The 69,352-nt window shown below is 28.3% G+C and overlaps 12 protein-coding genes and 1 long non-coding RNA gene across 35 annotated transcripts in view; 6 read left to right on the forward strand and 7 right to left on the reverse strand.

Annotated features, from left to right (window-relative positions):
- Positions 1-210: 210 nt before the first annotated feature.
- LOC108002614 (myosin-2 essential light chain) lies at positions 211-2,197 on the forward strand. 6 transcript variants are annotated; one of them, XM_017064392.3, is made up of 6 exons: positions 233-348; positions 452-479; positions 565-714; positions 1,011-1,051; positions 1,201-1,506; positions 1,604-2,197. In XM_017064392.3, the coding sequence occupies exons 4-6, from the start codon at positions 1,033-1,035 to the stop codon at positions 1,708-1,710; spliced, it is 432 nt and encodes a 143-aa protein (XP_016919881.1). In that variant the 5' UTR covers positions 233-348; positions 452-479; positions 565-714; positions 1,011-1,032; the 3' UTR covers positions 1,711-2,197. The 6 variants fall into 6 exon arrangements, with proteins under 6 accessions (XP_016919878.1, XP_016919881.1, XP_016919880.1 ...); XM_017064391.3 differs by having other exon boundaries at positions 565-710; XM_017064393.3 differs by lacking the exon at positions 565-714 and having other exon boundaries at positions 260-348.
- Positions 2,198-2,673: 476 nt separating this feature from the next.
- LOC133667142 (ornithine decarboxylase antizyme 1) lies at positions 2,674-8,058 on the forward strand. The gene is given in 6 exon segments (XM_062083498.1): positions 2,674-2,767; positions 4,602-4,701; positions 4,703-4,804; positions 5,061-5,310; positions 5,401-5,557; positions 5,758-8,058. Coding segments are annotated over 5 exon segments (654 nt in total). The 5' UTR covers positions 2,674-2,681; the 3' UTR covers positions 5,517-5,557; positions 5,758-8,058.
- Positions 8,059-8,171: 113 nt separating this feature from the next.
- On the reverse strand, positions 8,172-13,794 carry LOC108002651 (uncharacterized). 3 transcript variants are annotated; one of them, XM_017064435.3, is made up of 11 exons: positions 13,671-13,794; positions 13,192-13,373; positions 13,028-13,116; positions 12,883-12,940; positions 12,655-12,781; positions 12,449-12,567; positions 12,289-12,357; positions 12,136-12,196; positions 11,831-12,046; positions 11,496-11,666; positions 8,172-11,412 (listed from the first exon to the last, which is right to left on the reverse strand). In XM_017064435.3, exons 2-11 carry the CDS (start codon positions 13,330-13,332, stop codon positions 8,900-8,902), a joined length of 3,564 nt encoding a protein of 1,187 aa, XP_016919924.1. In that variant the 5' UTR covers positions 13,333-13,373; positions 13,671-13,794; the 3' UTR covers positions 8,172-8,899. The 3 variants fall into 3 exon arrangements, with proteins under 3 accessions (XP_016919924.1, XP_016919922.1, XP_061939481.1); XM_017064433.3 differs by having other exon boundaries at positions 13,192-13,788; XM_062083497.1 differs by lacking the exon at positions 13,671-13,794 and having other exon boundaries at positions 12,883-12,973; positions 13,077-13,116; positions 13,192-13,293.
- Positions 13,795-14,410: 616 nt separating this feature from the next.
- On the reverse strand, positions 14,411-20,954 carry LOC108002660 (uncharacterized). 5 transcript variants are annotated; one of them, XM_017064457.3, is made up of 11 exons: positions 20,651-20,954; positions 20,404-20,539; positions 19,982-20,275; positions 19,390-19,535; positions 17,789-17,933; positions 17,231-17,553; positions 16,519-16,981; positions 15,518-16,216; positions 15,035-15,435; positions 14,745-14,931; positions 14,411-14,664 (listed from the first exon to the last, which is right to left on the reverse strand). In XM_017064457.3, exons 1-11 carry the CDS (start codon positions 20,766-20,768, stop codon positions 14,481-14,483), a joined length of 3,096 nt encoding a protein of 1,031 aa, XP_016919946.2. In that variant the 5' UTR covers positions 20,769-20,954; the 3' UTR covers positions 14,411-14,480. The 5 variants fall into 5 exon arrangements, with proteins under 5 accessions (XP_016919946.2, XP_028524930.2, XP_061939483.1 ...); XM_028669129.2 differs by lacking the exons at positions 17,231-17,553; positions 17,789-17,933; XM_062083499.1 differs by lacking the exons at positions 19,390-19,535; positions 19,982-20,275; positions 20,404-20,539; positions 20,651-20,954 and adding exons at positions 18,083-18,391; positions 18,479-19,270.
- Positions 19,982-23,735, reverse strand: LOC108002661 (ras-related protein RabJ). The gene is made up of 3 exons (XM_017064458.3): positions 23,417-23,735; positions 22,984-23,111; positions 19,982-22,626 (listed from the first exon to the last, which is right to left on the reverse strand). Exons 1-3 carry the CDS (start codon positions 23,457-23,459, stop codon positions 22,132-22,134), a joined length of 666 nt encoding a protein of 221 aa, XP_016919947.2. The 5' UTR covers positions 23,460-23,735; the 3' UTR covers positions 19,982-22,131.
- Positions 23,736-25,542: 1,807 nt separating this feature from the next.
- LOC108002662 (serine proteinase stubble) lies at positions 25,543-33,748 on the forward strand. Of its 11 annotated transcripts, none has more exons than XM_062083504.1 (11): positions 25,543-26,547; positions 26,971-27,112; positions 27,284-27,364; positions 30,346-30,531; positions 31,118-31,456; positions 32,103-32,179; positions 32,279-32,379; positions 32,482-32,581; positions 32,737-32,949; positions 33,357-33,470; positions 33,573-33,748. In XM_062083504.1, the coding sequence occupies exons 2-11, from the start codon at positions 27,016-27,018 to the stop codon at positions 33,726-33,728; spliced, it is 1,464 nt and encodes a 487-aa protein (XP_061939488.1). In that variant the 5' UTR covers positions 25,543-26,547; positions 26,971-27,015; the 3' UTR covers positions 33,729-33,748. The 11 variants fall into 11 exon arrangements, with proteins under 11 accessions (XP_061939488.1, XP_061939486.1, XP_061939487.1 ...); XM_062083502.1 differs by having other exon boundaries at positions 25,544-26,761; XM_062083503.1 differs by having other exon boundaries at positions 25,544-26,403; positions 26,565-27,112.
- A 2,585-nt stretch (positions 33,749-36,333) lies between these two features.
- LOC108002625 (uncharacterized) lies at positions 36,334-39,483 on the reverse strand. The gene is made up of 3 exons (XR_003698786.2): positions 38,662-39,483; positions 38,405-38,498; positions 36,334-37,713 (listed from the first exon to the last, which is right to left on the reverse strand). It is a non-coding gene; the product is annotated as an uncharacterized LOC108002625 (long non-coding RNA).
- A 242-nt stretch (positions 39,484-39,725) lies between these two features.
- On the forward strand, positions 39,726-53,681 carry LOC108002676 (AT-rich interactive domain-containing protein 1B). Of its 2 annotated transcripts, XR_003698782.2 has the most exons (4): positions 39,726-41,883; positions 49,958-50,121; positions 51,769-52,786; positions 52,844-53,681. XR_003698782.2 is itself a non-coding variant. In XM_017064488.3 (3 exons), exons 1-3 carry the CDS (start codon positions 40,314-40,316, stop codon positions 52,009-52,011), a joined length of 1,977 nt encoding a protein of 658 aa, XP_016919977.1. In that variant the 5' UTR covers positions 39,726-40,313; the 3' UTR covers positions 52,012-53,681. The 2 variants fall into 2 exon arrangements, 1 of the variants encoding a protein (XP_016919977.1); XM_017064488.3 differs by having other exon boundaries at positions 51,769-53,681.
- A 4,672-nt stretch (positions 53,682-58,353) lies between these two features.
- LOC108002646 (putative inactive caspase B) lies at positions 58,354-61,542 on the forward strand. Its single transcript, XM_017064427.3, has 6 exons — positions 58,354-58,866; positions 58,956-59,200; positions 59,299-59,581; positions 59,655-59,914; positions 60,517-60,781; positions 60,857-61,542. The coding sequence occupies exons 1-6, from the start codon at positions 58,726-58,728 to the stop codon at positions 60,974-60,976; spliced, it is 1,314 nt and encodes a 437-aa protein (XP_016919916.1). The 5' UTR covers positions 58,354-58,725; the 3' UTR covers positions 60,977-61,542.
- LOC108002647 (proteasome activator complex subunit 3) lies at positions 61,397-63,950 on the reverse strand. Its single transcript, XM_017064429.3, has 5 exons — positions 63,810-63,950; positions 63,214-63,246; positions 62,804-63,124; positions 62,595-62,731; positions 61,397-62,496 (listed from the first exon to the last, which is right to left on the reverse strand). The coding sequence occupies exons 1-5, from the start codon at positions 63,843-63,845 to the stop codon at positions 62,274-62,276; spliced, it is 750 nt and encodes a 249-aa protein (XP_016919918.1). The 5' UTR covers positions 63,846-63,950; the 3' UTR covers positions 61,397-62,273.
- A 392-nt stretch (positions 63,951-64,342) lies between these two features.
- Positions 64,343-66,447, reverse strand: LOC108002648 (26S proteasome non-ATPase regulatory subunit 11). Its single transcript, XM_017064430.2, has 4 exons — positions 66,005-66,447; positions 65,543-65,937; positions 65,139-65,463; positions 64,343-65,065 (listed from the first exon to the last, which is right to left on the reverse strand). The coding sequence occupies exons 1-4, from the start codon at positions 66,323-66,325 to the stop codon at positions 64,835-64,837; spliced, it is 1,272 nt and encodes a 423-aa protein (XP_016919919.1). The 5' UTR covers positions 66,326-66,447; the 3' UTR covers positions 64,343-64,834.
- A 542-nt stretch (positions 66,448-66,989) lies between these two features.
- Positions 66,990-68,559, forward strand: LOC108002650 (transmembrane protein 17B-like). Its single transcript, XM_017064432.3, has 4 exons — positions 66,990-67,129; positions 67,251-67,354; positions 67,445-67,558; positions 67,624-68,559. The coding sequence occupies exons 1-4, from the start codon at positions 67,066-67,068 to the stop codon at positions 67,864-67,866; spliced, it is 525 nt and encodes a 174-aa protein (XP_016919921.1). The 5' UTR covers positions 66,990-67,065; the 3' UTR covers positions 67,867-68,559.
- The window catches only part of LOC108002649 (glycolipid transfer protein), a 1,469-nt gene continuing 18 nt past the window's right edge, over positions 67,902-69,352 (reverse strand). The window contains exons 1-5 of the mRNA XM_017064431.3: positions 68,980-69,352; positions 68,839-68,894; positions 68,631-68,752; positions 68,352-68,502; positions 67,902-68,201 (exon numbers count right to left, since the gene is read on the reverse strand). The exon at positions 68,980-69,352 is cut by the window's right edge and continues 18 nt beyond it. Of these exons, the coding sequence (XP_016919920.1) occupies positions 68,031-68,201; positions 68,352-68,502; positions 68,631-68,752; positions 68,839-68,894; positions 68,980-69,175 (696 nt within the window). The 5' untranslated portion in view covers positions 69,176-69,352 and the 3' untranslated portion in view covers positions 67,902-68,030. The remainder of the gene's footprint in view (positions 68,202-68,351; positions 68,503-68,630; positions 68,753-68,838; positions 68,895-68,979) is intronic.

A 69,352-nucleotide genomic window follows, 5' to 3' on the forward strand; every position in this document is an offset into this window, starting at 1 on the left:
ATTACTATCTCATTTACCTTATAAATGAATATAATTTTTAGAATTTATTCTTCATTTTTTAGTTTCTTATTTTTAACTATTTTATTTTAATCATTATTTTAACTAAACATATTTTAGAATTTACTAAAAATTCTAAATAATAATAATTTGTTAAAAATTCAGTTTCATCTTGATTATTTTTATTTACTTTGATAATATTGCACTAAAACCGATGACTATATAAATTCTTCGAAGATAACTAGATTGAAAAACTTAGTATGATTGGAGCGCTTGTGTCAAACGTGTACATATATACGTTCACTGTAAAAAGATACGTATTGTGTGTCTCTGACGATAAATAACAAAATGGTTAGTATTCTTATATACTTTCTTTTCTTTGCTTTTTTACTATTTTATTACAAAAAATGTACTTAAACAAAAGTAGCAATAAAAGAATGCGTCATATTTTCAGGCATCTTACTCAGAGGATCAGTTAGCAGGTAAGTAAATACGAATGACATTTGCGATATCAAACAGAATAAGATTAAAGAGGGACGGACAGATTGTACTCGATGTTCAATTTAGGTCAAGAATATCGTTTACCTTATTAGACCCACCCTGGTGACATCGATTTACGTGTCGGTGATTTCCTTTTATGGTTAGGCACCTGAAAGAAATAGCAGCAGGAAAGAAGAAACGAAGACAGAAATCGAGTAGCATTGCGTCGTAGCGTCTGTAGAGCCTTTATATTCCGTTTTAAATCGTTTCCGAATATTGTTTTATTAATATATTTGTGTTGTAAACGAGATATATTGTGTTAAGAAAAAAACAAATTTTAATTTATTTATTAATATTCTATATTCTTGCTTTGAAAATGAAACGCAATATAGTATAAATTTTTTTTTACACATATTTATTAATTGTTTCACTTCTTAAAAAAAGAAATCTTATTTTTTTATTTCAATTTTTTTATTACAATTTATATACATATGTACCTATTTATATATAAAGTACACAATGTATGGTTGTAGTTATCAAGAATTAACTAACAGAATGATGTCATCAATTGAGGGTAAATAAATTTATTATTCATAGAATATATAATTTTTTAGATATAATAAATAATATTAAAGAATAAATACTTCTTTACGATATTTATCTATATTTACTCATTTTATATAATTATAATAATTATAATTATAAAATTTTTTATTGCGATAGAATTTCAAGAGGCATTTCAACTATTTGACAGCCGAGGAGATGGAAAAATTCATGTAGCTCAAATTGGTGATGCATTACGTGCTTTAGGGCAAAATCCAACTGAATCAGATGTCAAGAAATTTACTCATCAACATAAACCTGATGAGCGTATTAGTTTTGAAGTATTTTTACCAATTTATCAAGCTATAAGCAAATCTAGAACTTCTGATACTGCTGATGATTTTATAGAAGGATTACGCCACTTTGATAAAGATGGAAATGGTTTTATTTCTTCTGCAGAATTGAGACATCTTTTAACTACATTAGGTATGTAAAAATATTTTTATTCCTAATTATTTAATACAAAACTAAGTGTATAATTTAGTTTGTAATTTACAAAATAATTATCTTTATTTTTTAATAGGTGAAAAACTTAGTGATGAAGAAGTTGAAACTTTATTAGCTGGTCATGAAGATTCACAGGGTAATATTAATTATGAAGATTTTGTTCGTCAAGTAATGTGCGGTTAAATTTATACTTTAATAGATGCAGTAATTATTAACCAGAAAAATTTTTATCTATTATAAAATTTTTTATAAACATTTTTTATCTTTTTGATTTACTTATATTGTATTTTTTTATTATTCAAAATTATGTAAAATTATATACATAATAGTTATCCCAATATTATTTTATATTAGAAATGTAGAACATGAATCTTCTTTTTTTGTTTATTTGATATAATGAATATACATATATTGTGCCTTGATGTGAGAAATTCATAAAAAGGTATATTCAAAGTCAAAACTAATATAAATTTTAAAGAAAAAAAAAATTCAATCCCAATATATATAAAAATTTTTTAATATTCATGTAATTAATTTAATAATTTAAGTAATTATTTTTAATATTTGTTAATAATTCTTTGTTTCTTTGTTTCTATTTTCAAAAATGTTAATTATAAATATAAAAAACTGTATTCGAAAAAAATAAAATTTGTTAGAGATGAAATTTAAACATAGATAAACTTAAAATAAATATTTTTTTTTACATCTAATTATTTGAAAAAAAAATAGTATGTAATGCTGTTATGAACCCAGAGACCAAATTTAAATAAAAATATACATATCAATTTTCATATTAAAATAGCTTTTTCATTCTTAATAATGTCAAAATTTATATTGTAACATGTTAACATGTTAAATGTAAAAATGTTAACATTATTATAAATATTTATTACTGTGTAAATTAAACATTACAAATAAAAATATTATGAATCGATTTAAATCGAATCGATATATATCGAATCGAAACAAATCGAATGAAGTCGACATTTAAGAAGGAGCGCTTCAGTATCGTTGCATTCGCTTGAGTAGTACGGTTGCCTTGTGTGTTAGTAATTCTACGATAATTTTTTATCAGATAGTAATCGCTAGTCTAGCGAAGATTTCATTGTGAGAAAGTAAAATTACAACCGTCAAAATTTTACGAAGAAAGAAATATGAGTATTAATTCCGGCCTATCATTAAGTAATTGTGAAAGTACTAAAAAAGGCATAATAATGCCAAGTTTAATATCCAGCAATTGGTAAGTAGCGACTACTGCGCCATTTGTCTTTATTTCATCACCGCCATCTTACATTCTATTTATTGGTATTTATGTATTCTTTATTATTTTTATTGGTCGAATAGTTTTTAAAAAAATGTTTAATAATATATTTCCAAAATAATTTTTTTTTCATGAATAAAAATTTTATCACAAATATACTTATTTAAATAACGAATTTTAAGAATTCAGATAACAATATCTTCTATCATTCTAAAATCTTTAGATTTATAATTTGTTCATGTTTAAAGTTATATTTTCTTTAATGAAGCGCTCATTATATTAAATATATATTAAATAAGTATAATATTTAAATTAAAATATTTTATATAATAAAAGACAATAAAAACAAAAATAGAAGAGAGAAAAATAAAATAATAATGAAATTGTAGTATATTTCATAATTTTTCGGAAATAATATTTATTCTGTTATACTATGTATACTGCCACGTGAATCATGAACATCCATTGCGTGACGTAGAAACAACACGTATTCATCGATACATTATACATATCAGCTGTTTTCTCTATGCGTATAAAGCATAAAAATATAATAAATCAAATTTTTTCTGTTCTATTCTATTTTATTTTCTATTTTATTTTATATTATTTTATATATATGCATGCTGTATGCGTGTATTAATATGTGTATAATACGTATATATGTCAAAGTTAAACGATAAAGATTTCTTACATAATTCTTACTGTACTTATATATATATATATAGACATATCAATTAGTAAATATAGAATAAAATCAAAATATAATTTTAATAAAATCAGTAATTACAGTCAGAAAATTATCATTAGATAAAAAAAACCATTTTATATTGATGATAATTACTTATCATTTCATTTCATTAATATTTATTTCAAATAAGCAGAAACTAACTTAATATCAAGAATTTCACTCAACTATTCCATTATTTTCATATCGCAATATAAAAGATAATTAAATAAAACTGAACAAATATATATTAATAAGTTTATTTAATACGTTTAAATTTTTTTTTTCACAATTGAATATCTATAATATTATTTTTATATATTTGTATATTTTAAATAATAGATCGCTACATAATAAGCAATGATATTTAATTTTACGAGCATATATAATATATTATAATTAATAATATATAATAATTATAATATATATTATTATTATTATTATTAATTATAATATATATTATAATTATTATATTTTATTAATTATAATTTTATTTCGTAAATAACTTGACTTTAATATCAAAAAATTTTTAATAATATGTATGAAAATTTTCTTTTCTTATTAATTTATAATAATATTTCATTTTTAATTTAATGAAGTATTATTATATATATAGTTAATTTTAAAATTTTATGAATACTTTAATGATTTTACGCATACATATACGATAAAGATAAGATTTTAAAAATATTTAAAAAACAATACGAAATGAAATGAAAAATATATATATATATAATTTTTTCTTTTATCTATTTATTATCTATTTATGAAATTATTTATTCATAAATATATATATAGATATAAATTTATTATTCAGAAATTAATAAAATTACTTTCTTATTTAAATTTTTTAAATTTTTGAATAATAATTTTATTGTAATATTGATTTTTATTATTATTAAAATTAATAGTAAAATTAATAAAAAAGAATTAAAGAATTAATAAGAAGAATTAAATATCTAATTTTTATTATTTATATGATAAAATTTAATCAAAGTCTTTTTATTTAATAAATATATTTAAATATCTAATAAAATATATTTAACATGTATGAAATATTAAAGTTAGTTTTAATACATGGAATTACAGTGACATGTCAAGTAAATGTATGGATGAAAGTTTAGAAGAAGGATCTAGATTTCAACAACATTATTGTATAACGTTGGGTGTGGGGCCTCTGTGGTGGTCCTGATGTGCCCCATGCCGCATTGTCTGTATCTACAGTCAACACAGAGAGCCACGGCGTGGGGATCAAGCAGAGTCAGCTCTCTGTGAGCTCCCATATTGTACAAGTATATAACCTTAATTATTAATTCTAATTACTTTTTATTATTATATTGTGATTATTATTTACTATTTATAATATTGATATAATATTGATTATAATATTATTGAAATTTATATTTAAAGTTAATAAAATAAATTATAAAATAAAATTTATTCCTCTTTTAATATTACTGTTAATTATAATTATAAATTATAAAACAGCAAAGTTTATTTATATAATTTTAAACTTTATTTAATTTATATAATTTTAAATTTTTTTAGGAGGATGAATTATTGAAAGCTGTACGAAATAGCGAATCATTGCGCTTAACTTTTACTTTGCATTTGACAGAAAGCACATCTGTTGAATGGGAAACAGTAGTATGGCGTCGTTGTCTTTATATTCGCGTGCCAAGCTGCCTTTTACCTGAAGGTTCAAAAGAAGGCTTCGTTTCTCTCCTGGAGTATGCTGAAGAAACATTACGATGTATAAATATCATCATTTGTCTGCGTAAAGACAGAGCGGATCGAGGTACTTGTCGTCAACCGTTCTTTGACTCCAATGAAAATGATTATGGAGGAAAAAATTTCTCGTCTAAAACATTTTGTTGTTATGGTTTAGCAATGCTGGTTCGTACCTTCATGTTTTTGGGCTTCAGTGTTCTACCGCCGACTCACTCCTTGGTACCACCAGGCAGTGATGCTGGCAATCTCTACATGCTCTATGCCATCGAGTAGTCAACCAGAAGCTCAACTTCTCTTTCAAATTTAACGCACAGGTATTTTTTTTTTTTTGAAAAAAATTATTATTTCAATTAATTTTTATATTATATTTATTAAAAATATAATATATTTTTAATCATTGGTAATTTTTTATTTTTATTTTTTCTACTTATTTAATTATTCATATAAATCCTTATTATTTTCAAATATCTTTGTTTTTTCATTTTTTTATTTTGTTGATTTTTTTCAATTACAGGGGCGAACACTAAACGGAAATGTATGTATTCTACGGCCACATCTCAGCATGAAAGAAAAATTACATTATACAATTTAACCCTTTGCGCTCCAATGGTGACTCTCAGACACCAGTTAGTTTGATGTGATAACTCTAGAAGTAACTCTTCAACATCATTTAGATTGATGTGGCAATTTGAATGGCAACAATATTTATTTATGTTCGATTTTTTTTAGAATATCGTTTCATAAATAAATTTCCAAGTTCTTTTTAATTTTAATAAAATATATAATATTAAATAATATATTGTCAAATGATTATATTTTTTTTCATCTCAAATTAGACCGTGATTGCGGATCGGAGTTTGAGAGTCATGATAATATTTTCAAAATTTTTGAGTTTTGTTAATATAGAATATGATAATGAGATAGAATATGAATATAGATAGAATATGATAATAGAATATGAAATTAGTTCAAGACAAATTTGATTTTTTATTATTGAACAAAATTATTTCTATCCATTAAGAAATTGACAAGGGAAGGAAAATAGTGATGAAAATAGAAATATAATAAGAGAAGAAAAAATAAGAATAAGATAATGAATGTAAGAGCACTTTATTGGATTTGTAAGGTTTGGTCTCAACGAATAAAGATCAAACGACATTTTATTGTGATACTTGCCCTGATAAATCAAGGATGTATCTTGATAATTTATATGTTAATTTATGTGTGAAATCATTTTAAGTTAGTTGTAAGAAATTCACCGAATGGGTGCGGGAATCCTCTGAAGTTGTTGGTTCGAACGAAAAAAGTTTGGAACGCAAAGGATTAAATGCCCTAAATTATAAATGATGTTCTTTCCTTTTTAATTCCTTTAGTAAATTTTATTGTGTTTATTATTAAGAAATTAAATTCATAAAAATTTCATAAAAAAAATAAATAGATATTTCAAATTCTTCTTGCTATAATAATAAAACAAATTATTACAATAAAAAAGTTAATACTTTTGAAATATGTAAAGTATGTAAAATATGTTAGAAATAACATTTTTAGCATTATGCACCTTGGCGTTAAATTTAAGGGAAATCTTTATATGTATACGTACATATATATAGAGAGAATATATGCATGTGTATATGTGCGCGCGCGCGTGTGTGTATGAAAGCAAGTACGAAAATATATGGGGAGAGATACGAAGAAATAAAAAAACCGAAACTAATAGTCGGGTATGTAGATTGCCAACATAATACAATGTAGGCGAAAATGTCGATTAATCCTCTTGAATACAATATTAAGAGCATGTAAACAGCTGACGAAGCTTCCCACGTAAAAAATTTGACGGTCTCAAAATCGTAAAACTGAATATGAAAGGTCAAATTACGCAAAAATTTATTATTAATAAATCTCAATGTTAATTGTATTAAATTGGGTTTTACCGCGTTTTATTCTGTATTATTATATATTTTCTTATTATTTGTAAGTATTATTATTGTATACACATACATACATGTTATATAACAATGCTCAACCAGCATTTGGTTGTCTTTAAGTAAATATCTTTTGTTTAGTTTATATTTTTTTACATAATGTATCATTATTAAAATTCATTATCTTTCTAATAAAGATTAATTTAAATAAAATACTAACTTGTGACATAATTCATAAAACTTCAATATAATTATGTTTTGGAATGAGATGAAAAACAAAAATAACCAAGTATATCATAATTAAAAAATTATATTTAAAATATTTTGTTATAATACTTACATATATATTTAAGTAATAAATTATACATTGACAACAATGATTGTAATTTCAATTAAATCAATTTTTCTTTATTATGTTTATATACAATTAATGTTTGTAATGATAATAGCAATTAATGATAATGATTATGATTATAGTTAAAATGTTTGGTAATCCCAATCAATTAACATTGTAGTTTGTTTTAGTAAATGCGTTCTATAGTGTTGACTCGATAATGAATGACATGATTGTAAAATCATAAAAAAAAGTAAAATATTACAAAAAAAAGAAAAAAAGAAAAAAAGTGTTTATAGCTTGATATAGAAATATAGATAAATACAGAATAAATAATGAATTATTATATGTTAATGCATTATCGTCCAATTTGCCTTAATTTTTTTCAGTTAAAAATAGAACTTTGTGTTTCATTAATTATTACTGTATACTGTATTTATACAGTTGATTACATAAAGATATATGTATGCTACATTCATTATTGGAATTAAAAAAATTATTCATATTCCTATTATATGGAAAAAAAACACCCTTGATAAATAAAAAATTAAAAAATAAATTTGTACTTTATTCTATAATATATAGAAGAATTAAAGAAAGAATAAATCTTCATATGTACACACATAATTGCTTAAACACATTTTTTTAAACTGGAAGTACAATACATATATATACTTTCTATACAACAACAATTTATTATTATTTCATATAAAGGTACAACTCAGCAATATAAACGTAATAATGATATTGTAAAACATAATTCAATAAAAATATGTTTAATCATTATGATAATATTTGCAAACTAAGAAATAGATTGTATAGTATGTAAAGTGTTTAAATTTCATTCATTAAAAAGATTTTCACTATAGATATTTAATTGATGAACAATGAAAATTTTATCTATTGTTATTCCCGTTTCTCTAATAAAAATAGATAATAACAGAATATGAATTTCGGAAATAAAAATGAAAATGAACGTATCGATATATGATACATATAATTGATTCAATTTATGGTTTACTTCCATTTTATTATGTTTTATAATATTCTTACCCAAGTAAGTTATTCTATTACAATTATATGTAGTACATAACTACGAATATAGTGAAATTACAGTAAGAAAATGAAAGATTAAATATAAATGTTTCGATCGTTGAAAAACATTAAGAAGGAACTTGAGCATAATTCAAATGCATAAAATATTCAAGTTCTTAAGTTTATTTTTTCGAAAATCAAAACATTTATAATTTTCTACTTACTATCACCTCACTATACTTGTGATCCATACTATACACACTGTGTAACTTATTTTTCTTTTAATATTTTTAAATCATTTTTTAAATGATTTATTTATTTACGATATTATCGACGTATTTAAAAATTTGTATTCCACTTGTACTTTAACGTAAATTAGTCCTTTTAACATCAATATCTATTTCATCTGAATTATTTTTTGGGACTAAACCCAAACTATTTAACATTCCGGACGGTGCAGTATCTTCCACTGGATAGGCAGACATTTTTTTACATCTAATTAAATGTGTTGCTAATTGATTTCCATCAATTGTTGCATAACCACACGAACATTGTAGTTTTTTATCTAATGGAATATTAATAAGAGGAGAAGGAACTACCAAACTTGTCATTGGTCGTTCATTATGAATTTGTTGTTGATGTTCCTTAAATGCACGCCAACAACAAGTTACATAGCAACATAATTGACATTTTTGTTCACCTGGATAATGATCTTGTTCATCTATGTCTTCCTCACATTCTTGACAAGATAGATGTTCATCAAATGGAATATTTACTATAACTGGACCAGTGATCCATTTTTTGATTTTTTCATCACATGGTAATTCTGGTATAGGACTATCAATTTCATATCGTCTACTTTGAAACCTTTGTTTTGAAATCATAATTCCATTATTGCCATTTGAATATGGAATAACTTTTGTACCAGATACAGAATCATGTAATTCTCTTTGATGAATTTTTAATGAACTTTTTTGATTAAACCATAAACAACATCTTGAACATTTATTTCCTCGCCCTTGTTCCTTTCTGATAACATGCCTTTGCATATGTAATAAAAATGCATGAACGCTGGTAACATTAGGATTACCGTTTCTTACAAAACCTATTACTTTCAAACAATAAGGACACTGTAATCCTTCACCTTTTTCATGAACCCGATAAAAATGATCAATAACATCCTTATGACTCGAAGTACGATAACCACAGGTTTCACATCGATAGGGCATTTCCGAAGGACAATGCATTGATGATAAGTGATTTATAAGAAGGCCACTGTTTCCAAATTTTTGTTCACAAATGGCGCAAACAACCATGTCGCTATCAGAATGACCAAAGCTACTATGTGCTTCTGTAACATGTGTAATCATCTGATGTTGAGAAGAAAATGCTGTGCAACAATACCTACAAACTGGAGAATTTGATTGTCCTGGTACTTGTGGTGGCACATGACCAATAGTGTGTTCCATCACATCTGTATTTGAACGCATCATTGTAGGACAAAGAAAGCATTTAAAGTATAAAGATGATTTATACTCTTTTAAAAGAAGCGTTTTTTCGCCTTCCATTGTAGCATAATAAAATTCTTGCAATTGTATCTGGTCGTTTTTGCATTCCTTATCTTTTTCTCTAGTACCTTTTGAATCAAAACTTTTTTTCAGATCAGGCTCTGGGCTAATTGCTGTTGCTAGATTTCTTTTTCGTCCTCTTTTCGAACCGGATTTTGTTATTTGAATGGAAGGTAATGTCTCTTGCTGTTGCATAATATTGCTACTAGTTGAAACTAAAACTTCGCAGCCCGAATGAATTTCTTCTTTATTTATTGTCATAAGTGGTGTTAATGGTGGTGGATTTGCAGTTGAATAAGACCAATTATGAAAAGGATTAGCAGCTATTTTAGTTAAACGATCTAAAAGACTTTCATTTGAATCAATTCTAGTTTGTTCCGCAATGTGTCCAATAATATTGTCAAATGCTCGAGCAGCAGTTGATCCATATATTTCTCTCCATACTAATTCATCTAAAAATTGTTGTATCATTTGTCTACTAAGCAAACTAAGAGTATTTTGAAACATTCTTGGAACAATTTTTCTTAAATATTCCATAATGTGATAATTGCTCATGAAATTTCGAGGACTTTGATCAGAAAATGCCGATTGTGTTACATGATTAAAACCCATTTCTTCAAGTGTGCTTTTATCAACGGTGAAATCAGTCATAATTTTTGAATCAGTATGTACCCATTCTTTCAATGGATGTAAAATATTATTAAAGCGTCGTTTATATGATCTATCACCATCTTGCACTGGATCACATGCTCTTAATCTTAAATCGAGTGTAGCATAATCCAATACACCAAGCACTTCGACTTTCACTTGCCTTAAATTTCCATCTTGTGATGTTGTACCTAAACTAATTACACCAACTTGTATCACGGAATTTTTACCTCCCATTTTTCGAGTTTTATCCCAAACTGCAGCAGTACAAACACTACGTAAATGGGTATAAAAATTTTTTACATATACATTAGATACTTTTACCCAAGAAACAACATTTTGAACATTTGTTTGACATGCCCAATGATAAATTAATTTTAGAAGAACGGTAGGTGTATATGTAGCACCTTCAAAAATTGAGCCGGAAAAAACGGAAACAAAACGTTCTGGACAACAACTTGAGATCCAAACGTATCCTCCCGAATATGGAAATGTACCTTGATCACTATACATTCCTAATTTCAATTTATACATTCCTAATTTCCTTTGATAATTATTACTATGTTGTGTACAATATTGTTCGGATTTTACTAACCCTTGCTGTATCAACCATTCAGCAAATTTTGTAGCTGAGAACATAAGTACGCTCTTCACTTTTATATCTGAAATAGAAATGACATAGAATTAATAATTTATGTAAAAATAAAAAATAAAAATCAATAATTTGATTCATTTTAATAAATACCTAATTCCGATCTTTCTTTTTGAGCTACTTGTGGAGCAATATCCTTTGTACGAAGATTTGGTTTAGCTACAACAACCAATGAAGGAAATGTTCTGCCTCCATTTACTTTATTGAAAGTTACTTCTCTTCCATCTGGAAGATTTTTCTTTGACTCATCAATTTGATCGCAAGCTAAATTTTAAAATAAATGATATTAAAATTGTAAAATTTCATTTATCTATTACATTTATTGTGAAAAAATTATATATTTTTAAAAAATTATTCAATTTTTAGCCAATATAATTAAAGACATATATCAACAATCATAATTTATATAATTCAAATTTTTTTCTTACCTGCATTTTTACTTCCGACTGATATTCCACCGATACTCGTATGCTCAGTTGGCTTTGTAATTGCCAGTCTTGTTGTTGTTGTTGCCGTTACTGTTGGCGTTGTCGTTCCTGTAGTCGCATTTATAGTTGCTGATGTTGAAGACACCGTTGGTGTAATCTGTTGTTTACTTACTGTTTTAATTCTAAGATTAGTGACACCTTGCGGGCTGGTTGTAGCTAAAATATTAAATTTAATTAACATAAACATATACTAACCTATAAATTAGGCTATTTATCATATCAAATATATATAAAAGTAAACTTACTTGGTGTAACAACGTGCGTCGAGCAACCCAACTTTTGTCTTCCTCGAGGGACTAGTGTAGGCTATATGATTAATGTAAGATGGAATCAGTTCCTCAAAAGAAAAAAAAAAAAAGAAAAAACTTTAAATAAAATAATATTTAAATATAACATACTTCCTCTATTATATCAGATTGTTGCACTTGGAGCACTTTTGTTCTACGTCCGGAACGGGTATATTTATACTGAAAATAAATAATAAAAAAAGTTTTTAATTTTACACTTAACTATAAAACTTGTTAATTATAAAACAATGAAATGATAAAATCTTGATACATTTTCTGTTTGAGAATGTGTAACAGAAGATATAGCTGTAGTTGTAGATGTGGATGTTGATCCTGGTGTCAATGCTGATGTGGATACTGAGCTTGATGAAACATTTGTTATAGTAGTTCCTAAAATTTGTTATACTTGATATATTACATGATGTATTATATTGATATTATATTTGATATATAAACAATGATCAAAAATTCTCTTACCTTGAGCCTGAGCTACAGATCCAAGAATAACTCCCATTCGTGAATCCACAACAAGTTGTATATTACCCTGAGATCCATTTGCATTATTTAATACATTCAACTTAATAGATTGACTCTTATTTTGATTCTGTAATTATTAAATTATTTTTAAAGATGGCGTTAATATTATAGTATATTATACAAATCTATATGTATATATGTATATATTATTCATAACATAATACTTACTACATTCACAATAGGTTGAGGATTATTTTTAACCGTTGTTTGTGCAGGATTTGAAGGCCTGGTATACGAGAAGATACAAACACTGAGTTTGCTAAAAGAGCAGCAATTGCAAAAAGATAACATCTATGTAGAAAATGATACCTACAATGTATATTGATAACCGTTGACATTGCCTGCTTGGCATACCAATTTACCTCCATGATCTTTAACCAATTCCTCTAAAGTAGCAGCAACCTAAAGTAAATGAAAAATTAATCCATTATATGAAATTAAACTAAAAAGATAATTCAGAAAACGAAAAAAACATACTCTATCATAATTTTCTTTGAGTTCCAATCGTAACATTAATTGAGCTTCACTAAGAGGCTCTTCTGTACACTCCAAATTTAAAGTCATATGAGGTGGTCGACTGTTCGTTACTGAACGTGTAACCAATCGATTTTTTGGCATTTTTGTAAAATGAACAATTTTTCGAAAATGTACGGTACTTCCTACAGAGAGTAACATACATTTAACTCAACTAAAATTTCACTGTACACAGTTGCCTGTCTTATGCAAGCAATATTGACAATACATTCACACTTCATAGACTAAAATGGATTTCATACTAGAATAATCACAAAATTTCTTGATTTTTTTATTCATATGACTCTTTTCCTCTGATGACACTGATCGACTCAAAAATTAACTATGATGGCGACGCCGGTGACGCCGCCATAACGAAAACAATGGTAATGATTCACAGCACTGCATAATAATACTTTGTTAATACATATTAGTTCACTTACGAAACTGATAACATAACGATGATCACGGCAGCAAATACACAATGATAATAAGACAATGAATAGGGCAACAATGAACATATAAGTTGTAAGAGATACGAGCGACCTCTATAACGAACAAACTATTTTATACTAATTTTTAATTCATAGTAATACATATGTATATATATATATATATATATATATTTTTTCGTTTATTTAAAATATCTATTTTTTTTATTGAATATTAAAATATTTTAGTAAATATTGAGATAAATATAAATATACTATAGTAAATATATATATAATCTAATATGAATATATATATTTTATAGCATATAATTCACCTAGCAACGTAATTATTTTTAATTATCTTTTTTAATATTAAATCAAATATAAAAAAAATGATAATAGAAATTAAATATAATAGAATTATTATTGTAATATTATATTTAAACTTCTTAATATATTTTATATGACATATAATATATATTCTATATAAAATTATATAAATATTATGTACATATATATAATATAATAACAGACTTTTTTGCAAATATTTTAATTTTTTTTTTATATTCATTATTTTCTTATATATTTTATAATTATTCATTTATTAATTAAATAACAATAGTGTCGAAGTATATTTTTACAAAAGATATTTTTATTTTATTTTTATTATTTGGTAAAGAGAGAATTGATTATTAATATTATTATTTAAAAAAATCTATTAGTGGTAAAATTATATAATAAAAATTAAAATATTATACATAAACGATAAATAATATATTTACTTTTATATTTTATTATTAAAAGATATTTTATTATGATTTTTTATGAATCCTTAATATTAAAATGATTAGTAGAACAATTTGGAGGTGATGTTTCATGAAAATAAATCATTGGCCAATGACGTGCGATTGATTGACGATAAGTTGAATGATCCATTGCATGATAATATGGATAATATGTTTCACTACAAGGCCTCCATTGATCTTCATTAGAACCTACATGACACCTGCAACAAATATATATAGAAAAAAAAATGAAATTTGTTTTTTTAAATAGAAAAAGAATTAAAATTGATATAAATTGTACCAAGGATAATGGTATCCTTGAGAAAATCCACATTGATGATTAGGTTCGCAACAATAATCCCAACTACCATGTTCATTTTCAGTTTCGCAAGACCAAAATCCTGTGATTTCATTTTGTTGACATGTGGTTCCGTTTTTGCAAGGATAACCATTTACCGTATAACGACGAAATGGAGAAATTTGATTTGCTAATTATTGTAACGTGTAAAAAAGAAAAAAAAAAGACTGAATATAAGTTAATATTTTTAAGTTAAAAATATATTCACTTTTTGTTTTGTTTTTCTTACTTACAGTAAAAAATTTCATGTTCTAAATTATCAGATTCAAAAGGAGGATTGTTATTCCCATTAAACAATTTATGTTTATAATCTTGTTCGTAGTTTTCATCTCTAAATTTGTTTTTCCATTGAGCAGGAGAATAAAAAATCGGTCTATTACTATGTATTCTCTCACGATCTAATATCTTTTGAGTATTTGGATAATTGAACGTATTAGGATATAATTCGCCATGTTTTTCATATTTTGGTGTTGCATTTATCATATTGAAAGCAGTTAAACTACAGTATGGATCAAACTCTTTCCATGTATATAACATGTGATCATTGTCACGAATATAATCTAAATTTGGTCTTAGATCTCGTATCGATATATCACTTAGAAAACAATTATTTTGTGCATTATCGATAGTAATACTGCAAACAAAGTTATATGACAATTATTATAAAAAAAATCGATATTAAATATATATATATTAATACTCATTTATTTACTTACATATAATTGAATGACATACAAGGTATCATGCCGCTATTTCTCATTATCGAACATTTATTCAGGCAATCCGACTTTGTAACTGCTCGTGATGCAGATACTATTGCATGAGACATTAATTTACATGGTCTATGATATTCGGAATAACAAAGTTGATTCATATGCATTGGAGAGAATTCTTTGCCATATGAAGTAATCATATTTGGAATTGATAATGGTAAAGGATACATTTCGCAACCGCGAGAGAGTATATTTCTTTCATATAATTCAGCACCATCCATATCTGGCATATTGATAGGATTTATTTCTTCTGCCGGCCAATCACTTAAGAAACAGTTTGATGATAGGTGTTCGTGATTATCTACCTTGTGATTAATCATTGTATATTTGAAAACGAAACTTCTACAAATAAATTCTTGTGACGTAGTACATGCAAGTTGGCATTCTCCAAAATCTTGAACGAACAGTGATTTTTTCGTAATGTCTATCGGCATGTTAAATCCACTTCTAATCCTCGAGAAACATTCTTCCGAAGGATATCGATTTGCTGATTTTTTTAAATGACAGATTTTAGTGTCTGACGTTAATCCATAACTATCGTAATCACGATTTGGTTCAAGATCCGTATAAAAATTTAGATCTTGATAGGAATGCTCGCTCAGTAAACAATTATCAGTAGGATTTGTAGTTACTATGTTGTATCTATATGGAATAAAAAAAAGAAATAGAAAAAAAAAATATAGACAAATAGATAAAATAAAATAAAATAATGATATATCAATAATGTAATATTATTTAATTCAAATTATTCAAATTATCTATTTTTTTATTCAAATTATACGAGATGATTAATATTTAACTGTGATAAAATAATTGAATCTTAGCTATTGAATTCTTAATATGATAAAAACAATTTGATGGAGACATACGATCATTATATTCGTTAAATTTAAAATATTTACATGAAAATATTGGCTTAAAAATTTTTATTCATCTTCTCTTACCTGTAAGCAAAACTTTTACAAGAGAAATCTGTCTCATTGATACAAAACTCTTCACATTGTTGCAAATCATGTGTGATGCAAGTCTTTCGTAAAATACTTCTGCTTAATTTTGAACCCGAAACAATTTTTATTGAACATTTTTGTGTCATTTGTAAATTTTCATGTTTCTCGTAATATGATTCTCTTGGAGCGGACATGTAATTATCATTATAAGCGAATGTATTTCCATAATTGTAAAATTTTCCACGAAATCGTTCATCTTCATTAGGAATGGAATGTTCTTGTATCGAAGAGTGTTCCCCGAATCGTGAGGAAACTGGAGAGGATCTTATATCCGAATATTCTTTGTCATAATTAATAAGAGAACTAGGAAAAGTATTGTCATTAATAATATTGGAATAACGAGAATGTGGATTTTTCCAATTGCGATTCCAATTTAAATCACGATAACGAGACATGAAACCTACAAAATACAAAAGAAAATATCTTTTCTATCACGTTTCTCACACATTTAATAGACTATTTAATATCAAAAATATAATAGTAGATATTTAAATAATAAATATCGATTAAATTCGTGTATAGCTGAAGTTCAGAAATAGTGTGAAATAAAGGTAAAAAGAAAAAATCCTTATACAATATCAATATATTATATTGTAATCAGATTTCTTTCATAATTGTCATATACACATACATATGCAGAATTATTTACCATCTTCATAATGAGATTGTTTGCCAGAACGTGAGGGACCATTGGAAAAATCATTAGCTAATTCGCGATTAGATGAATAAGTTTCTTGATGAATATTACTCTCATGATCGAACCGTGTGTTTTGATCATCACTTTGTTTATAATTTTTAATATGGTCTTTCCAATGGGATATACCACTATCACGCCACGTCGAAGAAGGGCAATTTTCAATCTTCTCATAGTAATCATAATGAGAATCGATTAAGAAATCTTCATCAATATCCATACAAGAATATGGTGTTGACGTCAGTTCGCATGTACATTTCGAATTAGTATTGTATCTCCTCGAATGATAAGTAAATATTATTATGATCTATTATACTTGACTTATAATGATATATTTTGACTGAGATAATTATTGATTTTTTGATATTTGATTTTGTCACTATATATTCTTTGAATCTCAATAATGAAAAATAAAAATGAAAAATACTTAATTTTTAACACAATATTAATCTTTAATATAAATATGTACTTTGTCAGTAAAAGTAGAAAAATATATATTTATAATAGATATACCTATGATTAAAACCTTTACACACGAAAGTCTTTTCATAATCACATGCATGATAACAATCTTGTAAGTTTTCACAATTTATTATGCGTTCAATGAATAATCCCATCATTTTCTTGCCAGGTTGTACTTTTCGATGACAAGTCATAACTAAATTTTTTAAATGTATATTATATATAATATATGGTATACTGATGTATGTAAAATTAATATATTTTAATAAGAAAATATTTATTTATATAAAATATACATGTGAATAAATTGTTAAACTTTTAACATTCTATTATTTATAAACTTACGTGTGAAATCATCGTTATTACTTCTCTTCAAGATCGTTGAACTATGGATTGTATGAAGAAAGAACAATAAGAAGAGAAAATTGAAAAACCATGATTTTGTGAACATATTTGAATTTTCATTTTTCATTTTCTTTTTTAATTATCAAGTTATCAACACAGGCAGAATTTAATTTAAATTTTTCTTTATATGTTATTCGAAACAACAATTGAATTTTTTTTTGTTTTTCTTCCCACAATGATTTTCATAATAAACACAAAAATTAATTTTCATAATTATAATTCTTTCCAATCGATTATACCGATGCTGAACTATTAAATTTAAATTATTACATTTATCATGGATACATTTGAAATGAATATTAATCGATGAATAAATATCAACAGAAAACACTACACCTTTAAAGAAATGTCGAAGATGTGTATAAATATGTAAGATGAAAACAGTAAAACGTGTAAAAAATGATGGTGAAATTACAGTTGTGCATGATTTTATAGAAAAGTGAACGCTTTAGCTGCAATAGTGGGAGGAAATATTCACACGTAGGGAAGGGACATCTGATTGTTAAGATTTGTTTAGATTAGTTTTTAATATTCAAACATTTGTTTTCACAAATACTTTTCTCTTTATAAAATAATTATACAATTTAACAAAACAATTATATTTATATTGCTTGTCTATTATTTTGAAAATAAATTACTTATTTTTTATATCTATTGCTTTTCCTGTTTCATTATTCGCGTCTATTTATAAAACGAAAAATTAATTTGATTTTGTAATTTTTTTTAATATTAAAAATTAATTATTAACATTTAAATATAAAAATTTTCATACTTATGTGTAATGACGTTAAAATGATGTTACTTTAAAGTCGAACAAGTTTTATTATTTACGTCCTTGGAGATTCGTCAAGGATACAAGATGCAATTATTTCAGCTAGCTCATTTTAATTATAGAATAAAATTTGAAAAAAATCAATGATTTACGTGTACATTTGATATCGATTAATTGTTATTTCTAAGAAAGTAGTCTCATGGCATTTGCATTAAAGGCAAAATAAAAAAAGTTATAAGAAAAACAAATAGAAGAAGAGAAGATCAATAATTCATTATCTTCTCTATTTTAATATAATGAAAACATTTATTAAAACACTAATTATTAAAAAATTATTAAAAAATAATAATATTTCTTTTAAAATAAAAATTTATTTCTTTTATCAAATTTATATATAAATATAAATTAATTTATAACAATACAGTATAACTTATATCATTTATATTATATTTGTACAAATTATATTACAACTTACCGAAATCATCGATTGGGATTCTTCCATTTTTGTTTTTAATAATATCCAGGATATTACGATTATCATCAGAAAAAGAATATCTATCACGATTGATGAATAAATCATAAGTACCAATGGGCCCATAATTTTCCATGTCATTTTTGTTTCTTGAAATTTCAAACAAATCCTTTTATAATTGATTGAAATTATTGCATTCAATAATTAAATTAAATGCATACTAATCACACAATTCACAATGCTTAGAAAAAGAAGTATAAATAATACAAAGAAAAATGTAGAATGGTAATAAAGATATTGTAAAGATATATATATGTATATGTATATTATTTACATAAATGTATAGAGATAAGAAAAAAGGAAATGGAGAATTCTGTGTGAAAATATTAAAATGAAGTTAAATGGAAGAGAATTATGAATATTACATCTTGAATAACGATTGCATAAATGAAAATAGAATGATATTATGAATAATCATATTAATTAATCAATATCAAATTACTAATTTCTTTCTTAATAATTCTATTTTAACGGATTGTTCGCGATTATAGAATAAACAACTTATGTATTTATAAGAGTAAATATAAAGTATTACCTTGAAAATGATAGTGTATTGTGTGGTGGTAATAATATTGGCTCTGATTTTGATAATAATTTTGAGAAAGAATTGTCGTTATTTATCATAAATTCTTTTTTAATCAATTTATTTATTTTCATTAGATGATTTCCATTTTTATGATTAAAATTTCTATATATACGATCAAAATCACACGATAATGAATCTTGTCGCTTTCTTGCATAAACATCGTATTCCGGATGAGTTTCTAAATTTTCTAACACCGGTATCTGTGAGCTAATCAAACAAGTACTATTACCTTTCACACCAACACTAAAAGAAGAAAAAAAAATTAAACATTAAAAATTAAAAATAACAGAAAAATATATAATTTTCTATAATTTCTGATTTATTCTTTAAAATTCAATGAATATCGACGATATGAAATAATAATATCCTACCCGAATGAAAATGCATTGCAAACATGTTTATTTTTTAAACAATATTCTTCGCATTCCGTTAAACTTATAACATTATTCCGTAATACAATGTCCATATCTTGTAATTTAGAACCAATGGATATTCTTGTATAACAATCTAAAGCAAAAATCTATTTTTATCTTTATATTATATTTATCTTTATCCTTACATAATTTATATATATTTTTTATATCTTATTCAAATATAGAATTCATTAATATGAATTACCATTCACAATAGGTGTTAAACGATTATCAATCGTAAGACATAAAATATATAAACATTGTTGAAGAATATTGAAAGTTTGAAACACTAGTGGCAAGGATATACGACACAGTGTGAACATTTTAATATTAATAATTGATCAATAATTTGAATTTTTCTTCTAATCGATTTATTATTTATTATAATTATTTGAAAAAATAATTGAATAAAAATTTAGTTTAAAAATAGGGAATTTTTGAATTTATATTCACTGTTACTATAAAACTTCATAACAATATCAGAGAGCGCAATCATACATCTTACACTAGATATATATATACTTTAATTGAATTAAAATAGTTTTCCAATAAGATTTCTGAAACATTCAACGATCTAAACTTGACTGAGAATACTAACGAACAATAGTTCTCTCTTATACAAAACGCAAAGAGAATTCACTAAAGCCGCTATTACGTTAGAGACGTTTCTTTGTCCGTTTCTTCCCTTCTTCTATTGTAGATTTAGACACTCATAGACACGAAGCAATTCTTTCAATGTGCATTCGCAGTAGGTACATTGTTCTCTTGTGCAGTTACATGTATAACGCAAGTTCAAATAGCGCGCTTCTTTCTTTACGCAACTTAATCGTATAGAATGAATGGGACTAATTATTTTACTTTACAATACAACTTTACTTTGTGTCTATAATTATGTACAGATGAAATTATACAAAATAAATCAATGATCGGAAATAGATCGGAGAAGAATATAATAATAAATATAAACTTGTATTTTAATATCAAACATATTTTTGAATTATAATATAATTTTAAATCGTCATCTATATTAATATAATTTTTTTTAATGAATTCTTATAGAATGAATCATCAGTATTATGAATTAACAACTGAAGATATACTAAAGAAATACTTATATAACGGAAGTGAGACAAATTAGACATAAACAAAGCTGTGGGATGCGTTACGCTTCGCGAAGCCTGGCCCAAAGAATGAATGACTCACCTCACTTTACGATACACCTCACCCGTACTTATTAGCACAAGAATTCCTTTATTTGCTTTATTGTAGATATATATACTATATAATACTGTATTAAATGAATAAATTTCATATATTAAAAGCGTTAGAACCAGGCTTCAAATTAAGAAATAAATAGCATGTACAATTTAATTTGATAATAATAAATATCATTATTAATGGCAATATATAAACATTTATCTTATAATAGCATTCAATATGGCAGTTAAAGCATAAAATATTTTTTATTTTTTTTAAAAACTTATTAGAAATGCTAACATATATGAAATCAAAATTTATAACAAAAAAATTAATAGATATATTTCTTTGAATCAATAAGAATGCTCGCATTTATGTTTGTGCATATTTACATAAAAGAAAGATTTAGATTTTATCTCAAATAATTATTAAAAAACAATACAAATTTTATCATTTCATATTTTAGAAATCAAAATAAAAAATCAAAGACTAGCAACATGCATATGGTCTTTCTTGCATTCCATGAGCAATATTAAGATTTTGAGCACTTTCCTCGATAATTGGTGTAGATAACATATCTGTATTGTTCCAATTCAATTTTGTTGATTCATATGTTCTGATTGATGTAGAATCACATTCGGTTGAAGATAATTTAAGAAGACCATTACCAATAGCCAGAAATACATTTTTAATTCCTTCATTTTTAAGAACTGATGTTTCATGATAACTTGCACCAATTTTTGTAGCATAAACTCTACCTTCTTCTGCATCAACTTGGCGTTCTTTTGTTAAATCTGATTTGTTTCCAATTACGACTAATGTCATAACTTCTTCTACATTTCTTCGAAGTTCTGTTACCCATCGTTTCATTGCTGCAAATGTATTGTATTGAGTTAAATCAAACACTAACATAGCTGCATTAGCATTTCGATAATACATTGGTGCCATTGACTTAAATCTTTCTTGTCCTGCAGTATCCCATACCTATATCCAATAAAAATATTCAATAAGTATTCAAAAAGTATAAATATTTCAATAATTTTTAATAGAGATATTTATTATAATTATTAATTATTAATATCATATATAATGTTATTTTAAAAATATTTATAAATTATTAAACAATGTTAAATTTATTCACTATTTTAACAAATAAAAGAAGAAATATAAAAAATATATTTCATACTATTAATTATAAAAATATATTTCATATTATTATTTAAATTAAAAATAAATTTCAAGCATATTCATTATGTATTATATTTTATTAATTAGTTATGTGAATATAATGAATTTAAAAATATTTGAAATATATAATTAATATTATAAATATTATAGTACCCGTAGCATTATTCTTGCATTTTCCACATTTAATTTACAGGTAAAAAATGATGCTCCAATTGTAGGACTCAAATGCTCATTACATGATTTTCCAATATAATGCGTAATTATACTTGTCTTACCAACACCTGAAAAAATTGATAAAAATTAAATAACTTTTAATAATTATTAAAAATATTATAAACAATGGGTTAACCTAAAAATATTTTTTAATATTCTTATAAAATTAAAAAACTGATAAAGATTATATAAAATATGTAATATAGAATATTTTAAAAGAAATAAATATATATATGTATATATGTATATATATAAATATATATATGTATATATATATATATATACATAGGAGGTAAATATGAAATATAAAATAAATGAAAGAAAATTAATAAAATTATAATCAATTATTTTCTTATTTTCAAATAAAATTTACCTTGTGAACCCAATGCAACTACTTTTCCCTCTAAAATTTTCATTTTCTACCTTAAAACATAATGCATGATGCAAGCACTTTTATTTATTCTTCATATGATTTAATAACAAAGTGAATATTATTAGTCATTATGCGCATTCAAAACAGGATAAAGTAGAGTAAAAATTGATGATCAATGTCATCTTTTGAGTAATTTTAAAAAGATAATTCTTTGAAGAGATATCTTTTAAATTCAATAGATGGCGCTGATGGTCAATTCTTATTCTATCTTTCTAGATTTTTTCTTCTTTCTTTATGTTTTATTTATGTTTTATTTGCGGCACTCTGGAAATGACACTGATTTCAATATTTTTATTCTTTTTCTTTCCCTCTTCCCTTATTTTTTTTCCTTATCTGTATTTGTTCTCGTTAATGTAATCACGAATAAGATAAGGATTTCAATCGAACATATTTTCTTTTTTAATCATGATGTGTTTCAATTTTTAGTGTAAAAAATGTAAATAAAATTTCTGTTTTATTATATACTGATAATGTCGCAAAATATATGTAATTTTATATTGAAATTCAATTATATTTTAATTTCAATTATCACATATTGCAATTTTATTTTGAATGGAACCGATAACACTAAAAGTAATACTAAAATGATAAAAACTTCTGTTCTCGAGATATGCGAAAATGTATTGAATGTAGGTTAATTCTATAATCTCGTTTGTGGAATAAAGTTTAAAATTCTTTTACCATTCTAATGTCATTTTCAACATTAACTTAGAAAATAATAAAATCACTTTCGTTTGTGATAAAATTATAATTATTGCAATATTAATACTTAAAATTACAATGTAATTTTAATATAGTAAATTATGATATAATATTATAATAATTTAATAATATCATAAATTATAACATCATAATATTTTAATATATATAATAATATAATATTATAATATTATAATATTTTAAAGTATTAAGCAAAAAGAGAATTGAGAATCATTCTATTATAAAAATAAATATTTGAAGAAAATTGCAAAAATAATATTAATTATTAAAAATAATTTATTAAATTTATTAATTTATTAAAGTAGAAGTAATTTGAATTTATAATTAATATGAATGTTTAAAAAAATTATAAGTTAATATTGTATTGATAACATCAGCACAATTTATAATCACTATAATTATGTTTAGTTATGTTTATATATACATATATATATATATATATATATTATAGTTATGTATTATTTAGATTTATTAGATAGATATTTATATTATTAAACATATTGCAATTTAAAGATTAAATAATAGTAATTAATATAAAAGGACTAATTAATATTATATGCCTTAATAAATGCATTCTTAAACAAAAAGTGTATACATATTTAGAAATAATTAAATGAAATAAATATAAACTTTTTACTTTTCTTTAGTTTTTTATGTACAATTAACATATCTTTTATATAATTATCTATTAGTTTTAGATTTGTCATATTTGAAACTTTGAAACTCCTTTTATTAATATATTATATATTATATATTATTTGAAAGTTATTTTTTACTTAAAGGAAATAGATCTCAATTTGTAATCTCTATACAGGAAAATCTATATAATGAGCGATTATTTGATACATAATATCTAATCGTTAATATATACTATGTATATATAATTAGTAATCATGATAAAATTATGAATTATAATATTACAAATAATACAAGTTACATAATATAATCTTGATTTTTATATATTCGATTTTAAAAAGATCAAATTATTTGTGTAATGATAATAAAATATTTAGTGAATTTTTTTAATATTAAATTTTTAAAAATAATCAATATTTTTTGTTTATTATCGATGATATTGATATAAATTTTATTCTTATCTTCTTATGTTTCATCATTTGTCTGTTCTAAGTAATGTAATTATTTGACAGTAGTATAGTTTTTTAATGAACTTTTATAAATATATATATTTTTTATACTTTTATTTACTTTTTCTAATAATAAAAAAAATAATTTTTATATAAATAAATTTTACAAGTTCGATACGTTAAATATTTGAAAAATAATAATTGGAAAAGGAAAGAAACAAAAATAGAAAAAGAAAGAAATATAAAATAAACTACCAAGAGGAAGAATAAGAAAGATAGAAAAGGTGAGAGATAGAGAGAAAGAGATAGAAAAAGAGAGAGTGGTCCTTTTGGATGCTACATTTCTGTTCCTCATCAGTAGTCAACCTTTCTTCGCAGTGTCATCCGGTGATCGGTGGAGGAAAGACATCATAGTGATTCCGATCGCGATGGAAATGTAATTCAAATTAAACACCTGTTACTTTTATCGTACTAAGAATCGTGCTTTTTATTTAATATTCGTTATCGGTCGTGAATTCGTGAGGAAATTGAGAATCGGTGCGTTTAATCGCTTACTCACGTGTGTGAATGCTGTGTGTATGCGTGCATGTGTGTACTGTTGGATAAAAAATCAATTCTAATATTCATAATCGGAAATAAATTATTAATTAAAAATGATAAAAATGTAAACAAATAAAAGGAATTTGTATATAATTAATTTTCGCAATTCTACAGTGTGAAACAAATTGTCACATCCATATTCTATATAATCTATAATATAACTATCTCTTTGGAATTTTATATTGCGAGAATAAGAGAAGAAAGGAAAGGTATATGTAAAAATGGGGATTGTGTTACCAAATGTGTTTCGATGAGTCGATTCATGTCGAGTCAAATTGCCATTGTCAAAGTCGAAAGTTACCGACTCGAACTTTCACTAATAATCAAACGGTGTAATGCTACGGTTTCACGCGTATACCGCACGTTCACGGGACATCGTAAGTAACTGAGAACGTATTACGAAGCCACCACACGAAGAGACGATGTGCCACTTGTTTCGATGACCTGGTTTCTCAACCCACTTTTCCACCGGACCACACTTCATACATGTGAATGCCTTCGCTACGCTTGGTGTATCTTACGGTACACGGACGATACACAAGAAAAAATACCGAGTTCAGAAACGAAATTAAAGAAACAGTATTTGTACCGTGTTTCCTCGATCAAAATTTCTCGATTTAAGTTTAACTATGTACTACTTACTAGTGAAAACAAGTATATACGTAGGTATGTCTATTTTGTAGGATCATTTTATCATTGGATTTTTGTGCGCAATTACCTACTGAGAATAAAAATGCGATCAATCAATATTCTCCATAATGTTGCATTTATCTAAATTTGATTCGAAATAAGAAATTAAATAGAGAAAAAGATTCTAGCAACAATGACAAGTCATCGATTGAACTTTTTATTGCGATTTCGTTCAAATAAATCAGAGGAGGTATGCACACACACACGCAAAATACTAAAATAATGAATGGTATTTAATATTAATGTTTGAGTAAGATCAATAAACAAAATTACTTTGAAAGAATAGATATTACATAAAAAATATTCATAAAACTTTTGTAAAAATTTCGCTTCATGCTATTTTTGCATTAATGGACTGATAAAAAACTAATGTACTAATATACAAACTAATATTGCCAGAAATCTTTGTTGATCATTCATTAAATCATTAAGAGGAAAAAAGAAATGAATTGGTTGGCAAGTTTATTTTTGATTCTGTTCTATATTGGATTCTATTGTCAAGCCGAAAACAGGAAAAATGACCGATATTTAAAAAATTTTGGTGAGTTTGAGTCGATAAGAAGAAGCGAATAGTATATTTATATCTTTTTCTTAATTTTCACGAAAACATTTAATGCATTAATATCGATTACACGCTAAACATTTTGGCAGAACGTCAGTCATTCTTTTGCATAACGTTTTGTGCTAATATAATTACACATTTCGATTCTAGATCTAGATACAAAGAAGGAAACTGCAATGGAAAATGTAATCGATTCAAAAGGACAGTCACGATTTTTCGACGAACTCGGATGTAAGTTTTATGCGAATATATTTATCGCAATTAAAAATTAAACGATTGATTGACAAAATATTATCTAATATAATCGATAAAAAAATCGTTATAATTGAATCATTATTCCATTATTTTTATTTTTCTTTTTTATTTTATTAAATATCATATAATTAACTTTGATATTTTCATCATTCGTTTATTCGTCCATTCGCTCATTTATTTGTCTATGAAGAATATCTTAACTTAAAAATTGTCTATTTTAATATATCATAAAAATATGAGCCTCGGACATTATTTATTAATTGGACGAAACGAATAAAATAACGAAATAGATATGCATCGAAAGAAAGAACAATTGTGTCATTACTTGGAAAAGAGAATGTTAAAATACGGAATTTTATACGTGGGAAAAGAAGGGAATGGAAAAAGATGGAAAAGAAAGGATATAAGAAAGACAAGGTAGGGGGAAGAAAGGAAAAGAGAGTGAAGAAAAGAATAAGTGGGGAACCAATGTTAGAGAAGATACGCTATCGTAGCAATGAGAAAGCTAACTGTTGGTGAAAGCCAGGAGCGCTTCTTTAGATGCCGGTAAAGTCTCGTCAGTTGATAGAATGCATCAATTCGTAATAGGTTAGGTAAAAAAATTAATTTTTCAAAGTGTTGGAATGAAAAATTGTTTATGTATGAGCATAAATGGTGATCGAGATGTATAATACGTGAATATTGTTAATCGAGGACACATTTCTCGAGACATTTTCGAAAAGGATAAATTTGCGAGGTGTTATCGTGATCAAAATATATTATTTCGAATAATATCTTTAACATATATATATAAAGATATATACACATATATATATCTTTTAATCGTATCGATCAATAGAATGAAAATAAAATGTCGAAAATACAATTTTTGGATTATCACCAATTTGTGCATTTTTTAACGATAACAAATATATCGATGAGATCAAGAGTTTTATTTATAGAATTTAATTAATATACAATTATGCTACGAATTGTGACAAAAATTCATTAAATTCAATCAAATCTAATTTATTTAAACGATAAATTAGAAAGATATCGGATCATGAGTGTCATTGCAGTGATACACGTGTTTCTAACAGTAACCGTTACTGCATTCAAATATAGTAATTACGATACAGTGACTTATGATCGTCCTTTGGTTACTTCTACACCGTCTTTGCCTCATTCATACAATTGGTATTCGAAATTGCAGAGATCTAAGAAAAACGAAAAAACAGAGAAATTTACGTTATTATCTACTGGCCAATTTGTAGAGCAAGATCCTTTGAATTTATGGATCGACAGGCAATTATCAAACACAAGAAATCTCAGAGAAACGAGAACACTGGATAATAGTTTGGGGATTGGAAATCCATTTGAACGAAAGACGCGAAAGGCGACATACAAAATTGATACCTCTGCGCAAGATATCGAAATAAAAGAATGTTTCGATCCAAAGAAGGAAAACTCATGGAATGGAGATAACGATCATTTTGACAAATTTCGAAATACAATTGTTCGAAGAACATACATAGGAAACAAAGATCAACCTCAAGATAAGTTGGATCATTTGAAAAAAAAAAATTTATCAGAAGGTAATAATGGAATTGGAAATCGAGAAAGACAAATTCGAGGAAGATTTATAATTGACGATATTAATAACGATAGCGAAAGTTATATTGCAATCTCAGATAATTCAAACATTCAGCAAAGGCAACAATTAATACGTGATATTGATGATAAATATTTAAATGATACGGACGAAGAAAATCGTTTTCTCAATTTTCTTGATCAATTGAAAAAAAAAATGAATAGCGAAGACGTCGAAAAATTGACATCGATGAGTTACAGACAAGGAAGGAAATATAAATTAACCAGTCAACAACAAGGAACACTTCTCGTCGAGGCTTTAAGGAAAAAACGAAATTATACAGGCGATCATCGAGGTCACAATAATGATCTACAAAATGGCATAATGGACATGCTGGGTAGAAGTAGGTTTCCTATAATAAAAATCGAAATCGAAGGGGGGATGATATTCTACGTGAAAAATAATTCAAACTTTAAAAAAATCAACCAATCTAAAAAATCTTTATTTTTTTCTAAAATAAATAAAAAAAATAATAAATAGTGCAAAATATAGTGCGAAAATAGAAATAATAAATAGTGAATAACATATGATTGCATGATTCAATTATCGTTTTAAAATTTTCATTGATCATTCGAACAATCTAAGCTTTAATCGTTTAACTTTCCTACTCGATCTCGACACTATGAATCCTCGATTTCACTTATGAAATCATTATTCGAAACGAAAGCACCCGTGTGTATTTATCTCAAGAAACAGACCGAAAGAAAGCAATGCGGTCTTGTATGACGACGCATTGGGACATTTGGCCAACAATGCTAGACAGGACGTGACAGGACATTACGGAAAAAAAAAAAGAAAAAAAAATACATAGTTTGTTAACGACATTAGTAAACGAATAAAACCAAAATTACAGTAATTAACATATTAAAATCATTTTTATCATATACTTGTATATAAAGATATAGTAGTATATATAGTTGTATACAATAGATATAGTAGAATTCTGCATTATCGAAGTTGTTCTTTATTTATATAAAATAATTTGTAATAATTAAAATTTATATGTAATTATATATTATGATGTGTAATAATTACATAACTGATTCTTTCATTGATTGTAATTTCTCATTGAAATGCGTACTCATTCGCATTCAGTTATAAGTAAATTTAAATTCGATAAAAATGCATTTAATCGAATGTAATTAAAATTTCATAATCAATATAACGTAATTATAAATATTTATATCCAACTTATTTAGAGATTTATAGTCAAATATATATATGTATATAATACGTGCATATACATCATGAAATAATATATTATAATATATTTCTAATAAAATTGTAAAGAAATTGTGCATGACTCTTGGAAACTGGTTTGTTTCAGTGATACCACAAACGTGTACATATAAAGGAACAACATTCGACTGTGGTCTTAGTATTAGTTGTGTTCTTGGAGGCGGTCGTCCAGTCGATCTTTGTTCCGGAGGATTAATATGGAGTTGTTGCGTCGATGATGATGACATTCCTGATAAAGTACCACGACCAACAATTGGATTACTACAAAATGCTAGTGAGTTTTTACCTTTTGATCTTTTTTTAATTTTTTTCTTTTTTGACATTTAATCTAACTGATGATTAGCTATCAGGTCGAATATCAGATGAATCTATCGATTAACTCCTCTTTCCTCAATTTTGAAAATATATTGTAAAGGACAACTTAATTTTCGAATTATTTGCAAAAAATTTTTAGTATTGTCTATATATGATGCATTCGTAATAATGCATCAATATGCTGTTTTTCAACAATTTCAACTTCATTAAAATTGATAAAAAAGAAGCTAATTAGTTTGACTCGAATATCATTATCCTTGATTGATCATCACTTACAAATTTTTCGCAATAAAGATAATTTTAAGTTTAATAATTTAATAATATAGTTTAGGGGGAGAAGGGGGGGTGGGAGAAGGAAACAGTGCAACGATACAAAAAATAAGAATTACACATCAACTTGATATCTTCTGCTTTTAAATATATGAAAACAATTAATTTGTGATTAAAAATGATAAAGTCTACGTGTAAATTATAGTAATGTTTTTGGACCAAGTGAAAATGACGATTGAGAAAAAGAGGGTAAAATCGAAGTTGTTTAAACGTAGCACTTTCGTTAAACTTGGCAAATCAACATCCCTATGTGGACGATGATGTGCAAATCTACGACAATGCGGCAAGGCCGAGCAAGCCAACATACAGTAGTCAGGATGAGCATGGAACGAGCTACCCGTATGCTGACATCGCGAACAAACCAACAACCATTTATGAGTCTTCGCATATATGGAATTATGATCGGCCTGTGTATACGAATCGTCCATCGGTTTATCATCCGCTCCAGCTTGATTATCCTCAGGATGAATATGATGCCACTTACCCCGATGTTTCGGGAGTGAACATCCCAAACGAGGACATCTCAAACTCCGTGGATTATTCCAAATATCGTGGTAATCCGCAAGTCAAGTTGCACAGTCAAAAGTTTTGCACTGCGAATATTCTATTCCGAATTTTTTTCCGAATTATATCTATCCTAATGTTATTTTTGATTATCACTTGAAAAATCATATTAGATTTTTTTCTAAATAATGTATATACCGATGTACACTTTAAAATTTCTAACATTTAAAATTTGATTACCAACGATTTTTTTTTTTTTTTTGATCGACAAATAAAAGAATTTTTCTCGTATAATAAGTGTCTGTCTAGGAAATGAAGAAAGCACGTTTCTTCGCTTGATATTTTTCTCTGTTTCACTTTGCACGTTTCCGTATGTGGCTTTATTTATTGCTATCATTCACGTACAAAATAATAGGTGAAGGATAATAAGAAAATAAAAAATGAAAAAAAAAAAGAAAAGAAGAAAAAGAGGATGGAGAATTTAATGTTCACACGCTATTAATAATAGCAAAAATAAGCAAGAAATATATAATCAAAAACTGAAAATACTTGGAAATGTATTTGTGATAGATCAGATATATATGTCTATTAGCTATCTTATAGGCTTATTATCTTTTTCTGTAATCATGCATTACATAAGCTTTATTTTTCATAGTAATCCATAAAAATATTATAAGCTTTTATATTTTTTTGCAGGTTGCGGTGAACTTTATACAAGAAGTAATAGAATCGTGGGTGGACACAGTTCCAGTTTTGGTAGTCATCCATGGCAGGTAGACTTGTCTCAAAGAATCACTCTATAAAATTTAATAGATTTTTAATTTATTTGTTATATTTATATTTATTTTATACTTTTTTCCTTCGATTTTCAGGCTGCTATTATTAAATCTGGATTCTTAACAAAAAAATTATCATGCGGTGGGGCTTTACTCAACAACAGATGGGTTGTTACTGCCGCCCATTGTGTAGCAACGTTAGTATAATGAAATACATATGTGACGGAAATATTATATATAAAAAATTTTTAATCCAAAAAATTATATTCAATGTTTTTCTTTTTTCTTTTTTCATATAGAACACCAAATGGTAACTTAAAGGTGCGTCTTGGTGAATGGGATGTTAGAGATGCATCCGAACGATTACTACACGAGGAATTTAATGTTGAAAGGAAGGAGGTAGATAAAAGTTAAATTTTCAAGTTATGAATGAACACATGTATGTGGATGTGCGTATTGAAAGAAACAAAAATGAAAGTAGAAAAGTAAAAATAGTTTGAGAAAAAAGCAGGTTTGAAATAAATAATCCAGATTTATTATTCTAAAAATAATAGGTTCATCCACAATATTCACCGACCGATTTCCGGAATGATGTAGCATTAATAAAACTTTCGAGAACAGTGGCGTTCAAACAACACATCGTACCTGTTTGTTTACCGGCGAAAAATCTCAAAATTTCTGGACGTACGGCAACAGTTGCTGGTTGGGGTAGAACGCGACATGGACAAAGTTCAGTACCAACAATTCTTCAAGAAGTTGACGTTGAAGTATGTATTTATATTTTGCAGACATATATGCATAATATGTCTGATAATATGATTAATATGAGAGTCAAAAAATAAATTTTGTGTAAACTCGATAAAAATTGTAACAATATTATTTCATATTTTTATTATATTCATATTTTCAATTTAGCAATTGCCATTTTTTATCAATTATGAAATATGTCGCGTTCGTTAAAAATATCAAATTAAAAATCCAATATGAATATATAATTATATTATTAATATAATTATAAATATATAATATTATTAAGTTTCATCAATATAAATAATTTTAATACACAAAAAAATTTAGACGAATACAACTCACTTTTTGATTCATCATAATATATCATAATATAATAATATATCTATTTTTTTTCTATTTAAACTGGAAATGAAATAATTTTCAGGTAATTCCTAATGAAAGATGTCAGCGTTGGTTTAGAGCAGCTGGAAGGCGAGAAACTATACATGATGTTTTTTTATGCGCAGGTTATAAAGAAGGTGGACGAGATTCTTGTCAGGTAAATTAAATTTATAATTTAGATAAATGTATGCGATATTATAAAAGATGAAAATGTCTTATTGAATAATGAAATTCAAATATTTACAAATTGTTCAAATAGGGAGACTCTGGTGGTCCTTTAACTATGTCTGTAGAAGGAAGACATGTATTAATCGGGCTTGTGTCATGGGGTATTGGATGTGGTCGTGAACATTTGCCTGGTGTATATACGAATATCCAGAAATTCGTCCCCTGGATCGACAAAGTTATGAGTTAAATTTCATAATTCAAAAACATGGAATAAATAAAATGCAAGAACTATTCAAACGAGAATAATTTAAAGAGACAACGATATGCAGAAATGATATAAATACTTTAATTATTTTCTAAAAGAAAGTATTTATATGTTTTTTTATTTTTTTTTGTTTATTTATTTTTTTAATAATATTAATTGGAATACAATATTTAGAAAAATTATTAAGAAAAATTTTTGTTTTTATTTCTGCATAAAAGCAAATAATAAAATGAAAAGGAAGTTACAATTCTTCAAAATTCATGCATTTTTGATTTTTATTAATAGAATTCATTCATTTTTAAAACTTTGATTAATTATTTGTATATTTATTTATAGGTATTTTTTTTATCTACTGAAGTAAAAAATTTTTATATAACGTAGATGTTAACTAAATTCGATTTAAAATTTTAAAATTAAATTAAATTAAATTATGAAGATAATTTACTTACAAATACCTATTTTAAAACTGAAATTATTAACATTATATTCTTGATTGAAACAAGAATAAGAATTTAATTAAAAGTTTTTTTTATTACGTTCAAGAGGATGATATTATCGAAAAATATTAAAATTATCATCGGTCGGTATATAATTCATATTCTCTTAAGATATGCTTGAATTTGAAATGATTACATAAAAATATTTCATACTGAAAAAAAAAAGAAAAAACTAATAATAAGAAAATTATTATATAACATAATATTTTATTTATAGGAAAATTAAGAATGAGATTCGTTGATAAAAAAGAAAATGATAAATCACAAATGATAAAATAGAATTGGTTATATTACATGTACATAAATATAAATAATAAATATATATAGTATAGTATGTAATATAAATATATTACGTCATATTAAAAATTATTAATTAAAGTCAAAATAATTTGCTAAAGAAACTAAAAAGAATAGAATAGAAAACATTCAACAATATTAATTGGAATAATAGATAAATTAGACTAACATAAATATATATATTAACAATCGTTAATATTTTCTCTCAATAAAACAGAACAATAGCAATAATTAGTTAAGAAGATAACTCATTCAAAAATATTAAAAATATTGAAAAATATGATTTGATAAATAATCAAACGTAATTAAATATTAATAAGGATGTATGTATAAATGAGTAAATTAATCAAATTTGAATGAATGATTAAATGATAAGTAAATAAATATAATTAATGAATGATTAAGTACTCAATTTAATTAATTAAATATATGTCAATCTAAACGACAGACGATGGCTATTAGTAATTATGAAAAGTATCTTATTTTTGCTTCTTAATAGCTGAGCAACAATCGGATGAAACAAGAAGAAAATATCTTACAGAAAGAGTAATATAGATTAGATAAATATGTAGAAAATATAAATATTAACATATAGAAAGAGAAAGAGAGAGAGACATAGAAAGAAAGTAATAAAATAGATGAAAGAAGAGAGAGAGAGAGAGAGAGAGAGAGAGAGAGAGAGAGAGAGAGAGAGAGAGAAAGCTGTGGAAAACAAAGAGCGACTAGGTGAAACGTCGAGACGTGGGCGGAGGGTAAGTTGCTAATTAGAGCCAGATTAAACGCTTGTCTGGGGAACCATTTTCCTTGCCGTTCCTCACCGTTGCTCGGTAGAAGACGAGTGCGAAGAGAGAGAGAGAGAGAGAAAAGAGAGAGGAAGAGAACCAACCATGCTCTAGAGTAGGGGTGGAAAAAAAGAAAGTAGGAAAGGGTGGCTAAGGTTGCAACAGGGAGGGGATAACTCGACTCCGGTTGGAGGCAGGACCGAGCTTAATGAAAAGTGTTTGCCCCGTAAAAGTTAAGATTAATTGGCGCTCGGGGGATGGTTACCGCGGTAATCAGCCAGTGCCAGTGGTTTTCAAACGTACGGTACATACTTGTTTCGCGTTAAATTGTATCTTGTTTACGATTTCGTTTTTTATTATTTTTATCATTTTTTTTTCTATTCAATTTTATTCCGACATAACGTCTATATCTATCATTTTTTTCACAAATTATATTAATTTTCTATTAAGCTAATTTTATTTAAATGTACATAACAAATAATATGTTTGTTAATGACGTTTTATATAAAATAAAATGATAAAATCGATGTTTAAAAGCTCGAATCGTAACACGACTGCAATTGCTTCCGCGGTTTTCGCGGTTTTCACATAGTTCTCGTGGCTTTTGTGGCTTTTGTGGTTTCGTTTGATAAGTTATACGTGTATAAATACGTGGACACTATAAATTATGAAGTTGAAATATACGAAATTATTTCCCTGGATCGAAGTTACCGTACCGATTTCAATTTCAGTTGAGCATTACTGAAACGAGAGGTTAATTTGGCGACACCTAGTTTCATTAACAACGCCATTAAAAGTAATGGGCGGTGAGGGCCGAACTTGACGATGCGGCCACATGGGGGCCGGAAGATTCTAATTAGGAGATAGACCTCGAACTGTGGCGAGGGTCGAAGAGTTGGAAAGTTGAATGCAAGACAATATTTGGAAAATGGAAGGAAAGAAGTAAGAAATTAGCCAAAATACGAACGAAGAGATTAATATTATTTAAGTGTTACATCATTCGTAAAATTATTCGTAATTGAATATTGCTTGTTAAAGTCGCACGATACGCATCTATGATTAACAATTGAGAATTTTATACATATATATATATTAATTTAGAATGATTAGGTAAATCTTTATAAACGTTTATTATATCACTGATACGTGATTACATATTGTCGAATAATTATCACCTTTCGGCTCTCGTGTCTCTCCAGATTTCTCGATACTTCGTGTTTTCCAATACATACTTTGAACTGTTTAAATAAAACCGAATCAAAGAGGATAAAGTATGATTAACAACATTTACATATACACAAAAAACACTGCCAAATCGATACATGACATCAATTAAGATTTATCTATCGCGAGCGATACCTAATCAAAGTATTAATCAAACAATCTTATCCCTAAGATAAAAACAGATGAATTAACCATCAAATCGTTAATTACTTTTGGGATAACAAGACTTTAAATGGTGTTTGTCCTAAATTGTTATCATTAAATATGTGAAAGTTACGACGATCCATCAATTATAATTATCAATCGTCGTAAGTTTAATAAATCGAACTTTGTACTTCACGCAAACATGTTTCACGTAAGTAATATGTGTGCATGGATACAATTTATATATTTAACTATATACTATTACAAGTAGTACAAGCAAACATGAACGTTTGATATTTTTTAATTAAATTATTTGAAAGAAGAGAGAGAAAGAAAAGAAGAATGCAAGCTAGATTTCGAAAATTTGAATTTATCTAGTCAGTTTGAAGAAGAAGAAGGGACAAAAAAGGGAAAGAAAAATAAGCTAGGTTTATCGTGACGAAGCATAATCATCGGTCAAAAATTTGTGTATTTGCTCGAATAGTCAAAGGTTGAAAGGTGCTACCTGCATTACATACTTACTACACACACACACACACACACACATATAAATACGTGCACATAAAATTGAGAATTGTATCATAAAGATATGTATTTAATTATTCCGACTTAAAGATAAAAAAAATAATAGTGCAAAAATTATTACAAAAATTAAAATTAAAAAGATTTTATAAGTTTATATAGAAGAAATAGTGCGAACGATATCGATGATTCCATACGTGAAAATATGTTTAATAAAAAAAGAATAGATAATGATAATATAATAATTTGTCGAAGAATAAATAATATATAAAACTAGTCCATCGATCTACGAATAATACATATAAGATGGGTAGGTATATTAGGAGACATGTTTAAAATTTTCATTTCGTATAGGTATACGTACGTGCCTCGATCCTTAAGTAAATAATCTACCCTCTCTGTATTATTTGGTTAAAAAGCGGTCACCGGTGAAGTTTGCCTTCGACTTGTATACTTATAGGTAGATATACACATAGTATACCTAAGTACTTTAGTTGTGCGCTGCAATTTGTGAAAAATATACAAGGAGTCGTAACAAAACGTAAACGTATGTATGTAGGTGATTTATCATTCTTTCAAACACGCAACATGAATTTATCCATATTAATTTTCCAATAAAAACAAATTGACTTTATTAACAAAAAAGTAAAATCGGAAAATAAAATATCTACGTGTGATCCAAGCAACGATAATAATGATTAACAGAACGATACGGATGTGACGATAGATGTTAATAATAATCGTATAACGAATATTTTTTTTAGAATAAGTAATACGAAAAAACAATTATTCCTTCAGCGTATCGGATTGTATTTTCTCTCTAGAAAAATATATTTTCCTCTCCCTTCGTTTTCCTAAGTCTAGTAGGTAAGTATATAAGAATTGAAATCAATCAGTCTTGATAAGAAGACAATATTTGAGAAAATTGGATATGTTAGACTAGACACGGTGAAAAACGAATAGACTTTTTATCAGTGGGATAAGCAAATGCGCCGTTAGGACCCACGTAAAATATCGCACGAGAACCGATAACAGGCTGATTACTCGAAAACTGGGTGTGATACCTATTATGCTGCTATTAGTTGCTCGATAAAACGGCAGATATCACCGATATTTCTTTGAAAAGAATTGTGAACAAATGCAATGAACAGAAAATGGAGAATTTGGTAGGTAGATATACAGTTATACTTACGCAATATCCTATTTAAAGAAAAAAGAAATGAAGTTTAAACAATGTTTGTTAAGATACAAATAATATCATATTCTTCTATACCAGTTATTATGCACTGTAAAAAAAAAGTATAAAAATTTCTATATTATTAACGTTATTAACATTAATTATTATTTACACATATTATTCTATTACATATGGATGATTAAATATATAAATATAAAATTATTTGTTTTTTCCTTCTCATTTAAAGAGATCGCATAGCAAGCACTGCATACCGATTCTTAACAGGCTTGTATTCTGCAGTCGTTGTTGAATTGGGCGAAAATCTCGTTTCGTAAGTGAGAATTCTCTCCGTCTCTCCTTATTCTAATTTTCTTTCTTTCTTTCTTATAGACCTTTCGTCGCCAGTTGGAACCGTCTTTCTCTTCTTTCCTTATCACTTTTATCCGTTTATATCCTTTTCTATTCCTTCTTATTCCTGATAACACCTTTTCCAATTACTCTTTTAACCTGTCTCGTCTTCTCTTTCTTCTCATGTCTCTTTACTTTTCGTAATACGCAGGTTCAACGACTCGAAATACGTATTATCTTTAATGTCAAACGTACACTTGTTTCATACTAGAAATCCACTAAACAGGCGAGGTATTAATCTAGTTTCATACTAGAAATCCATACTAAACAGAGAGGCTGAGAGTTAATCAAGAGTTCGTAATTTAGAATGCGAAAACGTTTGAGAATTTGGTTATTTCTTTTAGAATCCGCTAGATGGACACTATGCGAATACTATTGAGAATACCATTCCAAATTGCCATTCTCAATAATATGCACTAAACAACGACTTAACTTTCGATTAAGTTTCACTCTCAAATTATATATTCACACTTTAAAGAATTATTTTTCGCTAATTGATACCGTTCCATGGCAATTATCATTCTCAATAACGTGCTCCACGAATAAATAAATTTCAAGAGTTTCACTCTCGAAATGTACCTTTATGATATCTCCGTTCGTTGAACGGTGACGAATCTGGAATCGAGAATGATGAATCGTGAATCGTGGAGTCGAGAATCGGAAATCAGAAATTGTGAATCGGAACTCGGTTTCTCGAGGGGAGGGTGGGGAGGGAGGGAGGGTGGGATAGAGGGGATGGGGGTGATGGTGGTGTCGAGACTGTGGAATCGGGACTCGAGATTCGGGACTCGAGGTTACGAACCTATGGGACGGGGTAGGCGAGGATGGAGGGGGAGGAAGGGGATGGTGTAGGCGTGGCAGAATCGCGAGGTTTGGCCGCGGATAGGCGTGGCAGAATGGAGTGACCGCGGAAACTCGGTAGCAGAGGGGAGCGGTTTTCCCGTTACGGACACGCGGTCCCTCGCAACGTCACTTTGTGGTGCGGCGTCGAGTTAATCGCTCGTATTGCCGCGAAATCGAAACCGTTCCGTTCGTCGTAGGCGCACACGTTCGTCGTTACGGTCGGTAAGCACATTAGCAACGGTTACAACGTTCGATTTTTCAAATGCGATCGAAGACACGTAAGAGATTTCGTTCGCCGTGATCCACCGTCTCGAAATTCATTTTTCGAATTATATAATCGTCGTATTCAAGTGGCCGATCGGTTGTGCGGTCGTTCGATCGATCGATCGAGTCCCGTACGCCGATCGGAAGTCCATCGTTCACCGTTTTCCCGATCGATCGTCGATCGGACAATTCCGTCTCGAACCGGTGGAATAGATCGAAGTGAAAAGAGACGCGGGGATTCGAAATTCCCGTGTGAAGTATAATCGATTAATTTCGACAAAAATAAAAAAGTGCTCGTGAAAGAAGGTGGGGGAGGGGGAGAGAATTGGAATGAAGCGAGGAATTAAATATCACGTGGTATCGATAATTGAGGGATCGAGAGACATTTAGAGGCATTTAGGAATCAGGTATGCATTACAACGGCCAAGGGATTTTGGAAGACTCGTATCTGCGACAACGACAACAGCAAGATCATCATCATCATCATCATCATCATCATCTTCATCATCATCAGCAGCAGCAGCAGCAGCAGCAACGGCAACAGCACACCGCTTACGAGATTCGACGGAAGATTCGCGATCGAAGTTGTTCACCGAGTTGTTCGGATGAAGTGCGGTCACCTGGTTCCGAAGTGAGGGGAGGAGAGACGGTCGGATCGCCGGAAAATATACGTTTGATCGAAAACGGCTCTCCCCCGGAGCTCGAAGACGAATCTCGAATGTCGAGGTATCGCGAGGAAAATGAGGCGAAAAAACCTTCGTTCTCGAAGCAGGAAAACGAGCAGGCGGCCAGTTTTTTTCGGGACCCGAGCGAAGAAACGAGTGTAAAGTGTTTCACGGAGGAGATGGTGTCCGCGGCTCGCTACGGGGAGCCGGATAACTCGCCGGGGAGGATCTCCCCGCAAGAGTACGCGGTTCACCCGACCGAGAGCAGACGTCACAGCTCGTTCGGTAAGACATCTTTCTGCATCGACGCGCTCCTCGGCCGTGCGAGCGGGAAGCAGCAGGAGAATCTCGATCACGAACGACCTGAACGGAATCAAAGATTGTTATTCGGCACGAGGAATTCCGTGATCGACTCGAATTCTTGCCTGGCCAACTCGATAATCGGTGCCCACGACCGGGAATCGTCCTCCTCCGCTCTCGGCGGTATAAGTGGTGGTGGGATCGCGGGTACTCGTGGTTGCACCGGTGCAGGTGGTGAGATCGAGACTGGAACTGGAGTTGGAATCGGAGTCGGGGTTGGGATTGGAAATGGAACAACGCTTATCGGTACAGCAGCAAGAACGGATGATCGGGCATCGTCCCTCGGCAATCTTTTGTCGAACAATCCGTTCGACAGATCCGTCGTGCAGCACGATCTGTCCTCGCCATCCAACCTGCAAGTTATTCGCGAGGGGAGTAGCGACAGACAAGATATTCGTGAACGATCCGGCCATTTATCCTCCTCCGGCATCCGCGTCGAGTCCGTGGAAGAGTCGAAGCCAGCTTTTAAAGGGGAGAGCGCGGGGAACGGAGGGTTTCGCGTCGATCGTTTCGAGAACATCGAGGACGAGGCCTCGATCGAGGTTGATCCGACGAGAACAGGAAGCGCGAGTTCAGGAGGGAGTAACGCGAGCCACAGTCCTGTCTCGAGCCCACCGATCTCGCCAGGATCGGAGGAGCCGAGTGGCAACGCTATCCCTGGTAATCCGAATTTACCGAGCGGTCATTATGGCGCGCTTGGCAGCAGTACAGGGGTAACTCGACAGAATCAAGCTCTTCTCTTACATCCGAGTGGTCCCCTCATACATCCCGGAGGATTATATTATCATCCTGCGGGCGGTAGCGCGTTTCATTCGATACACAAGGAAGGACAACCCGTCGGACATTCGCAGAGTGCCGGTGCTCATCCTCAGCAGCATCACATCCATCCACTCCAACTCGAGTGGCTTGCTAGGACTGGAATGTTATATCCCAGATTACCCGCCGATTTAGCCGGTGAGTTGGTGCGGTAATCTTAATTTTACTGCTCGATCAGATAATTTCAATTAACTTTCATTCGTTCAATTTTCTTTGTTTTTATCGCACCGAATCCTTCGCATGTTTTTATCCATAGCCGAGTCATAAAATTATCGACGTGGGTGTATTTAAAAAGAAAAAGCATTAATTTGCGAAAGTACTTTTTTTTTGGAATATAACTTTGAATTGATTCTCTTGAAACGATTCGAAAGAATAACGATATTTATTTTTAAATGAATAAGAAACAAAATTATCGGTGCAAGAATTTTTAGTAATTCCGATTGAATCATGAATTCGTATCATGAATTTCGAATATTTTCACTCTATGTAAGAAATGCAAGATTTACTTTTTGTGTATTCTCCACTGACAAAGATCGTTATAGTTCAAGAATTTATAGCAAATACAATATGTTCGTATTAAAAATTAATAATTGTAGAAATAAAAAATATTGTAATTTGAAAAAGCGAATTTGCATTTAAAAGTTTGACTATAATTAATTTTTTATTTTTTTATTTTATTGAAAAAAGCTATCTTATTATTAAATATTTCATTAGGAATTGTTATTTTTTATTTAATTTAAACAATAAGTATCGTTAATTGCAAGTTAATTTAATTTCATAATACGAAACATATATTGCAATAAAAAAGATATTAAAAATATTTTTGCGAATTCTTTAATTAATACTTTCTTTTTTTAAATATATATCTGTGTAAAAATAATTTTGTGACTCATCGTATATATTTTTATTCGCATAAATTTATCTTTTAAATTATATCTATATTCCAATCGTTAATAACGATGATTTCCAACAATTATTACGAAGAACAAAAGTTTTTCTGCATGAAAAATTGAATCAATTACTTTGCTATAATAAGCAAAATATATTTTCTTATATTTTCTAATGATATTCCTTTTCGTTCAATCTTTTTCCCTTTTTCATCTTTTCAATAAACTACCAAACGTAAGCCAGAGAAAATAATACACGGATCAACAATCAACAGAGAAAATGTAATTAGATAATCGTCTATTTTATTGAATAAAAAATTCAAGTAGACTCGATTACGCGCAAACGAACGAGCGAATAAACGAACGAACAATAGAAAATTTTGAACTTAATTTCGATGCTAATTCATCATGATATTAATCGCGATAACTTTTAAATTAAATTGTTTTTTTTTTCTGATATCTTGAAATACTTATAAATAGTTAAACGAACGATTAATGAACATATAATATGATTATTGTATTTTGTAATATCTATAGATAATGAGAAAAGAAAAAATATTTCTATAATGATATCTACTTTTTTGAAATGATCGATAAACGATTGAAATACTTATTACAGTAGGTATATCTGTATTAATAATTGGATATTAGTACTCTGACTTAAAATTGATATAACAATAGATAAAGTGTCATTTTTCCTGGGCATTAATGTTTAAAGTTACCTTGGCACAAGAGCAACGTCATAGAATAGATCGACATATTGCTTATACAATAGGCAGATAGCGAATGTTTACATGCTTAATGTAACACTTTACTATATTGACTGGCTACTCAAATTTTTAGGTCGGTTGTCAAATGATAATATATAGGGAATAAGTTTTGCGGCATACTGTTAAAAATCCGTATCACGATCGTATTTAAAGTAGCATTATTTATTTCAAAATTCATTTTTCTTTTTTAAATATTCGATGATGGGTAGTGATATCGAGAAACTTTTACGATTTTCACACATTTTATATTCTTACCTTACAACAAGATTTCAACCGACTTCAAAATAATAAACGTTACGAATCTTTCATATTCTCAAGAATAAATGATAAATTTAATTATAAACAATATGTCATATAAAACACAAAATATTAGATCGATCAGAATCGAAAGTTTAAACCTTTTTGGAAGACGATACGAGGACAAAGATGATATTTATTTAAAAAAGAAAAGAAAATCACAATTTTTCAAAGTTATATTAATTCTCCACTCTGCTTTGAATCTACTTTTTTTCATCGGCTTGAATGCGGACGAAATAATGCCAAAAAAAAGGACAATAAAACAGGAAAAAAGAAAAAAGGGGGAAAAGAATCTCGAAGAAATCAATCAAAAAGTATATACACACACACACACACACACACACACACACGCACACATCGACTAAGCGATATGATATTTACTTAGACATTCGGTGGAAAAGCACCGAAGAGAGGAAAAAAAAGATGATTCCGGTTACTACTACTACGGTAAATTTCACGCTTAGAAAAAAGAGCGTGGTCGCGTTGTCCGGCCAATCAGTCGAAAGCTTTTATCGAACAAATTGGTCGGTGAACGTAGCAGACCAGGATGCCGAGATGGACCGAATCCGAATAAACGGGGAACGAGAAAGAGAGTGCGGAACGGGAGAGAGAGAAAAATGGGTGGAGAGGCGGGAGTAAACGGAACGCGATTGTGTGTGTATGTGCGTTTCAGCGCGCGAGAGAGAGAGAGAGAGAGAGATGTTTGAAACGAAGTGCGGGGTACTTTCTGTCAGATGATCCTGATTGGTAGTTGCCGAGCAATCCAACGTCGACGAAAAAGGCGAAAACCCGATAGCGTAAAACGAGCAACGGGTACAAAAAAAAAAAAGTTCTCGCGGAATAAAATAAAACGGTTGCATTCGCCCCACCTGAAGCGGCCGTTATCGCGTCGGTAGGGAACACGAACACGACTTGTTAAAAAATTGCTGGATGGGAGTATCGTCCCGTTCAGCCCTTTCTCCTCCCCTCCTTCCATTTCCTCCTCCTCCTCCTCCTCCTCCATTCTCTCTCTGTCTCTCTCTCTCAACAGTAGTCTCGCATTCTCGTATGCTCTCGACGTTATGTAAATAACGATGAGTACGCGACTCAGCGGCTCGGCACGGTGAGCTGACACGAGGAGGGAGAGATAGGGTGGAAGCAAGAGATGCGAGCTTTTATTTGTGGAATATTTGTCGCGCGTTACACCAACGAGGATGTATCCCGACGACTATAACAGGCGATCGTGCTTCATCTATTTCGAGTCGAGGTTTACGGTATTGAAATTTAACTAGAGTATCCCGCCATCTTTTATATCCTCGGTCCGTATCCCAAATCCCGATATCTCTGCCTCGTGTACACTAAAAACTGTTTCTCGTATCACCGCGTGTCCATTCACGCGATACCAGTTTGCATTCGGATTAATCGAAATCGACCAACCTGTATGACAGGTATCTAATTCTTTTAGGAACGCGGGAACATTTTCAGTGTTAATGCTCGCCTTCCTTCGATTCGAGTTACTTACTTGTTATTATAATATAATATGTATATATTTTTAAAACGTTTAGATAAATAATTAATATTATATGTTTTCTTGCAAAACTTTAGGTTCATCTAATTTTGGATTCTTATTCTTGTACGTATCTATGAAGCTATATATTCCTTTTTCCACTTATTTAATTAATATAATAGTAAGTAAAAGTGTATTTTTTTAATGACATTTTTGAACAAACCATAATTTTGATTAATTGTTCGATCAAAAGTTTACAGTCATTCAATCTATTAATTTTATAGTTTCAAAAGATTACAAAATGAACAGATTACAAATGAAAGTACAATTAAAGAAAGAAAAACAGTGTGAATGCAAAAACGGTTTCGTTTATTTCTTATCCATGTTATTTTCACACGCATTGCATCAGATGTATTTCAATTTGACTCGTCAAACTCTCTTCGAATTTTTGTCCCTCGCTGTGCGGTGTGGAGTGATTCGCTTTTACAAGATACGGTGAAAAAAATAATGGCGGAAGATGTCGAAGAGATGGTAGGAGGTCTGCCAACAAAAGGGGATGATACCCGAGAGATGAAGCACGCGAAGGGTTGGTGGATGATTTAATTAGTTAATTGTGCGTCATTCATCCGTCTATTCATCCCCTTCGCCCTTCTCTCCACGATAGTACAACGCCGACGCAGACGTTCTAAGGTTACCATGGAAACTCCACGGACTTACATAGACCGTTCCAACAGCTAATTTCGTCCATATTTAAAACAATCCAAGAACGTAAATCGGTTTCATTCGTTTTCGTCGAATGTTTTGTCAGTTAACGGACATTGCTTCGCCAATTTCTTCGGCAAAATGAGGAAGAAAAAAAAAAGAGGAAACTCTTGATTTCTTCAAATCTCTGATTAAGTCTAATTTCGCAGAATCTACGAATCTCTTTTATTATAACAATTAAAAGGAAATCTGAAACGGAATGGATTTGCTGCATTTTTGCAAAATTCGTGAAAAAATATTTGCATGGCTTCAATAAATTCTTCTTATAATATAACAATAAAGAATTATTGTTATTTATTTTTGTAATTATTTAAAAAAAACGAAGCATCATGATTTCGATAAATCTTCAGATGTAATATTAAGAATCAAAATTTTGAACAATATTTTCCTACTTGTGTATTCAGCCACTTCCTTAGAGAATATTTCTCCAGCTTGATCTATACCCACGGTTTAACAGAAATTTGTGAATATTAAAAATTTCTTATAAAAAATTTTCCTCTAATTACCTTACGCGTATAACGTGTATCTAGAGTTACACTTAGGGTTGGATCTAGTCGCGATTACCATTACACGATATTGTACACGATATCGTCGATGACAGTCGAGGAATGAGAATTAATTGCACACGTACACGCATACAGGAAAGATGGTAATGTACCCAAATAGGAGCGTTACGTGCAGGCTACGTATATACGGTACGTGGAAATCGGAAACACGCGCAGGTTTAACCCAGTGTATGGAAACGTTAGCACTGGCAACACGTTGAAAACGTCTAGTGGCGTTACCAGTAGCGGTCGCGTCAGTCTACCTGTCTATAGGCATGTAGGCGGTAATGGTGTTTCTGAATTAGCTGCCAGCTAGTTTGGCCGCCCGCAAGCAAACAGATCTTGGTTACCCGATGTGTAACGTTCCACGTTCGCCCAAACCATCCTATATCTCTATGATCTGGTCTGATCGCGCTGTAGCCACATGGGCGCGTGCAAATGGTGACGCCAATGGTGTACAGGTTTTATATACGAATATCGCGCCTTATTACATTCAACGTTACTCCTCGAGTAAAATTTGAGAATTTGAAAAATTCTCGAGAGTTTCTCTTCTTTTCTTTTCTTTTTTTTTGAGAAGAAGAGTAACTTTCGCGAAGAATTCTATTCTACCGAAAATTATCTGTTCGTGAAGAGACGTTAATCGCGAAGGAAATGATTTTCATTTCGAAGCTATTAGCTATATGTGTTTCATAATTAAAGGGGGGAAAAAAAGAATGGTAATGGCTGGTGAAATCATCGATTGCACGGATGATTAGATACCCACTGTATCGTTTGAGGGGAGGGACTACTATTCCAATTCGTAATCCGATGATAAAAGTAAATGGCAGCATTTCTGGATGTTTATGACGTGATTCGTGGTGAGTTCACGGACCGAGTTTGAAATTAAATCCAACCATTTTGGGGGTAGGGAAAATAATCTCTGACAAAAGTTGGCCAACTTTTTTCCTCTCCTCTTGGTATTCATCTCGCCCTCGCCACTGGCTTCCACGGATCTCCAATCGTATGGCGCAAAAGGAAGCGGAGTCGATGACGTCTCGCGATCAAGGGTGCAGAGGGATGGTGGATACCGCCGACGTTACCCTCGCCCGTCTTCGTTCACCTCTGATACGAGGGGTTGAGAATTTGGGGGCGGGTCGTATCGAGCACTCAGGGCTGCAGGCGGAGCTTCCACCGCTACACGAGACAAGGAGAGGGAGCAAGATCTGGTACAAACGCGCGCGCGCGCGCGAGGCCACGCGACGCACGCAACACGCACGCACGCACGCACGCAACGGCTGTTCACACCCATCAAGGGATACCAAGAAAGGATAGGAAGCAGAAGAAAACAAGAACCGAGCAAGAATACGAAACACGGGCAAATGAAATCGATCAAAAGAGCGGAAAATTGTACAGGAACGAGGACCGAACTTAGCTGCGATCGTTGAATCGTAAAAATAGAAAATTGTAAAATAAAAAGGCGATCCGTTTATTTTAAAGTAGATACAGAAATTTTTCGAATCCTCAGAGTGATCGGGTTTTATACCAAGATTTATGTGAAATCAATTTTTGAAAGGACACAATTAAATGATTTTTTGAAAGCAATGCTGTTGTTGTGAAAGAAATTGCAAAATACGTAGTTGGCGTAAGAGCAAGTGGTAAAAAAAGAAGAGAAGGGTGAATATGAGGAATAGAGGGATAGAATCGCGTTAAGTACAGATAATGGCCGGTGTTTACCGGTATGGTGATCAGCATGATTTAAGAGCCGGCCTGGCGTGAAGCGGCTAATAGGACCCCAAATAAATTAAATTATCATGATAAAAGTGTAGCGGGGTGAGAACGACGTTAACCTTAACGACACCCCACTGCTTCACCCTGCACAGAGGAGCACGAAAATGGTGATTGTCCACTCGATGGTGCCGCCCTTCTTGTTTACCGACATCTGTCATAACTCGCACCATTTCTCCCTAGCACCTTCGCATTCGTGCAATTTCAGTGGCTTCCCAACACAATTCGTCGATGCTTTTGCTTTCCGATTCAATTTATAAAAATTAATCTAGAATACCCTATCCCTTAATCGTCCATATAAGTCTCATATTGTAATTTCTTTTTCTTTCTTCAATAATTACGATGAATTTAATTCACCAGAAATTCGAGAATAATTCGAATGAGAAAATATAAAAATTTCAAATCAAATAACGAATGCACAAATCTGTAAGAGTTTCCACCAAGGAGATGGAATCTGTTCTAGATCTGTCTAATTGTCATCTGAAAAATTGTCGAGGTGGAAAATCGTTAAAATCGGACCATATGTGCTCAGTGGGTGGCAAACCATCCTTTGTAGGGACGATTAATGTATTTATATACACAAGTACGAGCGACATAAATAACGAATACTCGTTGAGGGTTTACGTTTATGTTTGAAATGGTGTGGCAATATGTTATAGATACGTTCGAGATACATAATTTTTTTTAACTCGTGAAGAATAAGGAAGAGATTCCTTCTTTCTTTTTTTTTTTGCAGTTAGAAAAATATGTTTGTCGCACGACGTAATATGGAGAGACGGAGTCGCGGTGTTGTCGCAGCGATTTATTCCAAGGCGGAAAAAGCGAAAATAGGTCCACGGTATTGAATGTTTGACTAAGCGGCTGATTAAGAGTGACATAAGGGTATCGCACGTTCCAGATTAATCCGACAATGTGTGTACGCGCGACTAAACACTGCCATGTGTACAAACATTGACAGCCGGTCACGCACTTGCTGTGTAGTTAAATTGGTAGGACAATTCGTAAGCTGAAAGCATTTAAGAGGAAAGAGTGCGCGAGATGAACCACATTGAAATCTTACGATGACGTACTTAACGTATGAATTATCTCTTGCATATTTGTGTTTGCCGCAATTAATTAAAAAAAAGAATCACGATTTTTAAATGCTCCGAGCTACTGTAAGATTCTCTGTAACAATCTCGTATCGAAATGTATGTATGAATGTATGTATGAATATGAAAATTATATATTTTAAATATAAAAATTCGATACGATATTGAGAATCATCGGTCCAATTCCATCACTTTACAAAGATAGCCAAATTTCGATGTGATTTATTACGTGTAGAAAGTCAGAGAGGAGAGAAGATCGGGTCTGGCCAAGAGCCGTTCATAGGGCTAATCGTTAGGGCGGTCACCCTCGTCTCTTCCCTCTCCAATTTGCCCCCTTCCTATTTTCAACCCCAAATCATAGTATTGCAACCTAGAGGGGAATTTACGCTCGTGGTAATTGCATTAGCATTCGATGATTTTTATTGGCTTCGATTAATATTAATTCAAACGAGCGTTGTATCAATAACGAGTAAAGGATATACCGATTTCCTTCTATCTTTTTTCCTTTTTTTAAGGCAAATAAATCGAACCGTAGAGTTTATATAAATATTCTTGTTAAAAGTTGCATTAAACGAATAATAGCAGTTAAACGTGTAATTATTATCGATAGGTTGCGCGGCCCAACATGCTCTTCTTGGAAAGACCAGAAGGCCGAGGACCGCTTTCACGTCGCAACAGTTGCTCGAATTGGAAAAACAATTCAGACAGAACAAGTACCTAAGCAGACCGAAGAGATTCGAAGTGGCCACCTCGCTAATGCTTACGGAAACACAGGTGAGCAGTAAGCATTTTACGAATTAAATATTGCATATTATAAGAAAATACACGCAAAAATCTTCATACGCTACGTTATAGAGAGTAATTCGAGTGAAAAATCTCTTTGAATGAGTGAAATCGACTCTCAAATTATTTTCATATTTGTTTCATTTGAATGTTTTACAGTTTAAAACGTTATTATTAAAAAGAAAGTTATTAATAAAAAGATCGTTCCATATATAATCCATTATAATCTACAACAATGTATAAAATAAAATTATCGCTGATCTTTGATAATTGATAACGTAACTTGTTAATTGAATTTGCATAAAAAATGTATGAAGATTTTTGCGACTAATATATATCGTTGCAATATGTTTTTTATACATCCTTACTTTTCTTTTTCATTTACTTTCTCTTCTTCTTCCTTCTTTTTGTTTTTTTTTTCGTTTTTTCGTTTCTCTCTCCTTTTTAAGGTGATACTTCAAGATTACACGATAAAGAAACCTAAATGAAGGATGAATGAGCGAGCGAGAAAAGAGAGGGAAAACGAGACGAAGAGAGAATGAAGAAAGGGAAAAAGCCTCTAGAGAAATCGGTGAAATAATCCAGGGACCCTTCCTTTCCTTTACGAAGAACGAACGTGAACGAGCGAATCTCTTGCATAGTTTAACAACTTAAACATAACTTTGAAGCTTACGTGCTCTGACGGATCGCTCAGCAAATAGCAACGAAAGTCTGAATTATGGGAGACTGAGTCCCTGATTTGTTTCGATATTCAACTGATTCAAGCTCGGAGCATTTTACCTTTCAAACATTGTACGAACGTTGCGTACACCACGTTCCGTTTCTTATATTTTCTTTCAGCATCCACGAAAGGGAGAAAATTCAATTAACTGTTCTTATCGATCATTGATTAGATAAATATCAATAACCGAAATGTGATTGATTTAAAGATTACAGAAGAGGAGTGCAAAGATTTTTCAAATATTCATCAATTCGAGTTATTATACGAGTAGATATATCGTGTAAAGTTTAAACGAATAAGTTAATTTCTCATATTTTGCTCTTCGTTTAATTATCCAATCGATCGAATTGTAATTGAATAATAATCGAGAATAATTGAAAATCGAGAAATGGAATCTCGAAAAAACGAATCTTTTATATAAATCTACTTGCTTTCTTTTCTTTTCTTAAAATTCGATCGCTTTGTAAATATTCCGATATTGCAAATATGTATTTATCATCGCGAGAAAAAAGCGTGTTTCTTTCTCTCAAGGGTGAAATATAGTATAGAGGTGGAAATGAGACGGCAGATCTGTTCAAGTACGTGATATGTTGTCCAAAGGATTTATACATAGTTCTCTTGCGGGATTAGGAAAAGAAATATTGAGTTTATGGTATACTTGCAGCGATTCGGAGAGGTTGATTAATAGGTTATGTACGATTTAATATCGCCTGGCGCACAGGAAAAATTCAATTCTGTGTTCTTCTATTCTCTATTACTTTACTTAAATTACAACTCCATCTCCCTTCCTTCTCCGGTATTCATTCAAGTGATTCATTTTTAATTGATAATTAACATTACACTTGATCCTCACATTTTGATAGATAATATTAAGATCTTGTATCAACAATCGTGTGTATACGTGTGTTGGAATTTAGGTGAAAATCTGGTTTCAAAATCGTCGAATGAAATGGAAAAGAAGTAAAAAGGCGCAACAAGAGGCACGGGCGAACAATAAGGTGGAAGATGGTGGGAATGTGAGAAGCGGCGAGAGAGAAACAGGGAATGATCCGAATCCAAATTCGCCGAGTCCGCAGGAGGATACCAAAGGAACGTTACAAGAAACGCAAAGAAACACGACCGAGCTTCAAGAGCCACTTTATCGACCATACGTGGTATAAAAACATTGACGAAATAATAATGATGTGCCAAATAAGAACTAAAGATAAGTTGCCATTTTTCGCGTCATTTTCATCGCCGATCAAAACACCATCGGTCGATAACTTTGATACTTCGTGTGATACCAATCTTGTTCTTCTTGGGATCGAAATATATATATATTTTTTTTTTTGGGAGAGGGTGGAAAGAATTTCGCCCAATCTTCGACGAGGGAGAACAAAGAGGTGTTGTACGTGGAAAACGATTGGTTAGATTTTCGAGGAAAAGATCGTAAGAATGAAATCGCGTGCATGATGTATATATATATAGTATACAAGAAGTATCGATCAAGTACGTAATACTGGTGTAACATTGGAAAATTTGTATGTAAATATAGGGAACAAAACTATATAATAATAAATTATAGACGCATATTTATACACGCATAGGTATATACACGCGTTCCCTCGTGTCCATGCCCGTGCTTGCACGCGATCGCTGTTATCAGGGGCGATAAAGTTAGAAAATTAAAAATTTGAATTTGACTATTTATCATTCTTTACCACCTTGAATTATTTCGAGATGTTTTACATTACCGAAGGTTGGTAAAAAGAAGTGCGTTTTTATCCGGTATCACAAAAAAAATATGGCTTATATTAATAAATTGAGAGGACGAGCAATCGCAGCAATAGTTGTATAAAATCATCGATTAGAATAAGTATGAGGGATTAGAAGATTTTTGACCGTAACACTCTTCTCCAACGTTGCTCTAGATCATCCACAGACACTGGAAGACACGTACCTATCTATTTATGATAAATTACATAACTGTAAATAATATTCGTATACGTTTAGGTTAGAAAGTGCGATGCGAGGATAACGTCATATTATGTCGCAACAAGTTCCTAAAATAAATCACAAATAGAAGAATAAAACGTATGGACTTTGTTTATTCCTTATTCATTTTTTTTAAAATCTTGTTCGATGCGTCGCAAACAATGAATCGAAACGTTGAAAATTAATTTCATTACTTAACATAACAAAATTGTGCTTTTAGGTGTATCTATTTGTCTCTACTTACGTCGTTAAATTCTATATACGTGCACATGTATTTTATATAGTTTTACATAAGCGAATCTTTATTTCTGTAAAAGAAGAAGAAGAAGAAAAAAAAGAAACTTAAAAATATGTAGCCATTCAAAGAAGACACGATCATATGTTTCCCACTACAGCTCCCGCACGTAAACGAAGAATCATCAGTATTTATGATATGCTAATTTCCCGTTACAAATTCCGCGATGTTTCGCGGATGACTGCTCTTACCGGCTACAGCCAGTGGAAAAACCATCCGTTTGGAAAACCAGTCGTCAACGAAGGAATGGAAAGGAGCAGGAGAGAAGAGAAACTTGGCTATGGGTATCGTTCTTAAATAAAATAGAGATCGGTTTCATGACAGCATTTTCGGTAATCGTTATGTTAAACGTAAATTACTGTTGATTCGAATTGAGAAAATTTGATTATAGATATTTAAGTAAGTACATATCCACATACGCAGTACATATACATATACGTGATTATGTGGTATGGTATATGTATCGTGTGATAAGATCGTTTCTTCTTCGTATTCTTTTTTACACAATGTAGAGATATATCTGAAAGAAGTAAAGAAAAATTTGAAGGATTGGAATAAAAAGTTTTAGTATGTACAACTCCTATTTCCTTATTTTTTTTTTCGCACAGCTTTACGAAGATTCACCGATTCTCTCAAGACATATACATCTAAATGTGACAAAAAAATATGGAAGGAAAGATGGATTTGTGCCAAGATACTTTAAAATCTGCTAACTAACTGAATTCTCTGGCAGAAACAGCAATGTCTTGAATCTATTACGGTTAAGTATTATAAAAAGTAATATTTAATAATAATAAGTATTTTTATTTGCACTTTTTCTTCCTCTTTCTCTCTCATTTTGTTATTCAATGCAAAATTTACGTACGTAAAGGAAATGCGTAAGTACTTGTCCGTTTTGTAAGATTTTTATATGTACGTAATATATATATAATATACATACATATACGTATTGTTATTATCAGATCCAATAGCGCGTTAGAGAATCGTAGACAATGAAAATCTTACTCTATCCAAGTTAAGGATTACGACGGTCGCGGAGTGTTTGGTGGGACTAACTAGAGGGTGGCGCAAGAGTGGAGCGTGCAGACGAGAGCAGAGGCGGGGCACTCATGTTTATATGCATTGTATTGCTAAAACCCTTTTAACCGAATTACATTTAGCGATTCTAGTGCCGCTTTCCCGGCTCTCCTTCTCCCGAGTCTACCGGTGGTCGTCGTCACCCCTTATGCGCTTTTCACTCTCCTCCCCCAACCTTCGATTCTCTATTCTATCCTTTTTCTTTTCGCGGCGCATAATCCATTGGCGCGACGAAGAGGGCGAACAACGACGACGACGACATTGCGCTAGCTCTGGAATAGTGGGGAGCCGTGGTGGGGTTGGAAAACCAATGGGGCAAGATTCCGAGACTTGGAACGGCATCCCTGAATTCTTGATTCTCTTGGTAAACAAGTGCTTAGGTGATTCACTGCTTGTTCGCTCCTATCGGCCGTCGTCTGTTTCTAGACGCCATTGTGTTTTGCGATTCCACCTCGTTTTCCGGTCTAATGGCTTTCCGTGACTAACGGTGGATAAGGAAACTCTTACTCCTGTTTCTATTTATCTTTTATTTTCTTCTCTTCCTTACCTTTTTCTTTTTTTTCTTTTTTTTTTTTTTAATACACATGTGCATACACTGATGTATATCTTTCAGTTTCACTCGTCATCGATATTTGTCGAGTGATGACGTAAATAATATCGCACATTATATATTATTATTATTATTATTATTATTATTATTATTATTATTATTATTATTATTATTATTATTATTATTATTATTATTAGAGGATCGAAAATTACGACATTAATCGAAAATTAATACATTCGAGAAATATATTAAAAAATAATTTTTTAGATATATATATATATATATGCAAGAAAATAATCGTAAAATAATGATATGCTTGCGAAACGAACAATCGCGAGAACGATGTCTAGATATCCGAAGATCCGAATTGTTTCATTCGCGGATCTTGCGTAGGAGTCCATCATTAGCGCTAACAAGGTTGGCCCGAGGCTACAAAGGGGACTTCACCCTTCGTCGAGCTAACCTCTAGGTATACATATACACGCTTAGAAACGCGTGCAAACACGTGCAGAAATAGACACGAATGGAGAGTATATGAGCGCATATATATCGCTGTAGTTTGGTCCCTTTTAGGAACAAGAGGGGATAATAAGATCTACGACAATCAAGTAAGGATGTCGAGAGAGAAAGAGAGAGTATTGCGAGATGCGGCTTATCGGATGAATTTTGGCGTGATGATATTCGTCGTACATTCACATGTTATATGTCCTCTATTTATTATTTCATATTAAACTTCATCATTTATTGATCAACTTGTATTTCTTTTTTGTGATGCTTATGAATACAAATATAATATGATATTTTCTTTAAAAAAATTTTTTTAAATTTTCTTTTTTTTATTTATCGATTTATTCGTGATTTTTCTTTCATATTATTAATAGCAGAAATTTCTAAATAGTGAGATACTATATTGAGATACTACAATATGTATTTATATGTATTTATATGTATTTATATGTATTTATTTATTTGCATAATCTTTAGAATTTATAACAGAAAATATCTGTAATGATAAATGAAAGAACGATAAAAAGAAAACAAAAAATAAAGGTAGTAAATTGTGAACGAAACAATCAAATATTAAAGAAATATTAAAGACAACAATAAAGAGACTAAGTTTTGAACAAAAATAATATGATAGAAAAATGAAAGGAGCTACATTGTAATCGATATAAAATGGTATCAGAAGCACAAACGAAGAAATATATAATATATATGAAAGAAAGATAAAAAATAAAATAAATATATTAAAAAAATAAATATAAATATATAAAAAACAATATAAATATAAATATAAATATATTTTTAAAAAATGAAAATAACATGTATTATTATTTATTATTAAATTTCTATTCATATAATAATTAATCACTAAATAATTTTTTCTATTTTCGTACATTAAAAAGATTTTAACTTAAACTTAAACTTTTTGTTATTTAGAGAAACAATTTTATGTTACATATAAATATGTATTAAATATGCTATATATATATATATATATATATATATATATAGCATATATATAGCATATACATAGTATACTGTATATAATACAATAAAAAAATAAATAATTGTTATGTGATGAAATTATACAAAAATCAAATTATTTTTTAAAAATTTACAGAAATCTATATATATAAATTGATATATTTATATATATATAACGATTAAATTAAATTAAATTAAATATGCAATCTGAAACAAATTTTAACTTAAATTTAAATTCAACTAAATTCAGTTAATTAAACTTATAAATAACAGATTTTGCAAAATTTCGTTATTGTTGTATAAAAAAAAGTGAAAATTTGATACAAGATCTATTATGTTTGTTAACAGATTAACAGAAATATAACAAAATTAGTGAAAATAGATTGATAGTAGAAACTGAATAAATAACATAACCTATTGTCAGATTAAAGACGAAAAGCAAAATTTATGCATAGAATCTGATGTTAAAAAGGCAAAAATTGAAAAAAAATTGAAAAAATGCAAAATTTTGCAATTTCAGCCATTTAAATTTTAAAGAAGCATATATATTGGTATTTAAAATCTATTAACTTTTTCCGAAATATAATCGTTAGAACGTAATAAGAATCATCATATGAAATTAGTGTTTTCATTTTTTTTTATAAAATAAATTCTAATCCCATCAATGAAATGGAAAAACAATTAATATTAATGCAAATAATATTTGTTTCATTTCATTTATATTATATTTATTACAAATATTTTTTAAATTATTAATAAATATAATATATATTACAATATATATGTAATTTATAACATATGTAAAAATTTTTTTTTTTTATTAAAGAAAAATGTTTTATGCATGTTATGAAGTGTGAGATTCCATTTTCAAGGAAAGATATTTCTAAGGGTATTCTTCATAATCTATTTTCATGATCTACCTGTTTTTTTTTTCGATCTTGTAACAATATTTGCAAATTATAAATATTGTATAAAATGTATTATATATTGTAAAAAAATGTTAGAAATTTCGCCTTATTATTACGAAGACACTACGATAAACTAGATATAGGGAATTTGATATTGATAAATTTGTTACTAACATTTATAACATTTTTAATAAGTATTTATTAAGATTGATTTATAAAGATTGAAAATCCGTAAATAATTTAATTTTTTATTCAAATAAATAATTACTTATAATGTTAGTTACTAATTTGTTTACATTAAATTCCCTATTTAACTTACAGCTTTTTATTTGCTCATACTGACGCAAGCAAAGAGCCAATGAGAAGTAAGAATAAGTAGTTAAAGAATGCATTATACAACGAAAGCATTAGTTTTTATCAAATCACATTTTCCATTATAATCGAATTTATGTAATTAGTTACATATGTAATAAATAAAATAGAAAAATTTTTCTTTATGAAAAAAATTTATAAAGTACTTACATTTCATTTTATGCATTTAGTTTTGTATATTTTTCACTTAATTTATTAGCTACTCTAGCACTTTTATATATTTTAAATTCTATAAATTCTATAAATTCTATATCTAAATAATAATATTGCAATAAAACTTCTGCACACGGGAGATTACTATTAATGAAGAAATTATTAATTTAATTTTTTTCATTATTAATTAGAATTTTAATAAATTACAATTATTGATTATTATTGATTAGTATTTTAATAAATTACGATATTATTATTATAAGCTCTTAAATAAATATAAATAATTAAAAATAAATCTGAAGAGCACATATGTATCTGTAACATTTTTCTTAAATTTCAATTTCTATTATAATATATATTAAAATAATTTATTTGAAATAAATAACTTATGAATAACATAAAAATGATAGTGGGAACTAGAACTTTATAAAGAAATTTTATAAGAAATAAAAAGATATATTGAATACATTTTTACATTTTACATTTTAATATTTATATTCATCTGTTCTTATATTTATTAATATAGAATATCTTTATGTATTATGATTATTTAATATGTAACTCCTTTTATTATTAAATAAATACATTTGTTCTTAGAGGTTAGATAAAAATATATTGAAATTTTCATATTCGATTAATCGATTAGTTTACATATTGCTTAATCTATCGATTCTGAACTCGAAATATGTTAAATATTTTTTTATATATTATTAATTTAAACTTCCGTCTAATTTTTTCTTTCTTTTTTTAATAGAACGTTATATTATAAAAAATTAGTTTATAATATTATTTTAAACATATTTAACAATATTATTTTTAATAAGATTTGATCAATATAAATGTATCGAAATATATGAATCAAACTGTGATAAGTGAATATTTCAAGTATGTGATTCATTTTACGACTTTTTTATATCAATATTGATTTATATTGGGAAAATAAAGTAAGATAATACTTACGAATGAAAATAAATTCAAAATAATTAAATAAGTTAATAATAATTTCTATAAATGACATAAATTTTATTAATTAGTATAATATTATTATTATTATTTAATGATGGATCAAAAACATCGGGAAACGATAGATTTATATTGTAAAGATATTGTACCTAGAATAAATATAATTAAACTATGGCCAAAGCTTCTCGAAAATCAAATTTTTAATAGAGATGATGTAAATATTTTACGTTGGAAGGTAAGAATACATTTATTTAAATAATATATAGTAATTTTGAAATTGTAAATTATTTAATAATTTGTATATATTTTAATATTTTTATGTAGAAAAATCTTACAGATAGAGCAATTGTACAAGATATATATTTAACAATAAAAACACGAGGACCTTTTGCATTTCATCGTTTTGTAACAAGTTTAAGACAAAGTGATCATGATGATTTAGCAGATATTTTAGAAGCTAAAAAAATATTTTCTAATGATAATATACAAAAAAATATTAATTATGAAACTATGAAAGATAACAATATAGAAGAAACAGCTTTTCCAGAAACAGTTCCAGTTATAGAAGAGTAATGTTTAATATATTATATCAATGAATTTTGACTTATTTTTATATTTAAATTCTATTATTCAATTACAATAATCATTATATTTTTTTTTAAAAAAGAATACAAGATGACTTCTATCGTAATATACAAGTATCTGAAGTACCTTTACAAATACAAGTACGAAAAGCCACAAAATTTTTAGATGAACCTGTATATGAAAATGTTCAAACATATCCAATGCGTAGAAATCCTCGTGGATTGGTTTTAATAATAACAAATATTGATTATAAACATTCAGGCAAAGAACCTAGAAGTTCAGCAAAACATGATGAATCAAATTTAAAACAATTATTTGATCAAATGGGTTTTCATGTTATTTCCTATTGTAATTTAACTGGAGAGGTAAATAATAGTTTTGATTATTAGAAAACAATTAAAAAATTTTAAATTACATTACATTTTATTTCTTTTTAAGGAATTATTGGAAAAAATAAAAAAATTTTCTCAATATAAAGAATTACGTAATGTTGATTCTTGTTTTATTATCATTAGCAGCCATGGTAATATTCATCCCCAATATGAAATCACAGAAATAGTGGGTGTAGATCGTAATGAAGAAAATGAAATGCAGAATTGCAAGACTGTTTTGTGTACAGATATTTTGGATTATTTTACTGCAGAAAATTGTCCTCATCTTGCAGGGAAACCAAAGATTTTCATTTTTCAATTATGTAGGTAAGTACTATCATAGAAATTTTTTTCAAAAATATATGTAAAATATTGCATACAAAAAGATACAAAATAGTTCTTTATGAAAAAATGAGAAAAAATATAAAATATATAAAATAAAATTTTTTTTATTGAAAACTTAATTTTTGAATTTATTTCATTCATATACAATTAAAAATTATATTATTATATCTAATCAATTATTATGAATATAGAATTATTTTCAATTATTTTTCTGATACATTATCAATTTCCATCAATATTTTAAAACTTATAAAAAAAGATTATTGTGTCTTTTATTTTCCAATCAAGAATATATGCATATATAATTACAATGTAAATAATAACAGATAATTTACAATCATATAATACTAGGATTATTTAAAATCACTTGAAGAAAATTTATAACTAATAAAATTTAGCTATAATTCTATATATACAACAGATTTTGAAATTAGATTTTTTTTAAAAAGTATGTTTTCAATAAAAAAATATTCCTGTAATTTTTTTATATTTCTATTATCTTTCTATTATCTTATATATATTATATATATATTATATATATAAAACTTATATATATAATAACTTATCAATATAAAATTTTATAGAGGAGACAAAAAGCAAAAATCAGTAAAAAAACCCAGACATACAACAGATACATCTAATTTACATACTTCTGAGGAAATGATGAGTTTTAAAACAAATAATAAAAAAACAATGAGAAATTATGAAGACATGCTTATTGCACATGCTACTCTTCCAGGATATGTTGCTTTTCGAGATAATATAACTGGTAGTTGGTTCATACAAATTTTGTGTGAAGTATTTATGAAATATGCTCATAATACTCATGTTCAGGATTTACTAAATATGGTAAATAAATTCTTTTAATATATATTAATATTATTTTATACATTAGTTACAATATTGTTATTTGATGTTTCACAGGTTGATGAAAGATTAAAAATACAAAGAACGACTAGAGAAGAATGTCAAACATTAATGGTAACATCGATAGGATTTAATAAACATTGTTATCTCAATCCTGGTCTTTTTGAAGAACCATGATATTTGCCATTAAATAAAACGCGCAATGTATATAACAATTATTTTTTGTATGTGTATTGTCTATCATGAACTATTAAAAAAATCAGACATATTTTATTTATGAAATAAATTTGTGTTGTATTACATTTTCATTACATTTTATAAAATATATCAAGAAATATATATAAATTTTTGTTTTTTTTTTCTATACATATAATGTATCTATATATGTCGCATAAAATATTTTAAATCTGTGTTAAAATAATCGTGGTATTGTAATGATACGCACGACAAGAAAAAATAATAATATAATAAACAAATCAAGCTTTTGTAAAAAGAAAAACAATAGAGGACATATTAGAAAAATGATCACGATGACAAAAAACGGACTAACATCCAATTAATACTTACATTTGTATAAATACAATAATAACTTCAATATTTGCATCATTCGCATACAACGAAATTTATTCGTAATAAAATATAGTATGTGTAATAACGATACGTATTTTTAAATGAACAGTTATGTACACACACATTTACATTTAATATTATTTAAAATAAAAACAATAAAAACAAAAGAAGAATGCAATTCCGAATAATATAATTTATGACTAAAAATAAAATCTGGGTCAGGTTTTCATATCGTAAATCACGATTAAGAGAAAAAGTGGTTTTTAAGTTAATATGATTTACCAAAAAATTTGTCATATTTCAATTTATGTTCTAACAATCTTACAACTGTAAATTACAAATTACATGCTTATTAACTATATTCTAAATTCAAGTATATAGGTGAAAAGATAAATGTTTCAACACTTTTCTTTCTATTTTTTATAAGTACGTCACACCGTGCAGTTAAATAGAATTTATGAAAATTTAAAAAAAAGAAAATTGATAATAGAAATTTATATTATTAAAGGAAGGAAATAGGAAAATTGAAATTATGAGAAATTTTGTAATAATTAAACAGTTAAGATTCAAAGTTATTTTAACTTTTTGTTAGTGGAAAATGCAATTATAGTTGAATTTGCTTAAATGATACTCAATGTATTTTCCTTTCATATATATATTTTTTGCTAAAGTGTGCAGAATCATTATCATTGTAACTTATAATGCCGATTTAAATTGCTTTGGATATGGCTCAAGTGAATGACAATGAGTCAACGTCACGGCGATCAAATAAAAAAAAAAAATTTGAATTTTCTATTGAAAAATCAAGAATAACACTCTCTCCGGCGTGCAGATTTTTTTTCTTTTTGTTTCTTTTTCCATTACAATCCTGTACATTATTCAATAGAAATAGCATATATAGCATTTAATACAAAGATTGCGCGTTGGAAGAGCGAGGTTTTTTTATCTTCTCCAAGTTCTTGATTACCAAATCGTGCAAAGAACAATAACGATTACGGACCTCGCACATAACTAGCCATAAGCTTACATATTCTTTTTCATCTAATTCTTGAACTGCTCTTCTATAATCGCTGATGTGTGGATATTTTGCAACTTTACTAACAATCTTTCCTCTAGAGATAAAATACCTAACAAAATACCTTTGTGTGACTTTCATCGAAATAGAAAACTTTGTTGACTATTTCATTGAAATAGGAAATTTCAATATTATTACAATTCACATTACCTAGATATTTGATCAAAAAATGCAGCAGCTTCACTTTCAACTGACTGTATTTCAGCAAGTGTATCTTCTTGTACTGACACACCAAAATTATTACCATCTTCAATTTTTGGAATCAAAAATGAAATCCACATTTTCAACTGGAAATTCAAAATTTCATTTAACCAGCACAAATATTAAAATTTGCATAATTTGTATCATAGAATATATACCAAATTAGAATCTTCCAATAGTTGTCGAATATAAGGTTTGACTATGTGAATAAGATCACACAAGGGCTTGTTACAAGGTACAGGTCCATTTGGTAAAACCATTACTTTGGTTCCACTGGTATCATCTATACTATTATCTACTTTTCGTTTTTTTGTAGTAGAATCATTTTCGGAATGATTAAGAATAATAGGATCTGGAATGGGTACATTTAAATCTTGATGAACATCTGATAATTTTCTATTGCAAAAGCCAGGGGTTTCCAATAATTCATTCAATTTAACAATCTTTTCTGGAAATCCTTTTAATAATAGTTGTTCAGCCTAAATGAAATGGATATGTATATAATGTACTTTGAAACAAAAATAGATCACTTATAATTATATGAATAAAGATAATAACATTTGCTTACCTTTGTTTTTAAGGAATCCTTGTATTCTTGAACCTGCAAGATAAACTTGAAAGGTAAATACATTAAGAAGGATGATCATATTGAAAGTTGGTAATTTGCTTTAATTACATATAAAAATATATACATATATTTCAAATATAATGAAATTATAAGTATTTCACTTGCAAATTTATATATTTATCTCAAAAATAAAATATTTTAAACAAATTTTTTTAAATTATTCTAAAAATTAGTGTTTTAATTAGAATATTAAACGAACATAAAAATTCACAAGAAAATCGAGAATTCTATTGTCGATATAATAATACAGGTATAGTATTTGCGTAAGCAATGAGATAATATAAGTGATCAAGGCCAATTACTAAAAATATAAAAAAAGTGAAAAAATTAATATATTTAAATATTGGAGAAGTGCACATTTTTTTAAAAATATTAAGGACAAAATAAAAGATATTATTTTGAACATAATGATGCCGGTGAGTTAAACGTTACATTAACCTAAGCGTTCTTACTTGTAATATACCAAATGTATTTTATAGATTACTTAATTTGATCCTTGTTCTCTGTAATTTAAACTATAATATAAAATATTTTACCTTCTGTGCTGTAGTATCCGCCATTATACACTCCATGAAAAAAAAAAGTTTATAAAATATAACCACACTGTCCCTTTGTTGTAACGTACAACTTCAAACAGGAAGTAGTGGTGAACATTCTTACTACGCCATCAAATCAGAATCTATATTGTTAACAATTATGATATTCTTTTCAGAATTTGAAATGTTGTTTGAAGTTATTTTCTTCAAACTCGAAATGCTATAAAACTAATATAATTATGATAATATGCATGTTAGGATTGAGAGATATACAATAGAATGACAATATTTTCATTCTTTTACTTTCTTAGAAATTCTTTTTAATTCTAATTAAATTATTTTTATTATAATCTAGACAAATATACAATTAAAATATGATTCTATCTTGTTACAATTGATAGACATAGAATATTTATTCGAAAGTTTTAATTTTAATTATATAAAAAATAAAATCAATAATTAAATATAATGATATATGATAATATGAAACATAAAAATAAAAAATACAAGGGGAAAAAGGATAATATGTAATATGTAATTTCATAGATATATTTTAAAAAATGTAATTCTTTTAAATCAAACAACATACAATTTTATGAATAATGAATATATTTTTTGATATTTCGGATAAAATTAAGTAAATTGATAAAAAAATGGATTATTTCATTCATTGTATTCATATTTTGTACATCAAAAATCATCCTTTTAAATCAATAAAAGAAATCTGATATACATGATTATTCATCACGATTCATGTATCTATGGTGTAATTATTGTTAATGTATTTTTACGCATATGCGTAAGAAATGATATTTTCATTTGAACTATTGGTTCAAAATTTTACATTTTTGACTTAATAAGAATCAATACCAAGTGTAATGCTAAAATAGGGACAAAATTTATATTACACAATAAACGGACATATTGGAAAACAAAAATTAATTTGATTTTCAATGACACGAAATGATAGTTGATGATAATAATTACAACTGCTGTTGTTGTTTAGAAACATATATTAAATAAGGCTAAGTAAGTTTCTTTGCTTTTTGATAAAGTGTATCAACGACTTTCCCCATGCTATGTATAGTATCTAATGCAATCTCATAAGTTTTATCACGAGGAGTGTCTTCAAAAACAATTAAAACACCTTCGCCTTGATCAAGAACACCCCTTAATTTTTTATCCAATATCATTTGTGAGAGTTTCTTCTCCACTTGTGTAAGTGGCAGTGATATACAAGTTGCAATATGACTGACCTACATGAAAAAATAGAATAAAAAATCAATTTTAAATGATCAATCTATAATATCATAAGGCAAATTATTATACCTGTACACGTGAATAGGGTTCAACCAAACGGCATAAATTTTGTTCAAGCATTGCATCATAAAGGGAACCAAGATGAGCACGTACAATTACATCATCTTCTAGTTCTTCACGATATTTTTTCACAGCAGTTTGAAAATCTGCCAATGATCGTCGGTGGCTAGCTTCGGCAACTGCCCGCATTGCATCTAAATCCTTTCCTGCATACTTAACAGCTAATTTTCCTGACATAATTGATTGAACATCTTCAGGTGTACGTAACATAATTTTTGAAAGTAGCATATATTTTAAAGCTGTTAAAGCTTTTGGACTTTCTACACTGTCATATCTGAAAAGAATAGTAAGAATAGTACAATGAAAAACAAAAAGTTCCCAAATACAATATATTATTGAAAGAAACAATTTACCCTTCAAATGCTTCATAAAAGTAAGAATATGCAGTTTTAAAATCTCGTTCATCGGCAGCATGTAAAATTCCTGATTGTAAATCTAATGCAGCTTGCATTTTAGGTGGACAATAAATTGCATTAGCAGTTGTTCTAGCACTGGTAAGAGCTGCTCTTGCTTTTGCTAAATTACTTAATGCATGATAGGTTTTACTTTCTAATAACTGTACTTCAACCAAAAGTTGTTTATCATCCAATTTTTTAAGTTCTTTAAGTAAAGCTGATCCCAATTGTAATGCTTCACTGTACATACCAGTATCAAAATATAATGCTATTAAACGTGCTTCTAATGATTGCCTTAAAAATGTCCTACGTTCTTCTTTTGCCCATTCTATACATTCTTTGCATAATTGAACCTGTTAATAAAAGAAAAATTGATGCTGAACTATATATGAAAATTATAAAAACTATATATGAAAATACCTCGATGCCAATACCAGCTTCTAAATCCAAAAAAAAGTCTACTAAGGATCGTACAAGTTTAGCAGCTTTTGCTTTGCTAATCAAACTAAGAAATGGTCTGGTAGCCTTAATTAATTCCGCCAGTTCTTTTGCCTTGCCTTCTTTCTTGTAAAGTTCACCAAGATGTAAAATACCTTGTTCTTTCACACGAATGTTATCCTCGTCATCTTCCGTAACACCAATACTTGGATCGGAGACGATTTCATTTAAAAGTGAAATACCTTCACTACGATTCGTCATTGAAACTGCTTGTGCACGTTCGAATAACATTGCACCGGCCATTTCAAAAATTTTCACTGCTTTATGAAGATAAAAACGAAATAGGATAACCTTTTTTCAAAAATGATTAATGTTATTTTTTGAATAAACGATCAAATTTGTTAAACAATTTTTATGTTTTACAAACAGTTTTATCTAATGTTCTTTAATATTTTGAATGTCGCATGCGCTTTTATGCACAGCTACACAAATTTTATAAACGTCTACCGTTTGTCACTTTATTCGCAATCCGCTCCAGTCTCAGAGCTACAAAACACATGTCACGCTACTACGTGAAACAAATTAAATGTGTACTAAACGTGAAAAATTGTAAGATTGATATCAATTTTTTTTTCTCTAAATTGCTATCATTATTAATTTTTAATAAATTTGATTATATTATAATATTTTTTTTGCATTTAAAATTTATATATTTTTGCATTTTTCTAAACAATTTTATCATGAATAACCAAATAAGAGATAGAAATTATAAATAAAGTAAAAGAAAAAATATATAAGTAATAGGATAATATTATATTAAGAAAATTCCAGATCGAGATTATATATATATATAATATACAGATATATTCTGTTCAATAAAATATAGTGGTATATGTATATAAACATACAAAAACTGAATAAATGTAAATTTAAAGTAGTATAAACATATAAAACGATTAATAAATATTTCTTTATATATGATATTATTTTTGTTATGATTATTTTTAAACTGTTATAATTATGTTAAAAAATTAATTTTAAAAATGGTGAAATTTACCGAAACAAATATTATTAATGAAACATCTTCCAATTTAAAGTATTATGATTGTAAGTTGAAATTTATATGAATACAATTTTTTTTTCTTTAAAAAAGAATTTATTAAAATATGAATTATATAAAATAGAATTTATTAAAATATATATATATATGTATACAAATATGTTCCAGATAATAAAACAAGATCTAACCTACCGTTTCAAATAGCTTTATATTTGAATTTATGGCTTTTTCCAATTTGGCTGATAATTAGTATAATAAACTTGGATGCAAAAGTAAATATTATTTTTTAGTAAAGTTACAAAATTATTATTTAATAAAGTTATATAATTATTATATATTAATTTTTTTTATTGTTCTTATAGTACAATAATTTATCAAATATTTATAAACTGATAGCTGTAACAATATTTTTGATACTTTCAATTTTTGAAAGTTTAAAATTATATTTGGGATATGCAGGAAATCTTATTGGAAAGGTAATTCTAATTTATTTATTATAGAATTTGATTTTTAGTATTTTATAATATGAAAAAATTATTAGATTCCAGAATTAACTAGTTGCTGGTTAATTTCAATATTGATACAACTTCCCTTAGAGATGTATCTTTTATTTGATTATTGGATTTTATTTCATTATAGTGAAATATTGGTCAATTCTTTTATGGTTTGCCTTCTTTTTATTGAAATTATTACAGGTATGATTGCTTTAAAAAATTTGGCAAATCATCATGCTAAAGTATTTTACTTAATGCATTTATACGGTATACGTACAAATGATAGATAATAATTTATCTTCTAAAATAATTTTATAACTATATATAGAACAAGTATATAATTTTTATATTAAAATACAGAATGATGTCTGATTTTTTGTTTGGTAAAAATTTCTAATCAATGCAATGCCTAATACATATAAGCCTATTTAATTAATAATGTTTTATATCATGATTAGGTATCAAGATTATGAGTTTTATAAAATAATTGTATTACTGATACATTTTTTCGTAAACGTATTAAATATGTTTCTATATTGTTAATAACAATATCATTTTCAATATTTTGTTTATTGGTAAGTGCTTGTAAAAGTTGCAAACGCGTAGGAACCATACGTGAAAGTAGCTGTTAACAAAAAATAAAATATTAGTATGATTAATAAAAATAGATAGAAAAAGTGATAAAAATTAATTGAATAATAATTTATAACTTATTATTGTTTAAAAAATTATCAATAATAAGAATATGTTACATATGTTTTCAATAAATACTTACATCAAAAAGTTGTTGTGCCATCCAACCATGATATGGTTCTAAAGCTTCTTTATAAGATTTTTTTAAAAATGCAACTAGATCTTCTGTTGGTGTAGTTGTTTTAGCATCTTCTACAATTTTCTCGAAAAAAAGTAAAATCATATGTAATGCTCTGTAATTGTTAAATTGAAGTTTCAATTCAATTAATAAACATAATAAATAAAAAAAATGTATAAATTGAATTAAATTAAATGAAATAGATGATTATATATATATTTTATACAGGAAACTTGCACAAACCTTGTTAACCATAGTAAAGCATCTGTTGCGATTAAATTAGTCTCGGTAGCTTTTTCAATTAAAATCATGTCTTGTAAAATTACATTTTTTTCTTTATTCGTTGCATATCTCGTTTCAAGTTTCTAGAATTATACTTGAATACTATGAATGAATTGTATATTATAATACACGATTATGTTTTATTATATACATAGGTATATATACTTACGTCAATGTTACCATTAATATCATATTTAACTGGTGCGAATACTTTGCCAAGTTTTTCTGAAATATTTGTTCAATTTTATATTTTTATTCTTTATGTAGGTTATGTGACATTGACTATAAATATATGTAAACACATACATACCAACAATTCGCACAATGCCTCGTGCTGCATTCAAAAATTCAGCCGTTCTTATTTTATCGTCTTCTGTGATTTCTGGAAATAAAATTTCGATTTCATTAACAAGCACATCGTTGTCATCATTAGCACTCGAAAAATGTGCCATAATTTTACGATGATGATGAATTTCACATATAATTAAAAAACAATATATACACATATATATATATATATATATATATATATATTTTTGTTTTGAAACGTTTTAATAGTGTTCTTTTATGCTTTATCGTTTATTTACTACGTTTTATCGATCGATAGTTTACAGCAATATTTTTGGTAACTACATATATTACTTTTTACGAATATGATATATATAATACTATACGATTTAAAT

This window comes from Apis cerana, linkage group LG13, assembly GCF_029169275.1.
Source record: "Apis cerana isolate GH-2021 linkage group LG13, AcerK_1.0, whole genome shotgun sequence".
In the NCBI taxonomy this organism is placed as follows: domain Eukaryota; kingdom Metazoa; phylum Arthropoda; class Insecta; order Hymenoptera; family Apidae; genus Apis; species Apis cerana.

Excerpts from the sequence above, each read along its gene's own strand:
- LOC108002648 (XM_017064430.2), bottom strand. The coding sequence starts at position 66,325 with ATGGCCGGTGCAATGTTATTCGAACGTGCACAAGCAGTTTCAATGACG. Across the intron at positions 65,464-65,542 it reads TTTTATGAAGCATTTGAAGG|ATATGACAGTGTAGAAAGTC; the intron begins GTAAATTGTTTC and ends TATTCTTTTCAG. Across the intron at positions 65,066-65,138 it reads AACCCTATTCACGTGTACAG|GTCAGTCATATTGCAACTTG; the intron begins GTATAATAATTT and ends TTTTTCATGTAG.
- LOC108002651 (XM_017064433.3), bottom strand. The coding sequence starts at position 13,389 with ATGTTACTCTCTGTAGGAAGTACCGTACATTTTCGAAAAATTGTTCAT. Across the intron at positions 12,941-13,027 it reads AACGGTTATCAATATACATT|GCCTTCAAATCCTGCACAAA; the intron begins GTAGGTATCATT and ends CTCGTATACCAG. Across the intron at positions 12,782-12,882 it reads CTCAACCTATTGTGAATGTA|AATCAAAATAAGAGTCAATC; the intron begins GTAAGTATTATG and ends TAATAATTACAG.
- LOC108002676 (XM_017064488.3), top strand. The coding sequence starts at position 40,314 with ATGCATTACAACGGCCAAGGGATTTTGGAAGACTCGTATCTGCGACAA. Across the intron at positions 41,884-49,957 it reads ATTACCCGCCGATTTAGCCG|GTTGCGCGGCCCAACATGCT; the intron begins GTGAGTTGGTGC and ends TATTATCGATAG. Across the intron at positions 50,122-51,768 it reads TAATGCTTACGGAAACACAG|GTGAAAATCTGGTTTCAAAA; the intron begins GTGAGCAGTAAG and ends GTTGGAATTTAG.
- LOC108002662 (XM_017064459.3), top strand. The coding sequence starts at position 28,431 with ATGAGTGTCATTGCAGTGATACACGTGTTTCTAACAGTAACCGTTACT. Across the intron at positions 29,362-30,345 it reads AATGGACATGCTGGGTAGAA|TGATACCACAAACGTGTACA; the intron begins GTAGGTTTCCTA and ends GGTTTGTTTCAG. Across the intron at positions 30,532-31,117 it reads TGGATTACTACAAAATGCTA|CACTTTCGTTAAACTTGGCA; the intron begins GTGAGTTTTTAC and ends GTTTAAACGTAG.
- LOC108002614 (XM_017064387.3), top strand. The coding sequence starts at position 997 with ATGTATGGTTGTAGTTATCAAGAATTAACTAACAGAATGATGTCATCA. Across the intron at positions 1,052-1,200 it reads AATGATGTCATCAATTGAGG|AATTTCAAGAGGCATTTCAA; the intron begins GTAAATAAATTT and ends TTATTGCGATAG. Across the intron at positions 1,507-1,603 it reads ACATCTTTTAACTACATTAG|GTGAAAAACTTAGTGATGAA; the intron begins GTATGTAAAAAT and ends ATTTTTTAATAG.
- LOC108002650 (XM_017064432.3), top strand. The coding sequence starts at position 67,066 with ATGGTGAAATTTACCGAAACAAATATTATTAATGAAACATCTTCCAAT. Across the intron at positions 67,130-67,250 it reads CAATTTAAAGTATTATGATT|ATAATAAAACAAGATCTAAC; the intron begins GTAAGTTGAAAT and ends AATATGTTCCAG. Across the intron at positions 67,355-67,444 it reads TAATAAACTTGGATGCAAAA|TACAATAATTTATCAAATAT; the intron begins GTAAATATTATT and ends TTGTTCTTATAG.
- LOC108002646 (XM_017064427.3), top strand. The coding sequence starts at position 58,726 with ATGATGGATCAAAAACATCGGGAAACGATAGATTTATATTGTAAAGAT. Across the intron at positions 59,582-59,654 it reads ATTGTAATTTAACTGGAGAG|GAATTATTGGAAAAAATAAA; the intron begins GTAAATAATAGT and ends TTTCTTTTTAAG. Across the intron at positions 59,915-60,516 it reads TTCATTTTTCAATTATGTAG|AGGAGACAAAAAGCAAAAAT; the intron begins GTAAGTACTATC and ends AAAATTTTATAG.
- LOC108002661 (XM_017064458.3), bottom strand. The coding sequence starts at position 23,459 with ATGAAAATTTTAGAGGGAAAAGTAGTTGCATTGGGTTCACAAG. Across the intron at positions 23,112-23,416 it reads AGTTGCATTGGGTTCACAAG|GTGTTGGTAAGACAAGTATA; the intron begins GTAAATTTTATT and ends CAATTTTTTCAG. Across the intron at positions 22,627-22,983 it reads ATGCAAGAATAATGCTACGG|GTATGGGATACTGCAGGACA; the intron begins GTACTATAATAT and ends TATTGGATATAG.
- LOC108002647 (XM_017064429.3), bottom strand. The coding sequence starts at position 63,845 with ATGGAGTGTATAATGGCGGATACTACAGCACAGAAG. Across the intron at positions 63,247-63,809 it reads CGGATACTACAGCACAGAAG|GTTCAAGAATACAAGGATTC; the intron begins GTAAAATATTTT and ends TTTATCTTGCAG. Across the intron at positions 62,497-62,594 it reads TTTTTTGATCAAATATCTAG|GTATTTTATCTCTAGAGGAA; the intron begins GTAATGTGAATT and ends GTATTTTGTTAG.
- LOC108002660 (XM_017064457.3), bottom strand. The coding sequence starts at position 20,768 with ATGTTCACACTGTGTCGTATATCCTTGCCACTAGTGTTTCAAACTTTC. Across the intron at positions 17,934-19,389 it reads AATCCCAATCGATGATTTCG|TTATGACTTGTCATCGAAAA; the intron begins GTAAGTTGTAAT and ends TAAAAAATTTAG. Across the intron at positions 16,217-16,518 it reads TGTAAAAGTTTTGCTTACAG|ATACAACATAGTAACTACAA; the intron begins GTAAGAGAAGAT and ends TATTCCATATAG.